Source organism: Schistocerca serialis, chromosome 3, assembly GCF_023864345.2.
Source record: "Schistocerca serialis cubense isolate TAMUIC-IGC-003099 chromosome 3, iqSchSeri2.2, whole genome shotgun sequence".
NCBI classification, from domain to species: domain Eukaryota; kingdom Metazoa; phylum Arthropoda; class Insecta; order Orthoptera; family Acrididae; genus Schistocerca; species Schistocerca serialis.
The window spans coordinates 722,855,011-722,927,099 of NC_064640.1; positions in this window are offsets into that span (position 1 = coordinate 722,855,011).

The window sequence follows — 72,089 nt, forward strand, 5'->3', positions numbered from 1 at the left end:
CTTTAAAAACAATTTCGATATGTTGGCTAAATTTCATACGCAATAATGTAGTACCTAAAATGAACTGTACGCAAAGTCCACGCAATGCGTTTTTACCTCTGCACACTCATTAAAATTTCGTGTAAAGGTTTACGTAAATGCGATACAGCAAGTAACCACGACGAATAAGGAAAAGAAATTAGATCCTTTATCGAGAGAAGGTATCAGGCTGTAACATGCCCAAGAATCCAATTTTTCTACCGAATCGTTTCCTTGGAATCGGATGATAAGTATTTCATGGCTGCCACCGCGTCCGCGCCAGCGGATCGGCGAAAGTTCGTGTGGCCCGGGGTTCCGTACCTGACGTCACGCTCAGCGCGTTCTGTGATTGGCGGCGCGCACCTGGAGCGCGTCACGCGGCAGCGAAAGCGGTTCGACATGGTCAAACCGCGACGCAGAGCCCGCCGCGCCGTGCCGCTGACGCCGTTTCCATGGCAACTACGCCGCTGACGCGCAGTTTTGACGCGCGGCAGCCCTAGTGGGAACCGGCCTTTTAGGTGAGGGCGGCCCCAACGCCCGGGTAAACTAGAAGGTGCCTCGGCGGCTGAGTCATCGGACGCAGCAAGCAGCACCTGGGGTATCTCAAACGACGCGCCAGACCCTCCGCCGTCGCTGCACCTCGAGGCAGCAGCCTGAAGGCGGCTGACCGTGGCCAACAGCACGCTCAGCTGCTCGCGACCCGCGGCCAGTTCCTGCTGCGCCCGCACACAGCACGCACACACCCAATCCATCCTACTGCTAATATCTGGCCGTATAGAGTTGCGACAAATAAAACAGCAATATGCGAATGCACAGTTGCGTCACTAGTGCCAGATTGAACTGCGATATATGAACAATTACTTACGAACTAAGCAATCAAATGACCACGACTAAGTCACTATACAGATATTACAATGCGATCTTACCCCTGTCTTAGTACAAATGACAACCGCCTACGCAATGCTACACTCTACCGTTATTACAATTTTATACTACCCCTTTCTAATAAGAAAATACGCAAAGATCCGAAAAATTACACCATGCAAGCACACAAACACACAAAGTAATTTGAGTTAAACCTGCGGAACTAACACGAAAAACTGAATTTACAACTAGTTTCTGCTACTGCTGCTCACACACGTCACTCACCAAGCACAGATGAATCTGCACTGGTCTCTGTCTGCTGCTAACTGACTCTACGAAATAAACAGAAAGCACTAGCTGTCCAAAACAAGCAACTGACTAGCGACTCCGCGAATTTATACTTTACAGCTATCAATAAGCAATATTACTCCTCTCAAATACGAGAATACGCAAGGATTTTATGTAATTAAATATGCAAGCACACAAAAACTCGGAAAGGAATTAAGAATCAGACTACAAAACAAATATGAAAGCTAAATATGCGACTCGCTACTGTACTGCTGCTGCACTACTGCTGCACTGATACTTCACCAGCGGCTGCTCATGACTGGATACGACTGATTTACACTGGTCAATCACGCTATACTCTGTGTGAATCTGAATGAAGGATTGGAATTTGGCGAATACCTGGACAACGTTGCCTGCATCGACTGAGATGTTCGGGTGTGGGAGTGTTTTTCGTGATTAATGCATAGTACCCGTACGGCGCTTAGGAAAACTCGAAATGAGTGAGGATATGAACACAATTTACAGAATTCTGTACTGCGTGCAGTAGACGTACAGTTCGGAGACGATAACTGTTTGTATCAGCATTACAATGCACAATCTAATAACCCATAACATGTGAGACATTTGCTTTGTAGACAGTAACAGTCTTTATATGGACTGGCCAGGAAAGCATCCTGAACTGAATGCACTGAAAAATCCTCCCCATGAGTTCAAATGTCGACTTCGCTTCATAACCCAACGTCCAACATCACTACCTATACTAGCCTCGGGGCTTGAGGAACTATACGCTGCCTTTCATCCACAAACATTCACACACTTCAATCGAAGCGTCCCAAGTGGAGTTAAAGCCGTTGTAAAAAATAAGGGTGGTTGGTTTGGGGGAAGAGACCAAACAGCGAGGTCATCGGTCTCATCGGGTTAGGGAAGGACGGAGAAGGAAGTCAGCCGTGCCCTTTCAAAGGAACCATCCCAGCATTTGCCTGGAGTGATTTAGGGAAATCACGGAAAACCTAAATCAGAATGGCCGGACGCGGGATTGAACCGTCGTCCTCCAGAATGCGAGTCCAGTGGGCTAGCCACTGCGCCACCTCGCTCGGTAAGGGGTGGTCACACCCAAATATTAGTGCCCATTAGCAAATACCCGGAAAATATTCATTAGGTAGTGTATGTGCAGTCTGAATGCTAATTAAATGCTGTTATTTAAGGTAATCGTTAAGATCTCTCTTTTCTTGTAGTTATGAATTTCTGTCCTCGACGAGACGCCACTTACCATAGCAATGACAATAAATGTGGAACTGGAGAGATCGAAGTCAAAATGGACTACACAATGGAAAATCGGTTAGTTGTGAAAATAAGGATCAAGCATAAGGCTAATTTTGAAACGAGCAATGCCAGTAATATGAATTTAATGTTGACAACATTTATTGTTATTTTACAGGTGATTCGCTGCATACTTCGATTTCCGCCTTTCTAAAACTATGTTTCAGCCTTCGTGTCACGGAATAGTTTGATGCATCTCTCCACGCTTGTCAATACTACGCAAAGCTTCATGTCTGCGTAACTACCGCTACCTTCATCCGTTGGAAATCTGCTTGCTGTAGGCAAGACCTTCGTCTCCCCCTCTTTCTATTCTCCCGCACCCCACCCCAACCCGTCCACACCAGAGCACTCACACATTTCCGTCGATTACCCAGCTGAATATTCGTTGATGACTCTGGATGTGTGTTGTCTAGTGATCAATTCCTTACATCATACTGCGGCAAATTTTTTCCCTAAATCTATTCAGTACCTCCTCATCAGTTGTTAGAAATCCGATCTTCAGAATTCTGTTATCGAACGATGTTTCAGATACTTCTGTTCTCTTCTTTATTGACTGTTTATCGTCCAAGTTTAGTGCTACCAGCAGTCTGCCAGTTCTATACGTTTACGTAGGGAATTAAAAAAACGGATTTCAATGTTCTAGCACCTTCTCGAGATTCACTGTGCTCCACCACAACACAGGGAATCACCGCGCTTCGGGGAATAGGCTTCAAAGATTAGTGGTACCCTTCCGACAGAACTAGAAACGTACACCTACATTCTTGGTTCTATGAATCCGCCCTTCTCCCTTTTGGAGAAGTGTTTCTTGGAGTCCTAATTTAGAACCATCCAAGCTTTTTCGTGCAGCTACGGTCTGCGTTTTCCTCGAGGAAATATGGTGGCTTTGCCGCTGAGACCAGGTAGCCACATACCTGTCCTTGTGCATATTGAAGAAATATGGAAAGAGAATTGTTAAGCGTCACATAACGACATGAAACGGAAACGTCACAGCATTTACATATCATCGATAACTGTATAGTCTACCTGTTTTCACATAAACAATTTGTCATAGATCTTCCTCGGACAATACTCATTTAATAAAGGGCAATATCTTTCACAATTACGTCTTCATGCTATTATTTATGGTTTGGGTGAAGAGTTTATAACATGTGTTGAAAAGAATGAAGAATCGGAAATACTGTAGAGTTGAACTACGTGCTTTTTCGGAATCATGACAGCCAATATTCGATAGATTAAGGTGACACTTCGATGTCCCCCAATAATTCGTTGTAAATTGTCGTTAACTCCGTTCCTATGACGTTACAAGTGAGAGCATAAAATTCTCCCTTCAAGCCATCTAAATCGATTAATTGATTTGAAGTTAGTCTTTGTTCGTAGTATGTGCAGTGCGCAACAAAATTAAATGATCACTATTTTTAAACCTCGTCACTGTCTCTCATTGCGACGCAGAAGTTTGAAATTTGGCTCAACCGTGACAGAAGACTTCCTCTATAGTGGTGAATAAATGTGACGCCCTATGACCTCACACTACAGGCTCGGTGACGCTTCAATCAGCGAAGAGTCGCCACATACTAAGTAATGGCCGGAATTCGGAAGTTGGCGTGAGGTCTAAGCTAGGTTAATGAAATCACAGTGGCAGTAAATTTCATCATAATCCTGCCCAACGCCGTCGTGGAACGGTCACACGATGGTAAGGTCGTCACACTCCTTCTTACCCACTTTTCACACCTTCGTTTGACTCCTCAGCAGTAAAGGTCAGAACTGTTATGCTCAGCGTTGAAATTACATGGATTTCTTATGGGTGGCCTAGAGAAACATTTGGGACACACCGCCTCTCAGAATCAACACTGAAAGGCTGAGGGTTGGACTGAAGGGCGTCAATGAAACCACCTCTTCCCTTGGCACGTTGATTCCACGGATTTGACCGTCTGAAACGACAGTCTGGGGAGTGTCAGCATTATCGAATGATGTCAGAAACTGTCAATATGTTGCTCATCTCACTGTACTGTGGTTTTTGAACGTGAAATATGTGGGAATCAACTTCCCTAAGGAAAGGGTGGTTCCATCGGCACCATTTATCTCATCCCCTAAGATCTGTACTTGTTGATTTTAAGCGTTTCTGTGTCTGAGAGTTTTTCCTCCGCCACTCATAAGAGAACTGCGTGATTTCAACGCCGAGCGTCTTGGTTCTGACTTACATAGCAAATGCATCAAACTAATGTGTGAAATGTATGTAAGAGGGGTTGTGACACTCTTATGTCGAGTGACAAGTATACGAAGGCGTTAGGCAGAATTGTGGTCAAATCTGCTCCCTATGTGACATCTATAACCCACCTTATACTTCACATAAACGTCTGAGCTCTCGTCTTTATCGCATCCTGACTGATACGTCGCTGAGCCCAAGTGTGACGTCGCAAGGCACCACGCCTTTGCATCGTTACAGAGAAAAATCGTAGACATCTTTCAGCAAAATTTCGAACTTCTGCGTTGTAGTGGGAGATAATTTTTTGAACATAATTATCCTTTAATTCTGTTGCGCAGTGTATTTCTTCGTCGGTGGTGCTAGTTACAAGGTCGGCGTTGTTACTCGAGATGGCCATGGGATGAATGTAGGATAAATGCCATCGAATCAGTTACTTGCCCGAAGTAAAATTCCATACAGTATTGCACCACATAGTTTCCGATAGCCGCTTGTTAATCATATTCCTGCCTCCATGCATCGTTTAGAGTAGGGGGAAATTTGTATTTTCCTCTCTTGGCTTCCCCGATGGTATATTATACTCGTCTAGTTCACTGTATGAGTTCAATCCGAGACAACGCTCGGAACATATTTCTCTCTAAGGATCGTTGCACTCTAGCTTCAATTTTTGCTTTAGTATGTTTTATACTGGAGCTGTTTGCAATTGATCCCAAGGGGTTACTGTATGCGTTTTAACTCTCTTTTATGTAATTTTCTTGTCCGTTCAGCTGTTTAGTAAAAATGTTTGCTACTGATATTAACTACAGACTTGAATATTTACAAGCAGTTTATCACTGTATGACAGTGCAATATTAACTCGGTTCTGGTTGGACTTCTTATTAGTGGTGGGAGCGGGGTTAGGAATGAAAACGTTTGATGACACCTGGTGCAGGGTGCCACTGGAGAAAGACCCTAGTCGATGTGTTTTGCCACTGACATGCACTGAGCATCCCCTCTCAAGATGCAAGTCCCTCACTACGGTCCAGGTGTATGTAAAGGAACTGTGTGCACGGAGACGGAAGCAAAGGATTGGCCCTAACACGTGAACTGTAGTTGTTTGCTTTGATTAAACATTAATAATTACTGCATTGTGATGGTAACTGTCAGCTACTGTAACCAAACAAGGATTACAGATTACGTACATCTATTGTTAGGACTCCAACGATTGCACAGTACAACAAGGGTCAAATACTCATCACCGGACAATGACTGTGTATACACTTTTGAGAGTGTGATAAATTTGAATCGTCGGAGTGAAAGGACTGGAAAAGATCTCTTAAATTACACCGAACAAACATGAAATCGTGTTACCTAACTGGTAATCGCTGAGCTAAAAAGTTTGCGATGATTGCATCGGAAGGTTGGTGAGTAAAGAGACACAGAACCCTAGAGATTAAAATCGTGGTCGAAAGGCCATCAGGGACTGACTGATCAATCTGAACCTACGTGCCTATCATCTCACAAGAATTTCGAACGCCGCCTCTGTGACACTTATTTCATTTTTGTTAGTCCATTTATGGCGTTTTTCACTGTCTAACGGCCGAAATTCCAGCGCCGCCACGCCAGTCGGAAAGGAGAGAGCAGAGAGGGATGTACATCATTTTTGCGAGACGAGGTGCAGTGAGATGCCAGGCAGGGTCGGACGCTAGCACGGCACGACCCATCTGCTCGTGAATTGCCTTATCCTGATGTGGTGAAGAAGACAGTTCTCTGCGCCTCTCGACGACCAAGTCCGTCTACTATTGCTCCCGGCGAAGAAGTGCTTACTATGGCTCTCAGCTGGGAAGTGTCTGATACTTCACTCTCCGGCCCCTTCTCTGTAGGAAAGCGCCAAAACTGCCATTTTGGCGAATCTGAGACTGTGTACTGTATTTTGCCAATCCGAAACCTCCAAACTTTTTTTTTTAAGATTCCGAACGCCAACCTATCCGGATTCCTCTCTCTAACGACTTGCCAGGGCTGCCCTGCGGCACATCACCGTTCACAATGCTTCTGAGTTCCGGTCTGTCAAACGCCGTCTTGCAAAACATTTCCGTAACTTTTTCTTCACAATGTTTACGCTCAAGGCGTCAGTGGCCAGTCGGCATCAGACAAAAGACTTTCCTTTGGAGGTGCACCCTGTTTACTGCACAATAGTGCGGTGTTATTGCGTGGGACACACCTTTTGGATGGGTGGTCTGTCGTTCAGAGAAAGAGAGCGAGATTGTGAAAGCGCACAAATGCCTTCTTTCCAGTATATGGCTAGCTCGGTCAAAGTCGCGCGCCACCGCCCTCTGCCACCGTGAATGTGACAGCGGGCGGCCGCTCACATGGCTCAGGTGGTTGTCGCTATTCCCCAGCGTGCGTCCAGTCAGCCGCCTCTTCTGCTGAATGCAGACCAAGAGGAGCAGAAATTGTAGGGACCATGCTTTCACGCTCCGCTAACCACTAAAATGAATTAAACAAATACTTTATAATTAAGAGAAGTTAAAGGTAATCCCCTATAAACATCGCCAACTCCTGCGTGTAATACCGCTCTTTTGCACATACATCGAAACCCACTGATTAAATAAACTTACCTTATTGGTGGATTAAGTGTGCTGAGTGAAAAGGACAGTGAAGCACTAGCCTGACTACAGCCTGACGTGTTTCAGTGTCATTCGCCCTGCTCGACTGGTATGTTATTTAAGTAGGATGTTGATCAGCAGGATATCTGCAGATGGGTATGGTATGGTTGACGAGAATGGGTCGGAGGAGGAGGAAGGAGGAGACGAATTGTGAAAGGAGGTAGAATGATATAGACAGAGACAGGGGAGGGAGGAAATACACATAGAATGAAGTGAGGAAGATTGCGCACTTAAGGTTTAATTAGCGATATAACGAAGGGAACTTCACGAGATACAATTATATATCAACTGTCACTTAATCTGAATTTCGCTTATTACACAACAGCGTCCGAAAGTCATATGTACACTTCAAACTGTAATTCGCACTTAGTAAAGATAAAAAAAATGAAAACACAAGAGTAATACAAATGCGCAGTCTTACCCGACCGTGGGGTAAGAGCATGTTTCTAGTGGGGTATATCTGCGCGTTATTATTAAATGTGAAAATCATATGTGTCATTCAGTTCTCCTTCTTTATTTAATTTATAGAGCACATTAACAAAATATGCATTGTTTCTCAGCTTATAACAGTTACTTTTGGTACAATATTGTTTTTAATGAACAATTCTGCGGCCTCTGAGCAAAACCATGCAAAAATATTCCGATCGGACCAAGAGCTGTTTAACAGAGAACACAAATAAAGTGTCGAGGAAATTTATATCGAGTACAGGATTCGTGCAAGGACTCCTCGCAGTTGACACATTGAATCCAGTATTCTGTTGATGGATGTTTGTTCTTTTCAGTACAGCCTGGGCAGTGAAAAGATTGTAAATTTTTCGTCGACGTATTTAAGTTTTGATTTGCTTTCTTTTTCTTTGCTTGATCTGAATCGAACAGTTTCCTATTTGGTTTCTTCATTTCTTGTTCTGTTGATTGGGATTCCTGTTGCTTCTTGAATGGAGCCCCGTATAATATTTCTGATTTCCTCCCCTTTCTCCGGTCTATTTTGGCAATCTTTTGTTCTTGGCATTGGAATTATTTCTTTTGGGAAACGTAAGTACTTATTCCGGGTTATGATTCATTTGTAGATGTCTGTGAACAATGGCTTCGGAGAGATACAGATTCAACTTTGGAAGCACCATTAAATTTGTCACTTTTGTCTGTAACAATCGAAGACAAGAAGTCTTCCTCGGTGAACATGTGACGATCGATTTCATAACTGCCGCATACCTTGCACGCCTTTGTTGCCTTCTTCATTATGGCCGTCCTTCATACGCATTTCCAAACAGTTCAGCCATAAAATCTTGCGAATTTACGTATGCAGGGTGGGCCACTGCTCGCATTCTGGTGCGGCTTGAAAAGCAGTGATCCACTTGCTGTAATTTGTGACTCCTGTTTGGAGGCATTTTAAGTTAAAAAATATTACGGTCTCTGCAATAAAGGACAGCACTCAGACGCAAATGTGACGCGTGATCGTCCAAAAATTAACAACACTGGATTTTATTCTGTTGGCTGTATATGTTTCACAAAACGTTGCAGCCATGTGGGATACAGATCTGAGTTGATGCACCCAGTGTCCGAGCACATCATTTGTGACCCAGGAGGGGCGCCATTCTTCAAACTCCCCTTCATCCTTTTCTGAGGCAAAATTCCTGCAGGTATTATAACCCATCCCCCCTTCCTCACTTGATGCTCTCACATAACATACAGCCGTTATCAGCTGACCTCTTTCCACTTTATCCAAATGCAATTCTTGCTGAATGTTGCAATCAATGTCGGAACTTTGTTAGTAACTGTTATAATCTCCGACTCATTCACGTAAAATATATTATGAAGTTCAAATGTATATCTATCCATTAGCGAAGAGAGATTGTCAAAGAAGATGCCTTTTAGCTGTTTGTTGAACCCTATCGACAGTCCAAGGTTAGTTCTCTATGGTATCCGATGGCTAAGATTTCATCTCTGCATTAAATTATAAGCTCAGTCTTTTCGGACCATCATAAAATTTTGTCAAATTTTGTTGTTACATTATTCCTTCAGAGTAGTCATGAACTAATCTTCTGAAATCATTTTGTATCATACCATAATAGCATCTCTGCAAAGATCTGTAGTATTCGGCAAGTTCCAGTTCCTACGCATCATTAAGAGTTTTTCTCAATCTTCCATGTTCGTTTAACCCATAATCTTGGAAAAAGTGGGGAGAGCGGTGTTAATTTTAAGCTTATCTTTACCTAGGCAGTAGTCTCCAAAATAAAAAACATAGAGATAAAAGTACCCTTGAAAGGGCTTCGCACCTCTTTTATGCAATTTCTGAGGGCAACTTCACTTAGTCAAAGCTCCCTCACTACCTGACGTTTAGACTTCCCCTTACTCAAGCCCTCTTTTGCAGCTTCGAGCACTTGTGGACTGCATAAGTTCCATTCGGTTTCCACTTTGAAGCCGCTAAAACAGAAGAAATGGCTCTTTGAATACTACTATCGGTGTACAATATCCACCTGTAACGTTCATAAACGTTTCTAGCTCCATATCAACGAAAAAGCTGATAATTATAACGGATGGAATATGATTATTCACTGTCCCCTTTACCCAACCTGCGACACGTAAATTTGTCCCATACATACTAAGACACTGTCGCTTTTGTCTGCACGTGTAAACCATGGAAACGCATTGTAGGAACACCGATGTGTTAATATATAACAAGACTGACAATACATAGTAGTACACAACGGAATACAGTTATAACTCGTAAGACCATTATTGCCTGAGTTATAGCTTATTTCCACAGCACAAAATTTTATTTGAGAGTAATGTAAAGCAGTTCTTACCGCACTGAGCAGCCGTTAGCACCAGGATAGCCACCAGTCTACGGCAACAAAAGGTCTGTCACAGAGACCATTTCGTGCCCTGCCGAGTAGTCAACTGCTGGAGTATTAAAACTGAGCAGCTCGTGGTCGTGCGGTAGCGTTCTCGCTTCCCACGCCCGGGTTCCCGGGTTCGATTCCTGGTGGGGTCAGGTATTTTCTCTTCCTCGTGATGACTGGGTGTTGTGTGGAGTCCTTAGGTTAGTTAGGTTTAAGTAGTTCTAAGTTCTAGGGGACTGATGACCATAGATGTTAAGTCCCATAGTGCTCAGAGCCATTTGATCCATTAAAACTGAGATACAACCTGGGGCCATCTTAGCCGCCGAGCTGACTTAACCCACTGTACTCTATAGAGGTGGGAGGCAGGAATAAACAGAGAGAGAGGGGGTGGACGGAATGGTCAAAGAGAGGGGGGAGTCAATGTACGGAGAGCCAGAATAGGCGGAGGTGGAAATGGACAGAGATAGAGGGAGGGAGGGGGGGGGGGTGCGGGGGCTTGTGGCGGTGGAGGTGGGAGAGGATCGTCACCCCATATTATAGATATTCCTGAAAATTTGTTATTGTGAATTTATAACAGCTGTGAAAACGCTAGTACCATTTTAAACGAAAACGTTGATTACATGAAGCACACAGTTCATACATGAATAGATCTCCATCTTACTATTATCTATTGCATGTAACTCACGTTCTATTTTAAGAACTGAAGAGTATTTTCAAGGCCACTAAAATCCAAATCACAAAATTTCAGCACTATCTGTACAGGATTAGGATCCTTTATGGCACTCGGAGAAATTATTCTATACATTTTAATCTGCTTTAAAAGCGTGGTACAGTAAAATGATTTTTATTTAAATAATTATTTTTATCTGCCGTTTTGAAGACTGCACCAACTATATTGTGCACATTGGGTATATAGATTCCGATCAAAGTCAGTTCTTCCGAATACCGTTGACCTTCTGTAGCAATTCTTCATCCGTTAAACTGCCACTCACTCCGTCCCGTGAATGTTTCTTGGCCATTATGCTGCACTGTTATACGAAACGTGCTGTGACACGAGAAGTTAATGGGGCATACTTCCAACCCAAGTAGGTCATGGATAAAGCCTTCCGTTACATAAACCCTGTCGGGTCTGCTTATTAAACCACGGGTAAGTATGTGTCTCCTCGAACGTGCGGGTGGAGCTGACACGAAGTACTTATTAAATCTAGTAATTTAATCACGGAGCACATTGCTTCTCGCGAGTTTGCCGCTGCATCCATTGGGTGTATATACACTTATCAGCTAGAACGTTATGACCACCTGAATAACAGCCGGTACGTTTACCTTGGGCAAGGCTAACAGCGTCAACGTGTAGTGGCACGGAAGCAATGAGGTCTTGATAGGTATCTAGAGGAACTAGGTTCTATATCTGTACACAGAAGCAACCTGATTGCCGTAAATTCCATGTAGGGGGTGAATAGCTCTGATGCCAAGTACAATAATGTCACACATGCGTTCGATTGGGTTCAGATCTGGCAAGATGGGGGCAGCACATCAACTGGAAATCACCACTATGTTTCTCGAACCACTCCGTCACGCTCTTGGCCTTGTGACAAAGTGCACTATCTTGTTGCAAAATGCCACTACTTTTCGGGAATCATGATCTTCATAAACCGGTAATGTGGTATGGTACAATACCCAATGGACATGATGGTGCATTGCCCAGGCTCCACTGGAACCATGGATGCCCATTTGAATGTTCCCCATAGCATTAGCATAATGGCGCCGCCGCCAGATTGTCTCTGTCCCGCAGTGTAGGAGTCAAGGGGTTGTTTCCCTGAAAGACGATAGGTTCATGCCCTCCGTTCGGAGTGATGAAGGAGGTATCGGGAGTCATTAGACTACGAAACGTACTGCCACTGCCCCAACATCCATTGCCGATGGTCACGTGACAAGTTCAATAGTAGTTGCCGCTCTCGTGATGTTAACATTGTCACATGTAGTCTGAGATCTGTAACAAGGGTTGGCCGCCCAACCCCACGACGTCTGGAAAATGCTCTTGCCGAGCCTGAGGATCATCACAATCTGCCCTAGGTCAAACTCAGATAGATTGCTCGTCTTCCACATTCTACAGACGGACAGCACGCTAACTGACAATAATTTCACCGCGCATTTGTGGGCTTCGCAGTCATTCCTCGCCAGGTGATGCTGCTATCGCCTGGACGGTCTTATATGGATAGCTGGCCGGTGGTTATGATGTTCTGGCTGGACAGTGTAGACGTACATTTAAAAGAACCAGAACAAATATTTTAGCAGTTATTCCTTCTCCGTATTAAAGCATAGCTTGTGCTACATACGCAGAGAATAGTCCTGCATCATTGGCAATGTGTGCAGACCACTCCTCTTTACAAAAACGGTAAATGAGCGGACAGACAGAATTGCAGACCAATAACGCTAACATCTGACTGTTACAGGTCCCTCAAGAACAATTTATTATTAAATAATACGGATATGACGTTCCTGGAGGAAAAGCATCTAATATCAGATCATTAGCACACATTCAGGAAAAACGAATCATCTGAAACAAAGCTACATTTACCCATACATGGCACACAGTAAGGAACAGATGCAGAGCAGCAGGTTGACTCCCTCTTCCAAGACGGAGGGGCACTGGCCGAAGTATAATAAAATGGAGTACTTTTATAAATATGAGATGAACTCAGTCATTATTTGATTAATATGGCTCGGAATTTTATTTTGGACGGAGAATGTTCTGCAGTATGTAAGTAACAAAGCAGATAATCGAGTTACCAGTCAAATTTCAGCAGCACTGCGCGATTGATATCTGTCGACACTATTGCATGCAGGGAAGAATCCTCTCTGCACAATCGTAATGAAATGCAGAAAGGTTTGACCAAAATATCTACTCCATGCATTAAATAGGAGCTGTCTTTAAGAGTGGATATGTGTACGACGATACCAGTTACAAAGGGAAATATTTCGATAGTAGCTGATTACAAGATCAGTGAAGAATACTTTCAACATATCATATATTATAACTACAACGTATTACTAACAAGCGATGTGGAAGACTTAAATTTGTCAGACGTTTTACGGGAAAGTACGATGTGCCTGTAAATAAATTCCATACAAAAAGCGCTATTGCGACGGATTCTACAATATCAGTACTTCACCGATTCTTTACAGAATTGAAGTTCCTTGCATACAGCGGCTTCAAACATCTGATTACTTTAAAAATGAATTAATGTGTTAATATTATAATTAAGTGTTTGACAAGTAGTATTGTATTGTATTGAATGGAACTGGGGACCTAGAAACGACGGAAAGGCATCGTCCCCGCCATAGCCCTCAGCGGTTCACAACCACACAACAGGCTACAGCAGTCCACTCACCCCACCGCTGCCCCACAGAGAACTCAGCGTTACTGTGCGGTTCGGCCTCAGTGGACCCCCCCCCCCCCCCCCCACGCAATGTTGGCGAGGTAGAGTAATTATGGTGCACACAAACGTGGACAACGTGTTTGCACAGCAATCGCTGACATAGTGTAACTAAAGGGGAATAAGAGGAAACCACCCACATTCGCCGAGGCAGATGGAAAACCGCCTTAAAAACCATCCACAGACTGGCCGGCACACCGGACCTCAACACTAATCCGCCGGATGGATTCGTGCGGCGGACCGACACGCCCACCAAGCCGAAAAACAGTGCGTTAGACCGTATGGCTAACCGAGCGGTCTTTGAAAAGTTTGTTGGAAGCTGTCAAGTGCTCTCATTATGAATCACTGGGTGAATGTGGTCTTTGTAACTTTATCTACATTTTAAGCAAAACGTAGTTTTTCACGAATTCCAATGTTTATGATGTCATATCTCCTGAACTATGTGTCTTATAATGATATTCGTTTGCATGTACAGTCGTCCTGAAAAGTATCCGAACGACCTGAATTGCATTTCGCCTGATTCGCATACAACACTCATAACGCAGCTGTCTAGCACGTCCTCTAACCGCTCCTCGGTACAGTCGTTTGACTATTGAAAATGGTTCCAACAAATCACCACTAGAAAACACTGATCTGTATCGCAATAACTCAAGGTATAAAGTAATACCACGATATTACTAATCTCAGGGAACACCTCATCAAAGATAAGACTGTCCTTAAGGCTTGTAAGCTCACATTTATTACCATAAGTGACATACACAAGGCGAGCGGTCTACCCGACGGGAGGCCCACGTCACACGCCATTATTATTATTATTGCCGATACCTGAAACGTTACCACTCCAATTATTAAGTCAGATAGGTATTGCAAGTAGTAAATTCGTGGTATTCGCGATTTCCTCTTCAAAGTAACATACCGTACTTATGATTTAACACAAAATGACGTTAAAAATTGAAGTTGTTCACGAGCTGCTAGTTGAGAATATGTATGAACTTCAAATGACACGACGAACCGTCTCGTTCTGCATATGGATTCAAACCCAGGTCATGCAGACTAAGCAAAGATTTCGTGACTGACGGAAACTAACAGTCATTCCTGACTAGGTATATACCTCGATTCTAGACAGAATCAGTTACGAAATATCAACTTCAAATTACATAATGTAAACATTGTTAACGGACGCGAATTGCTACCCAGCATCTATTGTCCCTGTGAACAAACTACTAGTGATGTTAAATATTTGTTCTTCACAAGTAACTTACTTGAAATGCCGTGAGGTAAGACTTTGTGTTCGACAGGGATTCGAATGCAGAACCTAATCGTATTGTTATCGAAGCACAATCAACTGTGACATATCGGATTTTCTCGGCAGTAGCAAGATATTTTAACTGAAATGACGAGAAGAAACATTAATTTTTTCCTTCCCGGGAATCCAGCTAGGCACCTATCGCTGTTATAATCAACAGAAAACGAACGTTAAATATGGGTTTGTTACACCAGCAGCGACATGTGAGCATGTTTGAACTAGAAATAATATGATGAAGAGTTCAGTGCTGACTGATAATCGAATCCCACACATATCGTTGTTAACTACACACAAAAAGACGTCAGGTACCAAATTTTTCTCCACCAGCATCTTGGAATTTCATCCTTGAACTCATAGCGATCTCGCAAATTGTTTTGTGTCTCACTGGGAGTTAAAAACGTCGGATATCGTTAGTTTTGACAACGAATGAAATTACATTAAAAATCAAAATTATTATCCACCAGCAGATAGGTGTTCTCATGCTATAGCTTGATAATACATAATGAAAACTATAGTGCCGGTCCAGGATCCGAGCCCATTCACGCGCAATATGTGGAGATGTTGAGGAATCTTCAGTTTTGAGCAAACAAAAAATTGTAGTCGAGCTATATGGTCACGAAGGGATCAAATTCCGCGTTAAGGGCGGTCTGAGGTGCATTCCCAGTCGAGAACCAGTTTTTTCGACATTCAGAAGCTCAAATAAAAGATAAAATAAGTGTCCTGTGACCCTACATAGCGTTTGTTTCATCACTAGAAATAAATAACTAGTATGAGAAAGGTTACTGGTGATAGAGTTTCTACATGTCGCCACTCCTAACTTTATTGTGGTTCAACCTAATGTCTACTTGATAGACAAGGAATATCACGTTTAATGTTTAATTTCAGACCACAATGCCATTATACGTTTTTCACTTGGCGTAGCCAGTAGAGAAGAGAATCTGTCTCTCCCTATCAAAGTCATCGGCAGAAGGTGGAATCGAACACAGACCATGATTATATGAATCTATCAGCATTCCAACAGACCACCAAATCCTCTTTTCTGTGTGCACATTTTTCTATTGTAACGCGTTGCTCCACAGTGGATGAGAATTCTGACACACAGGCTCCCTGTAGTGGTTTGCAGCATGTTCAGTACATTCATTTACTTGGTTGAACGAATCGCCATGAACTAGATGCCTCGGTTACCCAGTGCATACATTCGATTCTATTCTGTAATCACCGAAATAAAGTAACGTAACTGCCACCTACACAGAACAACCAACAGTGTAGGATGCAGTAATGTTAATAGGAAGTGTTCCTTTCCACTTGAGCTACTCTATTGTGCTATTTGTTTCTTGAAAACGTCGCGCAGTGCAAAAGAAAAGCTGTAACTGTATGTCTATCAGAAGTCCCTATCCGGCCTTATGTATTATCTCACAACACTGTGGAATGCGGAAGTTCTGGAGGAAGTGTTTCACTTGCGGTTCAGCTAGTAGTGTGACTGTAAGTGTAGTGAACTGTAGACGAAACGTCGTGTGTTCAAATACATACTCTCCTTCATTTTTTAAAACGCAATCCTGCTGTCTGCTGAAGTTGTCCATCTAATGAAACTTTGAACAGAATTCCCTTCACTTCTCAACCCAAAATAGTCGCACGTGGAAGAAGGGCCTACTACTGCGACATTTTGTTCTTTTCGGGTTTAATAGACGGCCAGGCAGTAGATGCATCTCGAAACTTTTGTATTATGTTTGTGGAGATCGCATCGTGCCCAAAGACGTCAGAAAAATATTTTCCACATTTGCTGCCCTGTGGTAATGGCATTTTATTTTTCTTCAAACCTTGTTTGCCAACTTTAACTCAGAACAAGTTTTCTACATGCATGTAACCAATGAACTGCATTTGCATTAGCAGCATGTGGTAACATGTTGACCTGTAAAAAATGTTCTGATTTGCGGTTCCAGTCTCAAAAAAAAAAAAAAAAAAAAAAAAAAAAAAAAAAAAAAAAAAAAAAAAAAAGAGTTCAAATATTCGTGAAATCTTATGGGACTTAACTGCTAAGGTCATCAGTCCCTAAATTTACACACTATTTAACCTAAATTATCCTAAGGACAAACACCCACGCCCATGCCCGAGGGAGGACCAGCCGCACAGTGTGACGTTTTCATCCCTTCTGTGAAAGAACTACAAGCAGTCAGATCAAACACCGATAAGGAAAACGCAAGAAAATACTTTCGGCTCATAGTGCAATGGTGAAAAACTTACAATGCTGCCTCTTTCCGTTGCTGACAAGCAAATTTTGGGTTTCCAGGAATACATAACTTTATTTATGAAATGCTACATTTGCATACCTCTTGAGTATGACACAGCATACCAATTAAAAACAGGCCCAATCGAAATCTAAGTGTGTAGTATTTTACTAATTCGGTTCAATAGAGGCACGCTTGTGTACAGATACTCAGCTTTATTAAAACTGACTTTCGTCGTAAGGATATCGTGGGTGGTTTTATTTCATTTCTTATAATACAATGCACAATTTTCCTAGGGTTTCTTTCATTGTTGTTTAAACAACAGTGAACATGAGAGAGAAATTAATCATCAACGATATATGTGAATTTTCCGATGGTATCTATAACATGCAATTTATTGATTACATGCATGTAGAAAATTTCTTCATAAGGATGTAGTCCGGTGCGTCTTGGCACGGACTTGATTTCTTTTCTGTTGTGTCTCGTGAAAGGATCGAAGACGTTCTGGTAACAGTTATCTGTAATCGTGCAAGGCTGACATCTCTGCATTCCGTACCAATCTTAATCTATTATTGTTCTCTGTATAATTTTATTCCATGATCCTATTTAGGAAGCATGCGTAATTTTTTTGTAGTCTTTTGTCCTCATGAGATGATGATGCTGAGTCGTCAGATGCACCCAGTAATCTTCTTTGCTTTTATCTTCTGCCTTCAAGATATAGTGCAGCGTGTGCCCTTTTATCCAGTTAACAGCATTTCTTTTCATATTAGAATATGGCACTGCGTCTGGAGTCAGAAAATCTGCGGCGGTGAAAACTGTTGGAGATGTTCTGTTAACGGTCGCTAATTTCTGCGTAACTATATGCCATATGTCTCTTACTCTTTCACACACGAGTCGGTGTTCTTCAGTATCGAGGAGGTTGCATGACGCGCACAAGGGCGAATTTGTGAGATGCATAGCATGCAATTTGGAATTAGTTGATATTTTCCTGTTGACTGCATTGTACCAAGTTGCTTTCACCTTAGAGGGTAAGTTCCGATTGTGGATATTTTTCCAAATCGCAGACCAGTCGCTGTTGGGTTATTTTCTTTCAATAAAATTTCCTTCCTTAGCTTCCATCAAATATGTATAGATGTCCTTTACTGTTGTCAACTGCTGTTCTGAGAGCCTCGATGAGATATTACTGTACTCAACGAGAAAATTTTTTAGGTGACGAAGACCAGCTGGTATATGCCGCACATCTATAGGCGGCTACATGCTTGCAGGAGCAATTTGATTCAGCAAGTGGGCCGTTAAGCTGTCCGTAAACTGTTTCCATTGCTTGTACATTCGACACACATATAACGCTCGTGACCTGTAACTGACATCAACGAGGTTTAAATCTCCTTTCCTTTTTGAGAGTGTTAGTGTATTGAACTTCACTTTGAAAATGTTGATGTTGCCTTGGCTTACAAAGCTTACTATCGCGGACAAAATTCTTCTGGCTGTTTCTAATGGCATCGGGAAAGCTTGTACAAGATAGTTAAGTTTGGATGCTATATACACATTTACTAGAGTGGTGTTCTGTATCTCGTCCAGTTGCCTCATACTGTTTCCTTGTACATATGCTCGTATGCTTGCAAGTAGTTTTTAGTAATTGTTGGCAATGGTGTGTTGGATGTTGCTCCTAAGTTCAATACCCAAACATTGCAATGTGGATACTTCCGTCAATTGCCCCCGATTTTGCATGCGTGTTCCTTTGCCTACGTTCATGATGCCTGACTTCCTTTTATTTAGTAGGGCGCCAGAAGCAAGTTCATATGTGTGTACAATCTGAAGAACTTTCACCACTTCATCTTCATTTATAACCAGGAAGCCCACATCATCTGCGTAGGCGTTGCACACTATTTTCTTGCCGTTTATACGCAATCCTTGCAGGTGATGCGTGAGTGTGGCGAGGAGAGGTTCTATTGCTATTGCGAAAAGGGCCATTGCCATTGGGCAACCTTGTCGTACTGATCCAGTCAACTCAATCTCTTTACTTAGTTGGCCGTTTATCATTATTCGTGCTACACTGTTTTTCAAAATTTGTTGAATAATCCTCACGAATCGTGGTGGGAATCCCATTTCTTCCATGATTCCGAGGAGATACTTATGATCTACTCTATCAAACGCCATCTCGATGTCTAATGACACTAATGCACATTTTATTCGGCATACATTTGCGGTTGATATTATATCCCTATATTCGCATATATTCTGATAGATGTTTCTGTCTTTGCCTATACATGTTTGATACGGACCAATTACAGATTTAATAACCATTTATATTCTTCTTGCTAATACGCGGGCCATAATTTTGTAATCACTGTTGAGTAATGTTACTGGGCGAAGGTTTTCAATTGCTTTGCTAAGTGAGTTTTTAGGAATTAGAACTATGATCCCTTCAGGAAATTCTTTGGGAACGTCAACATTTCCATTCATGAGTTCGTTGTACGTGTATAGCAACCTGCTTTTCATTTGTGGCCAGAACACTTGGTAGAATTCCACGGGGATACCATCAGGTCCTGGAAACTAATTTTTAGGACTCTGTGTATTGTGTCTTTCAATTTGTCCTCTTCTATTTCAGTGGTGAGATTTTCTAATTGCTCTGTATTAATTCGTCCTGATATGTTTCTAACAAGATCTCGCCGCGCCTCGTCGACGGTAGGTTTGTTGGACATCATATCTGAGATATATTTATGAACGGCGTTTTGAATTTCATTCTGTTTTGTGTGATTGGTCCCATCAGGTAACTTAACTTCTGTCAGTATTTTCTTGTTTCCTCTCTTATTCTCACGCATTACGTTGTAAATAGGTGTTTCCTCCACTTCTACAATGTTTTGTACTCTAGCTCTCACTTTAAAACCTTCTGACTGTCGCCGCTTCAGTGCTAAAAGTTTTGCTTTAGTTTTCTGAATCCGGCTAAAGTTCTCCATTAATCGTGTGTCCAGGGTGTACAGGTCTGTAAGGCAGCTAAAATAAAACTCAGTCGTCTTTTTAATCAAGAAGCTTTTCTGTCGTGAGTAATCGATCAACATTCTTATTATTTTAGGCTTAGCACATTGTAATCACCAAGCTATGGCAGAATTGTATAGCGGGAATCGTTTCTCGCATTCTTTCCAAACATTAGTAAATGCCACGCGACATTCATCATCTTGTAGATGTGTAATGTTGAGTTCCCATATGCCCCTCGCTCGGTAAGTCTCTTGTTTTCCTAAGTCTACTGTGGTCATGTACGCGGCGTCGTCAGACAACATAGGGGGCCAGACCTCAGTCTAGAGTACATGGTTCTTAAGGTTGGACGAGACGTAAATTCCGCCTAGCCTGCTTGCTGAGTGACTGGTAAAATATGTGAAACCGGGCTGTGCGCCATGGGTATGCTCCCAGGTATCGGTTAACTGCAATTGGTGGACTATTTTTTCCAGTTCTAAGGACTTGTTGAAATTCGGTGTCTGGTCTTTCGGGCTAAGTACACAACTAAATAATCTTGACTTGTATCGAATAGATGAACGATTCCACTCACTCTAGCACGCCTGTTATTGTTGCCTGACGGTGCATAAACGTTGATCATGCAGGCGTTATTAACAGTCACTGCAATTCCTCTACTGTTTTCAAGTCTTGCTATTTGTGTGACACGGATGCCTTCTTTCGTGAGAATGGCGGTTCCCAGCTCTGCACCGATACTGGGGTTTATTATGGCGTTGTACCCACGTATCTTTTCTAATTTAATATCTGTTACTTCCTGTAACATTAGTACATCAACGTCAGCTTCATATAGAAAGTCTTGCAGATGTAGTAAATGCAGGGATGAGAGTATCTTATTAATATTCAAAGTGGCGATTTTGTAGGCTTGTACTGCGTTCATATTGTCCTATTCATTACCGAAGTCAATATTCGTCATACGAAGTGCTGTCGGACGAAAATCCTTTCTCACATGTATGTTCCGGCAATGATATATCCATTGTGTTCAGTTGGTCTCGTGGGGGAGGAGTCTGTCCCGTTCCTCCAGTTTCATTCAGTTCTTCATCTTGGTTCATTTCGTCCGATTCATCAGCCCAGTTTTTCTGTTGGTTAGCTTTCGATGTCTCTTTTTCTGCATATCTGGTCTCAGGGAAAACCTTGTCTGTATCAAAATTTACTAGCAGCTTCAATTTCTTGTGTGGCGAATGGTCCGTTGACATGGGGCATGGTGTATTTGATTTGGCTTGCAAGGGGTCAGGTGCCTGCATACTCAGAACCGGATTACAATGTTGTTCTTCGTGCAGTTTGTTGCTGATCTGCTTTTCTTTTTCTCGCAAAGGCGGTGCCAGTTGTTCAGCGCCCTTGTGAGCAAGTCTCCTCCTTTTATGTTTCCTTGGAGGACTGACTCTTGGGGAGGTTTCAACGTTTTCCATTGCCTCTTGGGTTTCTTGCGCTCGGTCCTGTCCGCTGCCAAGTGATGGGTCGGTTTCCTTGTTGTTTTCTGGAGACTTCTCATTCTGAATGACTATAATCGGTTCAGGGGTTTGTTCTATTTGAACAGAGATATTTGGTTCTTTTTCTTGACTCTTTGGTTGTGTTGTCACTGCCGAGTCGCTAACTTCCATTACCACTTCACTGTCACGAGCAGCATCATCCTGAGTAGCGTCAGGAGCGTGACGCGTATGGAGTTGTCCAGCGGCTGCCGCTGCATAAGTTAAAGGCAACGTTAACATGGCTGGGGGTGTCACTGCTTCGCCCGCAGGTAGTTGGGCAACTTGGCGATGTATACACTGCGAGCGGACATGGCCTGTACCGCCGCAAGACGCGCAGGTTTCTGGCTGCCCATTATATATTACAATAGCCCGATAACCACAAACATTTATATACGAGGGTATGTGCTTGTGTAAATCAACTCGCAATTGCCTGACACCATTCAAGACGAGGAACTTGTGAGCAAGAGACCATTTTTCTGCAAAATTGCTAATTATTCTCCCATAACAAGCTATGACCGAATTGATCTGCTCAGCGGTGATTTCAAATGGTAGCTCAAAGATACGGACAATCCTTAATCCAAAGCCAACATGCGTAACACGAACTTAACTAATACTGCCATCGTGATGTTTGAACTTAAATGTTCCTCCACTAGATTCAACAATTTTCTCACACAATTCCTCGTTTTTAAGCTTAACAGACACGACGCTAATCAAAATTGAAAGGTGAATACCTATAATATCCTCAACCGAAATTTTGACAACTTCCTGTAGCCATGTCTCAATTTCGAACGAATCGGTCTCTGCCCTTTCTGGTCAAAAACAAATTTCAATGTCTCTCTTCTATTAGGCTGATCGATCTCTCTTTCTAATATGAATCCATCAAGAGTCTGAAATAACGCAGCTAACTACTGAAACAGGCGCTTGACTTACCGAGCGGAGCGCAGCAGACCGCATCGTGCAGCACACGCCGGAGGTCTGCATACCACGACCGCCAAAAGCCAACTGCTCTCATCGCTATACTACTATCTGAACCATAGCTACAATAGCTCCAAAAGTCAACAATAGTTCCTCCAGAACTTCCACATTCCACAGTGTTGTGAGATAATGCATAAGGCGGGATGTAGACTTCTGAGAGACATACAGTTATAGCTTGTCTTTTGCACTGCACGACGTTTTCAAGAAACAGATAGCACAATAGAGTAGCTCAAGTGGAAAGGAACACTTCCTATTAACATTACTGCATCCTACACTGTTGGTTGTTCTGTGTAGGTGGCAGTTACGTTACTTTATTTCGGTGATTACAGAATAGAATCGAATGTATGCACTGGGTAACCGAGGCATCTAGTTCATGGCGATTCGTTCAACCAAGTAAATGAATGTACTGAACATGCTGCAAACCACTACAGGGAGCCTGTGTGTCAGAATTCTCATCCACTGTGGAGCAACGCGTTACAATAGAAAAATGTGCACACAGAAAAGAGGATTTGGTGGTCTGTTGGAATGCTGATAGATTCATATAATCATGGTCTGTGTTCGATTCCACCTTCTGCCGATGACTTTGATAGGGAGAGACAGATTCTCTTCTCTACTGGCTACGCCAAGTGAAAAACGTATAATGGCATTGTGGTCTGAAATTCACATTAAACATGATGTTCCTTCTCTACCAAGTGGACATTAGGTTGAACCACAATAAGGTCAGGAGTGACAACATGCAGAAACTCTATCACCAGAAACCTTTCTCATACTAGTTATTTATTTCTAGTAACGAAACAAACGATATGTAGGGTCACAGGACACTTACTCCATCTTTTATATGAGCTTCTGTATGTCGATAAAATTGGTTCTCAACTGGGAATGCAACTCAGACTGCCCTTAACGTGGAATTTGATCCCTTCGTGACAATACAGCTCAACTACTACTTGTTGCTTGTTCAAAACTGCAGATTCCTCAATATTTCCTCATATTGCGCAGTCATGGGTTCGAACCCTGGCCCTGCACTATATTTTTCATTATGTATTATCAAGCTCTAGCATGAGAACACCTGTCTGCTGGTGGATAATAATTTTGATTTTTAATGTATTTTCGTTCAATGTCAGCACTAACGATATCCGACGTTTTGGACTCCCAGTGAGACACAGAACTATTTGCGAGATCACTGTGAGTTCAAGGATCTTATTTCAAGTTGCTGGTGGAGAAAATTTCGGTAGCTGACGTCCCTTTGTGTGCAGTCAACAACGATAAGTGTGAGGTTCGGTTATCAGTCGGCACTGATCGCTTCGTCATATTATTTCTAGGTCAAACTTGCTTACATGTCGCTGCTGGTGTAACAAACCCATACTTAACGTTCGTTTTCTGTAGAGTATATCAGAGATAGGTGCCGAGTTGGAGTTCTGGGAAGTAAAAAATTAATGTTTCTTCTCGTCATTTCAGGTAAAACATCTTGCTACTGCCGAGAAAATCCGATATGTCACAGTTGATTGTGCTTCGATAACAATCCGATTAGGTTCTGGGTTCGAATCCCCGATCAACACAAAGCCTTACCTCACGGCGTTTCAAGTAAGTAACTTGTGAAGAAGCAATAGTTAACATCTCTCATAGTTTGTTGACAGGGACAATAGATGCTGGGTAGCAATTCGCGTCCGTTAACAATGTTTACATTATGTAATTTGAAGTTGTTATTTCGTAACTGATTCTGTCTAGATTCGAGGTATATACCTAGTCAGGAATTACTGTAAGTTTCCGTCAGTCACGAAATCTTTGCTTAGGCTGCATGATCTGGGTTTGAATCCATATGCTGAACGAGACGGTTCGTCCTGTCATTTGAGGTTCATACTTATTCTCAACTAGCAGCTCCTGAATAACTTAAATTTTTAATGTTATTTTGTGTTAAGTAATAAGTACAGTATGTTACTTTGAAGAGGAAATCATGAATACGACGGACTTACTACGTGCATTATCAAACTGCCGTAATAATGAGAGTGGAAACATTTTAGATACCGGTATGTCATTTATTGTAATAAATGTGAGCTTACAAGCCTTAAGGACAGTCTTATCTGTGCTAAGGTGTTCACTGACATTTTTAGTATCGTGGTATTACTTTACATCTTGAGTTACTGCGATACAGAGCAGTGTTTTCTAGTAATGATTTGTTGGAACCGTTTTCAATAGTCAAACGACTGTACCGAGGAGCGATTAGAGGACCTGCTAGACAGCTGTGTTATGAGGGTTGTATGCGAATTAGGTTCAAAAAATGGTTCAAATGGCTCTGAGCACTATGGGACTCAACATCTTAGGTCATAAGTCCCCTAGAACTTAGAACTACTTAAACCTAACTAACCTAAGGACATCACACACACCCATGTCCGAGGCAGGATTCGAACCTGCGACCGTAGCAGTCCCGCGGTTCCGGACTGCAGCGCCAGAACGGCACGGCCACCGCGGCCGGCTGCGAATTAGGTGGAATGCAATTCAGGTCGTTCGGATACTTTGAGCACGACTATACATACATCGATGTATGTAGATACTTAGTCTGCAAAGTGTGTTTCAAATAATGTTAGTAATAAAGAAGTAACAAATTTAAAAGTCATTACTGACGTTCAAGTTATAATGCACGGCATTTGGAAAGGACGTTAATTTTTCAGGCATACAAAAGTCTGTGACGTCATATCATCTGAACTATGTGTCTTATAGTGATATAATTTTGCAAGTATTATATGTGGACATTGTTTGCAGACTTTTTGCGAACATAGTTCATACACTCCTGGAAATGGAAAAAAGAACATATTGACACCGGTGTGTCAGACCCACCATACTTGCTCCGGACACTTCGAGAGGGCTGTACAAGCAATGATCACACGCACGGCACAGCGGACACACCAGGAACCGCGGTGTTGGCCGTCGAATGGCGCTAGCTGCGCAGCATTTGTGCACCGCCGCCGTCAGTGTCAGCCAGTTTGCCGTGGCATACGGAGCTCCATCGCAGTCTTTAACACTGGTAGCATGCCGCGACAGCGTGGACGTGAACCGTATGTGCAGTTGATGGACTTTGAGCGAGGGCGTATAGTGGGCATGCGGGAGGCCGGGTGGACGTACCGCCGAATTGCTCAACACGTGGGGCGTGAGGTCTCCACAGTACATCGATGTTGTCGCCAGTGGTCGGCGGAAGGTGCACGTGCCCGTCGACCTGGGACCGGACCGCAGCGATGCACGGATGCACGCCAAGACCGTAGGATCCTACGCAGTGCCGTAGGGGACCGCACCGCCACTTCCCAGCAAATTAGGGACACTGTTGCTCCTGGGGTATCGGCGAGGACCATTCGCAACCGTCTCCATGAAGCTGGGCTACGGTCCCGCACACCGTTAGGCCGTCTTCCGCTCACGCCCCAACATCGTGCAGCCCGCCTCCAGTGGTGTCGCGACAGGCGTGAATGGAGGGACGAATGGAGACGTGTCGTCTTCAGCGATGAGAGTCGCTTCTGCCTTGGTGCCAATGATGGTCGTATGCGTGTTTGGCGCCGTGCAGGTGAGCGCCACAATCAGGACTGCATACGACCGAGGCACACAGGGCCAACACCCGGCATCATGGTGTGGGGAGCGATCTCCTACACTGGCCGTACACCACTGGTGATCGTCGAGGGGACACTGAATAGTGCACGGTACATCCAAACCGTCATCGAACCCATCGTTCTACCATTCCTAGACCGGCAAGGGAACTAGCTGTTCCAACAGGACAATACACGTCCGCATGTATCCCGTGCCACCCAACGTGCTCTAGAAGGTGTAAGTCAACTACCCTGGCCAGCAAGATCTCCGGATCTGTCCCCCATTGAGCATGTTTGGGACTGGATGAAGCGTCGTCTCACGCGGTCTGCACGTCCAGCACGAACGCTGGTCCAACTGAGGCGCCAGGTGGAAATGGTATGGCAAGCCGTTCCACAGGACTACATCCAGCATCTCTACGATCGTCTCCATGGGAGAATAGCAGCCTGCATTGCTGCGAAAGGTGGATATACACTGTACTAGTGCCGACATTGTGCATGCTCTGTTGCCTGTGTCTATGTGCCTGTGGTTCTGTCAGTGTGATCATGTGATGTATCTGACCCCAGGAATGTGTCAATAAAGTTTCCCCTTCCTGGGACAATGAATTCACGGTGTTCTTATTTCAATTTCCAGGAGTGTAGTAAAGAAGTAATATTTTAAAACGTCATATCTGATACTGAAGTCTTACTGCATGAACGGCGAAAATGCAGTATACGATAAACTTTTTTTCTTTCATCGTTTTGTGGAAGTGTCAGCGAGAAGAACTACTGTAAAGGTCAAAAATCATGTGTAAGGTTTCTTCGAACTCACTAAGGGCTTTAATTTTGAAATAATGGCTGAATGAAACCTGGGTATTTACACGCCATCCCCTACGCTGCCTCAAGACAAACATGCAACAGTGATACTAGACTTATTGTGTTATGTTTATAACATAATAACATATTTCTTATTGACTAGATCTTGACAATAATTTTAAATGCTTAAATTCCGTCAATAAGTATGCGAAATAGTGAAAATAAATATTTTGTTCCCTCTGTAATTCATTAGTTAGGCAATTTGTTACTGATACGGGGTTCCAGCAGTGTCATTCCCTCCCGTCCCCCTCCCACCCCCAGGCCAGGAAAATGGCTCCAGCCTCCAGCCTCGGTCTAAACTTGCCCTGTTGACAAACGAATTCATTACCTGCTATAGTTATCGTCATACACCTACCTCACCATCGGTGACACCACATCCTACCAGGACTTATGTTTTTTTAGGTGGCATTATCCTGCGAATGTATCTGAGCCTGTTTTAATTTCTACGCCCTGTGAGGTACTGGAAAGAGAGCTTCACTTGGCTACAGTAGCGTTTGAATAAAGTAAAGATGAGGCTGTTCTGGATGGCAGTGTGCTTTGTCCCTGTGGCTCATCAGCTGAAATTGAGGCGTGACTTTCTGTGTTATGATCTGTCTATCCACTATAAGAAGCCGTAACTGCCGACAGCGACCATGTTATGAACATGTATTCAATTCTGGTAACGACTGTTTTCCCCGAATCGAAGAACTGACATTTCACCTTTAATACAACGAATATGAAAACCTTAGCGCCTACAACAGTCCGACATGAGTCCCATGCGCAAAGTACCCAGGATCAGGCCACGATAAAAAGCAATTATATCGCGCTTGTTTCCGACACCTACTGTCAGTACAAGCCTAACCACATCCTGATCACACGACAAGCCCAACCGTTGCGTTCTTCGCACCAATCCTCCGCCTCCGACACGTAACACGACCCCACTCCCAACTCTACCTCCAACAGTGCAGTAATGTCTCATCTTATTTCTCACCGCTTTAGTTCGAATTGTAGAAACGCTATGAAATCCCGAACTGTCCTTTCAGTTTAAATACCTTGAGCTATAAAATCTACCTTTTGTAATTTAGGACGTGACCTTCAAGCCCTGTCAGTTAAATGAACAATGAGAAAAGAATTAAATAACTTCACATCGCAATGCAATGTGAGGGTTACAGTAACGTATGTTTTCGATAAAAAGCAGAGCCAATGTTTCCAATTTTACTCTGAGTATTTTGTGAACATGTAGATAAGTCTTGTACATACACAGTCACAGGTGGTCTCACGTGTAATATTTGACTCACTAATAGATAACTGTGTATTATTCTTAATCTTACATATTAAACTTTTCTTGTTAGTGTGCCGCTTCTCTGAAAACTAGTGAATTATTAATTATAAATAATAAATTAATAATTAATTCGAAATAATTGTTTTATGCGAGACTGGTTGCAAACGTCAGCGATCGATTCTGACAAGTCTTGTTTAAAATCAGTCCTTGCCATACTGCTGATATTTAAGACTGACTGGAGAAACCTACTTGAAAATGACGATCTCAGTGGCTGCGAAACATCGAATAGAGTTGAAGGCAACGTAAAAGAGCTTCGATAATGCAGCCGCCGGGATTACCTACCTCCTACGGCCTTCTGCTCCCTTGGCACCGGGCAGGCAGACGGACGGAGACGAGCGTCTCAACCAATGAGATGTCCTTATTCACCACCCTATATTGTGGGCGGGACAGGGCGTGGTCTGGGCGGAGGTTACAGCCGTAGACCTTCTCTGATATTATGTTCGCCTAACACTGGCCACGTGATTGAGCTACCCACGAGGCTACGCGAAAAGGCCGAAGACATCCGAAACCACACGATCGATAGCTGACTCCCGCGTTTGAGACACGTTAGTAATCTAGCGTTGTCATAATTCTTCAAGTACAAGGCAATGAATACTTACGACACAATATAACACGCGAATACTATTTTGGAAAGTGTAGCCTCCCAATCTTGTGTTGCACAAAAGTGCCATCGAATGAAAAATTAATGACGGTTAGCTCATAAAAAATCTGCATGGAAGAGAAGCACTCGAAACGACGGGTACTTCGTGTTCCACCTTCTTCTGAGCCCTAATGTGTGGTTCCAGCTGCATTATAAAAACTAAAGATAGGTACACAACAGCAAGCGTAATGCCGTAATGGGCACTGTAGCGCCACAAATTAAAATACTGTAAAGGCTGACAGCAATTACAGGTAGTACAAATTGTTCCAGCTCTAAAGTATATTTTTTGTCATTTAACAGGTTACTAAATCGAGTAAAATTCTCTAAAAATTTCTCTGTTTGAACCAACTTATCAGAATAATTTTGCATCCCTCTAACGTAGATGCATGCCTAATCAGATGAGTTCAGATATCAGTTGGTGCGCTGAAAGTAGGCTTCGAGTGTGACAAGACCACACGAGACCAAGGACCCAGGTAGTCAACAAACCACTGTGCCAGCTGGTGGTGGCTCAATAATGGTGAGAGCTTCTTTACATGGAATGGTCTGTGTCCTCTGCTCCAGCTGAACCGATCATTGCTTGGAAATGGCTACGTTCGCCTACTGGGAGACCATTTTCAGCCATTCATGGACATCATATTTCCAAACAATGATGCAATTTTTGTGGATGACAGTGCATCATATAGTGGCAGTATAACTTAATTTTTCGGAAAGGGCTTCCAACGAGGTATTGAGCCTATGTCGTGCTATGTTGATGCACTACGCCAGGGAAAAGGAGGTCTCTAAAGGGGCTCCCAACGATGTATTGACCCTATGTCGTGCTGTGTTGATGCACTAAGCCAGGCAAAAGGAGGTCTGACATGATATTTGGTGGGTTCCCATGATATTTGTCTCATTACTGTATATTGTCCATATTACCCAGAAAAGCGAAGTGGTAATGCGAGCATATCTGGAAATATCTTGGTTGCGTGGCATGATACAGAGACGCTCTGGTTAAAGTAGTGCACGTTACTACATCGCAGAGCGAACGTGGAAGGTGAGTGCAAAAAATATCTAGGCGGCATGACAACGGCTTGCGGTTAACGCGATTAAATTTATTGACAATGAGAAAGAAATTGGAAATTTGTGGTAAGGCCTTATGGGAGCATACTGCTCAGGTCATCAGTCCCTAAGCTTACACACTGCTTAACCTAATTTAAACGAACTTACTCTAAGGACAACACACACACCCATGCCCGAGGGTGGACTCGAACCTCTGGCGGGGGAAAATGAGAAAGCGAAAGGATTTATCAAGGCAGCTGAGCAACCGACGGATCGTGCAGCCAGAATGCTGTAGTCGAGTAACAGTACGTTTTGCTCAAACGGGTTATTCAGCAGTGAACCGAACTTCAAGGCTAGCAACTAAACTTTTAGAAATAATGTTTTAAAAGACGTCAAAGTAAACCTGCTGTTATGTGTGAAGGAGTAGACATAGTTGCAAAAAGGTCATACCACATTTGGTTTTTATGCAAGAATGAAGCAACACAATCAGTGCAGAAATGTCTTCTGTACTGACAAAAGAAAACGAATTGGAGACAACCGTGTTATTCTTTCTAGCAATTTGTTTTGAAAGTTGTTGTACCTTCTTCGTAGTACTGGCAAACTTTCACGTCCACAGTCATTTTCTGGCGACAGGACTTTCAGTACCTCACAAGGAGTGGGTTGATACAGGCCTATTTAAACCACCCGTGCGGTTCACAAGAACCGAGATAAAAACTGCAAGGTTCTCTGGATATCCAGGTGTGATGTTCGATTATAAAGATTTCTTATTCTGTATTTTGCGTACGATGACGAAAACGGAGGGACTAGGTATAAGAAATAAAATAAATACAGTTAATTGAATATAAGCAGTGAATAAAGTCAGTTCGATACACAGCAAAAAAAGATGTAAGAAGTTGAAGAGTTTCGAAAATATATCCCTTTGCCTGTCACGAATTATTTTGACCTCTAACAGGTGCCACTTCTCTGATTAGTGCCTTCAATTTTAATGTTGTAGTACATAAATACAAAGTATTTATTTTCTACTCGTAATGTCTTTACTCATTCGGATATTCCTAGCTACTGCACGTGTCCAAAATATTTCATTACGATAATACAAAACCAGTGATCACTTCGCAATCATTTTCCACAATGATCTGGCGGTAATAACACAACAGCGTCATGTGGGTAAGAGTCTTAAGCTTCTCTTCTTGAAAAAGTAAGATATGATGGCGCCAAAACTATCACTTCACAGAATTGACAATCGGAAGAGTGGATTTAGGTAATCCATTCGTTACAGACAAGTGACTCTCGGAAACGGTATTTGATCTGATTAGGAAAATAGATTCAGGCCTGACATGTAATCATGACAGGAAAAATTGTGTTATGATTCCAAAATTAGATATTTATTTTCCGCTAATTGTATCGCAAGTAAACAAGGAGATGCCCAACCGGTTAGCCGGGCGGTCTAACGCGAATGCGGGCTGGTTCCCCTTATTTCGCCTCAGCTACACTATATCAGTGATTGCTTCTCAAACAATTTCTCCACGAACGCGTACATCACCATTACACTACCACGCAAACATAGTGTAGCGTAGAACTGTTTGTAACCGTGTTTCCAAGGAGAGCCACGGAAATGGAGGCAACAGAGCGCATCACTACGAGACTGCCACGACAGACGAAAGAAAGGACTACAGCATTTACGAAAAGACTACGTAATATCTGTACGCCCTTATTTTAAAGTTGTTTTGTATTACCATTTAGCCTGATGAGGAGGTATTAAATCGAAACATGTCGCGAAATAAATAAGTAATACAATAGTTATAACATGTAATGAAGTAATACAATAGGTGACAAAGTTTGTGACTGGAAGCGGTAATTTAAAAAAACGTTTACATATCTTATGAACAGCGTTACATCCATCGCAATATGTAACTGGAACTGGGTCTCGGCTGCGAAGACGACGTATTGCCACTCATGTTTCCGGTGTCGTAGGGCGGACCCCTGTCGGCTGCCTCTCTCTGCTAACTTCACAAAGAAAGCAATAGCAATGGTCACTGTGCAAAGAGTCTGTTGTGCTCAAAACGTCGCCGCACTGTTACTGTGGATACTTGCTTGCGGCAAACAAGCCCATTCCGTTGCGGAAATGGCTCTACATTCCATCGCAGCCAAGTGCAAAATATTTCTTCCTCTAGGGTGCTAGATGCGTTGGGAGGTTTAGATCCTGCATGAAATACCGTGGGATACTGATAAACGTGACTGCGATACCGCGGAACGATAAACTACAGCCTCAGTAGGCCACGATTTGGCCGCTGCCGAATTCAGACATCTGCTGGTGCGCGTTTCCCCGTCCATAGAACCATCTTCGCACAAACAAAAACCCTCAAATGGGTTTTCTGCATGATAACACGCTGTATAATCCTTCCTCATATACAGAATGGACACAGCGTTACTCCTACATACTCCAGCTTCGAGCTCTTGCGTTGAAATTCTAGTGATTTACGTGTAGCATTGCTGCAGCAGACTACATATCGTTGTTCGTTACTTCGCATGTACAATGTACTCCAGAGTAATGATATCGCTGGCAGCTGGAACTGGAACACGATATGACTCTGCTATGCAGACCAGTATAAAAGGAGGAGAGGGAGTATTTTGTTTCCAGTAGAGAAACAGTAACATCGGAATGAGTCGATCAGGAGAGCTCAGAGTTGAGGAGGAGATTAGTGTTTAACTTCCCGTCGACAACGAGGTCATTGGAGACGGAGCACAAGCTCGGATTAGGGAGGGAAGGAGAAGGAAATAGGCCGTGCCCTTTGAAAGGAGCCATGCTCTCATTAGCCTGAAATGATTTAGGCAAATCACGGGAAACATAAATCAGGATGGCAGGAGACGAGTTTGAAAAGTCAGGAGAGCTCACTCACTTTGAATGTGCTCTACTCATTGCATATCACCTGACTAACAAATCCATCAATAGCTGTTCAATCCTTTCGTAACGACCCAAGTCCATTGTTGGTTACGTGCTTGTGATGTGGAACCGCAAAGAAATAACCATGCGCTAAAGCAAGACCAGGTAGACCACGTGTGATGACAGACCGGGACCGTCCACTGTTCAGGTGGATGGTTGTAAAAATTTGCTTGAAATCAGCAGAAGATATCACTCATGAATTCTACAATACTTCCAGCAGTCTGGTAACACAATATTTGTATGCAGGGAGTTAAAGAGAATGAGATTCAAGGTTCGAGCAGCATCTCGTAAGACACACATTCCTGTAGTCAGTCACAAGCAATACTTGAGGTAGTGTAAAGAGTGACTACCGTGAACTGTTCATGACTGGAAACGAGTGATTTACACTGGTGAATCACGCTATACTCTGTGTGAATCAGACAGAAGAATTGGGATTTGGCGAATACCTGGACAACGTTGCCTGCATCGACTGAGATATCGGGGTGTGGAAGTGTTTTTCGTGATTAATGCATAGTCCCCTTACAGCGCTTACGAAAACTCGAAATGAGTGAGAGTATGAACACAATTTACAGCATTCTGTACCGCGCGCAGTAGACGTACAGTTCGGAGATGATAATTGCTTGTATCAGCATTACAGTGCACAATATAATAACCGATAACATTTGAGACATTTGCTTTGTAGACAGTAACAATCTTTATATGGACTGGCCTGGCAAGCATCCTGAACTGCATGCACTGGAAAATCCTCCCCGTGAGTTCGAATGTTGACTTAGCTTAAGAACCCTCCGTCCAACATCTCTACCTATACTAGCCTCGGGGCTTGAGGAATTATACGCTGCCTTTCATCCACAAACATTCACACACTTCAATCGAAGCGTCGCAAGTGGAGTTAAAGCCATTGTAAAAACTAAGGGTGGTCACACCCAAATATTGGTGCCCATTTGCAAATGTCCGGAAAATATTCATTATGTAGTGTATGTTCAGTCTGAACGCTAATTAAACGCTGTTATTTAAGGTAATCGTTAAGATCTCTTTCTTCTTGTGGTTATGAATTTCAGTCCTTGACGAGACGCCACTTACCATAGCAATAACAATAAATGTGGAACTGGAGAGATCGAAGTCAAAATGGACTACACAATGGAAAATCGCTTAAATGGGAAAAAAAGGATCAACCATACGGCAAATGTTGAAACGAACAATGCCAGTACGATCAATTTAATGTTGACAACATTTATTGTAATTTTACAGATGATTTACTGCATACTTCGATATTCACCATTCTAAAATTATGTTTCAGCCTTCGTGTCACGGAACAGTTTGATGCATCTCTCCACGCTTGTCTATACTACGCAAGACTTCATGTCTGCGTAACTACCGCTACCTTCATCCGTTGGAACCTGCTTGCTGTAGGCAAGACCTACGTCTCCTCCTCTTTCTAATCTCCCTCACCCCACCCCAAACCGCCCACACCAGAGCACTCACACATTTCCGTCGATTACCCAGCCGAAGATTCGTTGATGACTCCGGATGTGTCCTATCAAGTAATCAATTCCTTAAGTCATGCTGCGGCAAATTTTTCCCCAAATCTATTCAGTACGTCCTCATCAGTTGTTAGAAATCCAATCGTCAGAATTCTGTTATAGAACCATATTTCAAATACTTCTGTTCTCTTCTTTATTGACTGTTATCATCCAAGTTTAGTGCTACCAGCAGTCTGCCAGTACCATAGGTTTACGTAGCGAATTAAAAAAAAACGGATTTCAATGATCTAGCAGCATCTCGCGATTCGCTGTGCTCCTCAACAACCCAGGGAATCACCGCGGTATGGGAAATAGGCTTCAAAGACTAGCGGTACCCTTCCGACGTAACTAGAAACGCACACCTACATGCTTGATTCTATGAATCCGCCCTACTCCCTTTAGGACAAGTGTTTATTGGAGTCCTAATTTAGAACCATCCAAGCTTTTTCGTGCAGCTGCGGTCTGCGTTTCTGTCGAGGCAAAATGATGGCTTTGCCGCTGAGACCAGGTAGCCACATACCTGTCCTTATGCATATTGAAGAAATATGGAAATAGAATTGTTAAGCGTCACATAACGACATGAGACGGGAACGTCACAGCATTTACATATCAACGATAACTGTATAGTCTACCTGTTTTGTGGTCTAGCGGTTCTAGGCGCGCAGTCCGGAACCGCGCGACTACTACGGTCGCAGGTTCGAATCCTGCCTCGGGCATGGATGTGTGTGATGTCCTTAGGTTAGTTAGGTTTAAGTAGTTCTAAGTTCTAGCGGACTGATGACCTCAGCAGTTAAGTCCCATAGTGCTCAGAGCCATTTGAACCATTTTGAAACCTATCATAGAAGCAAGCAAAACCCAATATTTCTTGTACCATGCGCAACACACAAACGAAATCTCGGTGCACTGACGTGTTGTCCACAATATTTCTCGGAAATCATATCTGATTCATGTTGCTACATACAGCTCTATCAGATGTCAATTTGGATGCGTACCAGGTGTATAAAAGTACACTCCTGGAAATGGAAAAAAGAACACATTGACACCGGTGTGTCAGACCCACCATACTTGCTCCGGACACTGCGAGAGGGCTGTACAAGCAATGATCACACGCACGGCACAGCGGACACACCAGGAACCGCGGTGTTGGCCGTCGAATGGCGCTAGCTGCGCAACATTTGTGCACCGCCGCCGTCAGTGTCAGCCAGTTTGCCGTGGCGTACGGAGCTCCATCGCAGTCTTTAACACTGGTAGCATGCCGCGACAGCGTGGACGTGAACCGTATGTGCAGTTGACGGAATTTGAGCGAGGGCCAGGGACAGAGACTCTTGTGACATTATCCTGACTGCCTTGTCCGAGAATTACTTCGAGCAGATAGTTAGAGAACCAACTCGTGAAGCTAACGTTTTAGACCTCATAGCAACAAATAGACCGGAACTTTTCGACTCCGTGAATGTAGAATAGGGTATCAGTGATCATAAGTCAGTGGTTGCATCAATGACTACAAGTGTAATAAGAAATGCCAAGAAAGGAAGGAAAATATATTTGCTTAACAAGAGTGATAGGGCACAAATCGCAGAATATCTGAGTGACCACCATCAAACGTTCATTTCTGAGGAAGAGGATGTGGAACAAAAATGGAAAAAATTCAGGAACATCGTCCAGTACGCCTTAGATAAGTTCGTACCGACTAAGGTCCAAAGCGAGGGGAAAGATCCACCGTGGTATAACAATCATGTACGAAAGGTACTACGGAAACAAAGAAAGCTTCATCATAGGTTTAAGAGTAGTCGAATCATAGCTGATAAGGAAAAGCTGAACGAAGCGAAAAAGAGCGTAAAGAGAGCAATGAGAGAAGCATTCAACGAATTCGAACATAAAACATTGGCAAACAATCTAAACAAGAACCCTAAAAAGTTTTGGTCATATGTAAAATCGGTAAGCGGATCTAAATCCCCTATTCAGTCACTCGTTGACCACGATGGCACCGAAACAGAGGACGACCGAAGAAAGGCAGAAATACTGAATTCAGTGTTCCGAAACTGTTTCACTGCGGAAAATCGTAACACGGTCCCTGACTTCAGCCGTCGCACGGACGCCAAAATGGAAAATATTGAAATAAACGATATCGGAATTGAAAAACAACTGCTATCACTTAGTAGCGGAAAAGCATCCGGACCAGACGAGATACCCTTAAGATTCTACAGTGATTATGCTAAAGAACTTGCCCCCTTTCTATCAGCAATTTATCGTAGATCGCTGGAAGAACGTAAAGTACCTAGCGACTGGAAGAAAGCGCAGGTCGTTCCCATTTTCAAGAAGGGTCATAAATCAGATGCGAATAATTATAGGCCTATTTCGCTTACGTCAATCTGTTGTAGAATAATGGAACATGTTTTGTGTTCTCGTATTATGACGTTCTTAGATAATACAAATCTCCTTCATCATAACCAACATGGATTCCGCAAACAGAGATCATGTGAAACTCAGCTCGCCCTATTTGCCCAAGAAATTCACAGTGCCGTAGACACTGGCGAGCAGATTGATGCCGTATTCCTGGACTTCAGGAAGGCATTTGATACGGTTCCGCACTTACGTTTAGTGAAAAAAATACGAGCTTACGGAATATCGGACCAGGTTTGTGATTGGATTCAGGATTTCCTAGAAGAAAGAACACAACATGTCATTCTTAACGGTTCAAAATCTGCAGATGTAGAGGTAATTTCGGGAGTACCGCAGGGAAGCGTGATAGGACCTTTATTGTTTACAATATACATAAATGACTTAGTTGACAACATCGGTAGCTCCGTGAGGCTATTTGCAGATGACACGGTTGTCTACAAGAAAGTAGCAACATCAGAAGACTCGTACGTACTCCAGGAGGACCTGCAGAGGATTAATGCATGGTGCGACAGCTGGCAGCTTTCCCTAAACGTAGATAAATGTAATATAATGCGCATACATAGGGGCAGAAATCCATTCCAGTACGATTATGCCATAGGTGGTAAATCATTGGAAGCGGTAACGACCGTAAAATACTTAGGAGTTACTATCCGGAGCGATCTGAAGTGGAATGATCACATAAAACAAATAGTGGGAAAAGCAGGCGCCAGGTTGAGATTCATAGGAAGAATTCTAAGAAAATGTGACTCATCGACGAAAGAAGTAGCTTACAAAACACTTGTTCGTCCGATTCTTGAGTATTGCTCATCGGTATGGGACCCTTACCAGGTTGGATTAATAGAAGAGATAGACATGATCCAGCGAAAAGCAGCGCGATTCGTCATGGGGACATTTAGTCAGCGCGAGAGCGTTACGGAGATGCTGAACAAGCTCCAGTGGCGGACACTTCAAGAAAGGCGTTACGCAATACGGAGAGGTTTATTATCGAAATTACGAGAGAGCACATTCCGGGAAGAGATGGGCAACATATTACTACCGCCCACATATATCTCGCGTAATGATCACAACGAAAAGATCCGAGAAATTAGAGCAAATACGGAGACTTACAAGCAGTCGTTCTTCCCACGCACAATTCGTGAATGGAACAGGGAAGGGGGGATCAGATAGTGGTACAATAAGTACCCTCCGCCACACACCGTAAGGTGGCTCGCGGAGTATAGATGTAGATGTAGATGTAGATGTATAGTGGGCATGCGGGAGGCCGGGTGGACATACCGCCGAATTGCTCAACACGTGGGGCGTGAGGTCTCCACAGTACATCGATGTTGTCGCCAGTGGTCGGCGGAAGGTGCACGTGCCCGTCGACCTGGGACCGGACCGCAGCGACGCACGGATGCACGCCAAGACCGTAGGATCCTACACAATGCCGTAGGGGACCGCACCGCCACTTCCCAGCAAATTAGGGACACTGTTGCTCCTGGGGTTTCGGCGAGGACCATTCGCAACCGTCTCCATGAAGCTGGGCTACGGTCCCGCACACCGTTAGGCCGTCTTCCGCTCACGCCCCAACATCGTGCAGCCCGCCTCCAGTGGTGTCGCGACAGGCGTGAATGGAGGGACGAATGGAGACGTGTCGTCTTCAGCGATGAGAGTCGCTTCTGCCTTGGTGCCAATGATGGTCGTATGCGTGTTTGGCGCCGTGCAGGTGAGCGCCACAATCAGGACTGCATACGACCGAGGCACACAGGGCCAACACCCGGCATCATGGTGTGGGGAGCGATCTCCTACACTGGCCGTACACCACTGGTGATCGTCGAGGGGACACTGAATAGTGCACGGTACATCCAAACCGTCATCGAACCCATCGTTCCACCATTCCTAGACCGGCAAGGGAACTTGCTGTTCCAACAGGACAATGCACGTCCGCATGTATCCCGTGCCACCCAACGTGCTCTAGAAGGTGTACGTCAACTACCCTGGCCAGCAAGATATCCGGATCTGTCCCCCATTGAGCATGTTTGGGACTGGATGAAGCGTCGTCTCACGCGGTCTGCACGTCCAGCACGAACGCTGGTCCAACTGAGGCGCCAGGTGGAAACGGCATGGCAAGCCGTTCCACAGGACTCCATCCAGCATCTCTACGATCGTCTCCATGGGAGAATAGCAGCCTGCATTGCTGCGAAAGGTGGATATACACTGTACTAGTGCCGACATTGTGCATGCTCTGTTGCCTGTGTCTATGTGCCTGTGGTTCTGTCAGTGTGATCATGTGATGTATCTGACCCCAGGAATGTGTCAATAAAGTTTCCCCTTCCTGGGACAATGAATTCACGGTGTTCTTATTTCAATTTCCAGGAGTGTATATCTTTAAATACGCAGAAAGTCACATAGAGCTACTCGACTGAAACATAGCCATGACCAAGATTGTAACTGGGGTCGACAGCATCGTCGTCTACCACTTTGACAACTCGAACAGTGACAGTGCTCGGCTGGTTACTGACGTTTGCTGCTATCAAAGCTACAGCATGAAAGCACAAAAATGTTAATAACCCGAAGATAATTAACTTTGGAACCCATAGACAGTAAAGCAGTCAAAAGTCGGAAGAGTGGTTTGAACACCACAGTGCTTTAATAAGCACGGTCTCGTTTGAGGTGATATGCCGTTGCTTTCCTCCTACCTTTGAGTTGACTTACCTAGCCAGTTAATAGGGAAACCTACAGTTTAACGTCGCTTTCGGATCACAGTGCAATTCGGCATTTTATACATCAACGAACACTGCCCGAGGGGAAATAAGTGTAAAATGGCATGTAAAAGTCGTGAGCCTTACGAGGGATTGAACCTGACGCCTTCGCATCCGTAGTCTTTCTCGTTATCACTTTGCCACCATGCAGCTGATGCTGCGGTTTCTGCTTGGCATTGAAATCAAGGATCTATCGTTTGTGCCTGAGTTGGCACTTCCGTGTCCATTAGGAGACTTTACATTTGGCATTACCCTCGTATATGTATGTGTAAACGCCTTCCGATGCGCACTCAAGGAAGATAATAATAAACAGTCTAGCTTCAATATAATAAATACGCCTCAGTTTGTGGATGAACTCAGACTTAGGCTGGTAATCACTTTGAATATTTAGCAGTGCTGTACCCACTGGTGTTAAACTCGTTTTAAACCAATGATTCCCACAGCTACAGGACCACTACTTGTGATACCTCTTAGACAAAATACTTACGCAGTACTATCAGACGAAAAGATCAACCTGACACAAACTATGGGAAGTTTGTTTTACAACATTCGTACCTAGTTAAAGAGCTTTTCCTATTTTAGATATCTGTGAACGTTGCTGCATAAGACGATTTAAGAAGAAACTAAATTCCTTCAGCTACGACAATGTTTAAAGAAATCATCTTAACGGCACTAAATCGTGGTTTGTGAATCGTTTACCGGCCTTACTCTGCCGCATTTCGCTGACTGGATGGCTAAAAGCTTACTGACAAATTTCACAGAAGGAAAAGGGGGACGAAATATCTCCCACTGGAAGGTCATGTTTTTTTATTTAAATGATTACAAAATCAGCTAAAACGAACAATGAGATTGTCAGTATAAGCACATTACAGTTGTCAGTATGTTGTTGCACCGCCCACAGCCTGTAATGATAAAGGGCCCGTGTAGGTCAGGTATATTGTATACGGAAGTGGAAGAGAGAGCACCACTAAATTCTACAATCCGTATGCATTGCATACACTCAGAAATTACTGTTATAGTGTACTCATGGAGCCAAATGAGTGAATTGCATATTTTCCGGTGAGGAAGAGCACTGGCAAACAGACTTCGCTACATTAGGTTACTTAAACTGGTGTCACTCTGAGCTAGAATTTATGGTCAGCGACTAAGTGTAAGGACAATGAGTCGGATGCGGGTTTTACAGCTGTGAAATACTTTCCTACATTATAGAAGCGAATATTAAATTTGAACTATTATTGCGGAAATTTTGAACTTGGATAGCTTAGAATAAAAATCTTTCTCTTTATTGCAAAGGAAAACAATTTATTTTCCAAAACAATCTCTGTCATACACAACCTGAAACAGGGCACGTCGACCAAATCATATGGAAGAACCGACAGCGACGTATATCGGAAGGCAGTAAGATACCTTGGCTTTTAGTTTGACATTATTCGACAGCCATTTATAGGTGCAAGTAAATGAAGAAAGGCAGCGCGTTTTTGTTATCAAATAACGTCTTCAGCAATTACTTTAGTTTTAATGTAATCTACAGGTAATTGCTGATGTTTGATATTAACACGAAAAGGATTCCGTAGACAGGGAAAGAACCTGTTCTTGGGCAACTACTTCTATAATGACCAAAAAGCCTTAGATGATCTTCAGGTACATGTGTTCCAGCAACGGTATGAAGAAAATGATAGTAATAATGACCGTAATAATCGAATTATCCGGTAACTTCACACTTCAGCGTGGATTTTCTCGAACTAAGAAATTTCCATAAGTAGTGAAATTTTCAAAATGGCTTCACATCGAAGCTATGATGCGTAGAAGAGTCTTTACATCCTGCTGACGTGATAATAGCATAAACTCCGCATCAGAAGCTTGCTTCTTCTTAACAATTTCATAGACACCTATTTTTTCCACCGTATCTAATTTTGTAAGCTAAGCACATCGTCCGTTACAGCACGCTGTTGGGGCTGGGAAATGTGGCCACAATGGTCTGGTGGAACGAACTATCACAAGTGCAATGCTTGGGTTCAGGCATTTACTTTTAACAGGCACAAACAGATTTCCTTTACCTGTGGTAACCCCAAGAGAAAGACGTTATAATCCAGAATCTGTATCAAACTTCACGTTCCTTCATTCCCAACTGGACAGAGCCGGGTTATTTTGCGTAATGACATATGTGGAGGTCATGATAAACAGATATACTGTCGCCAGTAAGCTTACTTACATTAGAAAATTTTATTTTATTTGATGAACGGATAGCCATTTAAAGGAATAGGGCTCTTGTTTTACTTGTACTTGATTAAACTAGAGACGTTGAATTATTTGGTGCTGGGCTTGATTCGAATTCGTATCTCATCTTTCGAGGATCTGAATCTCTCGGAACACTATAGTTCAATCATTTTGTTCCTTTTTCCAAGACTGCAATCTTCTCTAAGTCTCCTCCAAGGGTAAGTATGTGGGTCCGAATCCTCATCCAGCACAAAAATATTCATAATTTCAATGCAAGGCCTAACACATGCACACCGGCCTGCTAGTGAAAATTAACATGCATTTTTAATGTCTGTTCATGTGTTACCAACAAGTTTTGGTCAAACACGCATACATCTTACTGTTAGTGAGTAAGCAACTGATACTTAAACTATATTCGTGGACGAGAAAGAAGTACGATAGGAGTGCGTTTCGGTTGTCGCTCAGGCACAAAAATTTGTATCCTTATTTTAGATTCAAACACCTAGCAGCTGGTAAGGAAAACCGAAACGTAACATTTGATTTTACTTAGTTAACAATCCGACTACGTGTTGGGTTCGTATCCCCATCACAGAACTTCACATCATGCCCTTCATCTTTAAATGCATACACACTTTGTTGCTTCTGAATGGAGCTATATCAGACATCTTTCGTGGTTAGTTAACAGGGATGAAAGGGTCTTGATAGGAGTCCCGGTTTATTACAAAAACTGTCGTCTTTTATTTTCAAAGTTTAGATTTCGTAACTGATACTGGCGAAAATTTCGTTAATTCATGCCTCTTCATGGATAGTCATCAGTATGATATGATTAGATTAGATTAGATTTGATTAGATTAATACTTGTGCCATAGATCATGAATACGAAATTTCGTAATGATGTGGAACATGTTGTTTTAATGGAATATATCTTTACATACCAGTATTCAATTTCTTTACAACAATTTTTTACTCTCTCTCTCTCTCGTTCTTTTTTATTTCCCTCTCTCCCTCCCCCCCCTCTCTCTCTCTCCCTCTCTCTCTCTCTCTCTCTCTCTCTCTCTCTCTCTCTCTCTCTCTCTACCCTTCTCTCTGCTTCTCTCTCTCTGTCTCACACACACAGACACTCAGATTCTTTTTTTATTTCTATTTGTTTGGTGTGCTCGACTATCGGCGTGGCACGAAAACGTCCGTCAAAGAGTTTCTTAGTTTTGAGTACACTATGAGAGTTACTCATTTATGTTGCTGAGTTTGCAATCAGTTCTGAGTATTATTAGTAACTACGCTCCAGTCCCTAAACCTAGTTACAGAAATGTGAATCAGACGGAATTCGTTTTCCAGGCCGTAGCAACCGCGTCTTTGAGACGCCAGCTATGGTCACTTCCCAGCCCGCTGTAGGATCACATCGGTTCGTCTTCTTCCTGCTGGTACTGTAACTGAGATTTGGCAACAAAGCAAGGTATGTTTGACAACTCTGTGTTACTTCCTGGTGTACACGGAATTAAGTCTCAAAGTCAATGCACGTGAAAATTTGGCAACTTTGTGATCGACGAGTTACTTACTGGTGTGTACGGAATTTAGCCTCGAAGTTCACTTGATTTTTCCTGTCATTTCCATTGAATAATCTGTGTTATCATCGCTTGAGGTGTAACAAAAGATTGTAAATTTACGGTTTTCAGCCCAGGAAAATCGTAGCACGGGGAAATCGAAATTAACTTTATTTATGAAATGCCACATTTACATACGAGTTGAGTATGACACAGCTTACCAATTGAACACAGATCCAATCGAAAGCTAAGTGAGTGGTATTTTACTAATTCGTGCCGGTAGAGGCACGCTTCGGTACAGATACCCAGTTTTATTAAAACAGAGTTTCGTCATAAGGCTATCTTGGGTAGTTTTATTTCATTTCTTATAATACAGTGCACAGTTTTCGTAAGGTTTCTTTTAGTCTTGTTAAAACAATAGTAAACATGAGAGAGAAATTAATCATCAACGATATATGCAAATTCTCTGACGTTATCTATAACAGTCTGACAATGCATATGCAGTTTATTGATTACATGCATGTAGAAAACTTGTTCTGAGTGAAAGCTGTCAAAAAAGGTTTGAAGAAGAATAAAATGCCACTACCAGACGACAGCTAATGTAGAAAATACTTTTCTGCCTATTTTGGCACGCTGCGCTCTCCCCATACATAATACAAAAGCTTCGAGATGCATCTGCTGCCTGGCCGTCTATTAAACCTGAAAAGAAAAAAATGTCGCAGAAGTTAGACCTTTTTACTCATGTGGCTATTTTGGGTGGAGAAGTGAAGGGAATTATGTTCAAAGTTCCATTAAATTGATAACTTTAGCAGACAGCAGAATTACGTTTAAAAAAATCTAGCAGCGAATCTAATAGAACTCGCAACGTGTGATCGACAGTGCGCAACACTTACCTTTTATTTTTTCTTATAAATGCCATTTTCTTCGTTGCATCTGCTCGGTGCAGATGTCGTAAGACATCCTTTTAAATTCGTTGTTGATCGATTAACTCAGTTTTTTTATTACAGAGGGCAGCTAACCCTCTGACCGAACACGCTGAGCTACTGGCATAGCTACCATATACTTACAGCAGCTCTAGATGTCAACAACAGTTCCTCCAGAACTTCTGCATTCCACAGTGCTGTGAGATAATGCATATGGTCGGATCTAGACTTCTGAGATACAGACAGTTACAGCTTTTCTTTTGCGCTTCATGACGTTTTTAACAAACAGATAGTGCAATAGAGTAGCTCAAGTGGAAAGGAACACTTCCTATTTAAATTTCTGCATCCTAAACTGTTGGTGGTTATGTGTAGGTGGCAGTTACTTGATTTTATTTCGGTGATTGCAAAACAGAGTCGAAAGTATGTACTCGGTAGCCGAGGCAGCTAGTTCATGGCGATTCGGTCAACCAAGTAAATGAATGTACTGAACATGCTGCAAACCACTACAGGGAGCCTGTGGGTCAAAATTCTCATCCAGTGTGACGCAACGTCGTTATGATAGAAAAATGAGATACAGATCAGAGGATTTGGTGGTCTATTGGATTGATGATAGGGTCCTATACTTATGGACTGGGTTCTTTCCCAACTTCTGCCGATGATTTTTAATAGGGAGAGACAGAGTCTATTCTCATCTGGCTACGCCAAGTGAAGAAGGTATAATGGGATTGTGGTCACAAATTCAAACTAAACATGATACTCCTTCTCTGCCAAGTAGACGTTAGGTTGAACCACAATAAAGTCAGGAGTGTCGAAATGTAGGAACCTTTCTTATACTAGTTATTTATCTTTAGTGACGAAGCAAACGCTATGTAGGGTCACAGGACACTTATTCCATCTTTTATTTCAGCTTCTGTATGTCGATAAAATTGGTTCGTAACAGGGAATACAACTGAGGCCGCCCCTAACGCTGAATTTGATCCCTTTGTGACAATAAAACGCGACTACAATTTATTGTTTGTTCAACATCTCCACATATTGCGCGTGAATGAGTTCGAATTCTGGCCCGGCACTAAAGTTTTCATTATGTATTATCAAGCTCTAGCATGAGAACACCTATCTGCTGGCGGATAATAATTTTGATTTTTAATGCATTTTCATTCGTTGTCAACAATAGCGAGATCTGAAGTTTTTGACTCCCAGTGGGACACAGATCTATTTGAGAGATCACTGTAAGTTAAACGATAGTATTCCGAGCTGCTGGCGGAGAAAAGTTTGGCAGCTGACGTCTCTTTGTGGGTAGTCAATAACGATATTTGTGGGGTTCGATTTCCAGTCAGCACTGAACTCTTCGTCATATTATTTCTAGTTCAAACATGCTCACAGGACACTGGTGGTGTAACAAACCCATATTTAACGATCGTTTTCTTTACAATATAAAAGCGATAGGTGCCGTGTTGGAGTTCTGGGAAGGGAAAAATTAATGTCTCGTCTCGTGATTTCTGTTAAAACATCTAGCTACTGCCGAGAAAATCCGATATTTCACAGTTGATTGTGCTTCGATAACAATCCGAATAGGTTCTGGGTTCGAATCCCTGTCCCACACAAAGCTTTATCTCACGGCATTTCAAGTAATTTACTTGTGAAGAAGCAATATTTAACATCTCTCGTAGTTCGTTAACAAGGACAATAGATGCTGGGTAAGAATTCGTGTCCGTTAAAAATGTTTACGTTATGTAATTTAAAGTTGATATTTGCTAACTGATACTGTCTAATATCGAGGTATATCACTCTCTGTATGCCTAGTCAGGAATGACTGTTAGTTTCCCACAGTCACGAAGTCTTTGCTTAGTCTGCATGACCTGAGTTTAATTCCATATGCATATCGGGACGGTTCGTCGGGTCATTTGAAGTTCATACATGTTCTCAACTAGCTGCTCGTCAATAACTTAAATTTTTAACGTCATTTTGTGTTAAATAACAAGTACGGCATGTTACTTTGAAGAGGAAATCACGAATACGACGAACATACTACGTGCATTACCTATCTGACGTAATAATGAGAGTGGTAACATTTCAGGTATTTCATTTATTGTAATAAATGTGAGCTGACAAGCCTTAAGGACAGTCTTATTTGTGATAAGGTGTTCCCTGATATTTCTAGTATCGTGGTATAGCTTTACATCTTGAGTTATTGCGATACAGAGCAGTGTTTTCTAGTGGTGGCATGTTGGAACCATTTTTAATAGCTTAACGACTGTACCAAGGAGCGATTAGAGGACCTGCTAGACAGCTGCGTTATGTGGGTTGCGTGCGAATCAGGGGAAATGCAGTTCATACTTTTGAGTACTACTGTACATCCACATTACATCTGCCGACTTCCGTCCCATTCGGATAATTCCTTGGTGATGTGTCGTGTTTTTTGTCTTAGAGTGTATTATTAGGATACTCTGATTACTCTTCTCATGTTCATTATAATTTACATTCCGATACTATGTCGAATATCTTTCCGTTGTGAATTTAGTGTAGGTGTTTTTTGCTCATATAATAATCTTCTCCCTTATCGATCTCAGACTTGACAATACATATGTTTTTTGGGTCTCTACTGGGTTGCTGTATGGCACGGTGTCTTTATACAAGGGCTGGATAGGTTTACTTGAGAGAAATTAAAGTATTTACTTAACAGAGCGCTCCACTTGCCATTTTTGTTGTGTACTGTTTGTTAATTATGTATGATGTATTCATTACACAACACATTAGATTAAATTGCAGTTTGCGTACTAAGGGGCCCACTGTGACTTATTACGTGCATATATGACAAGATTTTGGTGGCCCCTCTGCTTTTCATCAAATTTGCGCCTTAATTATTATTGTTTGAGTTAGTGTCCAATGAGTGGAAGATGTACATACATGACTCGCATTAATTAATTTAACTAACGATACAAGTAAACTCCATTCAAATCCAAAAAAAAAAAAAAATGAATTCCCTCATGCACTTCATGAGGCAGATATATTATGAGACTCTCTCCCCTGTAAGAGTTTTAATTAGCTTTTATGCTTGAATTGTCTGCCCTAAATATTCCCACTTGCAGTTACACATCCACTTAGGCATTATTTCCAGCCTTTGTAATGGCACACTGAAAGGCATATAACGGAAAACGCTTTAGATCTTTTCCAACATATGTTGTCAACAGCCTGATCTTGGGATAAAAGTCGTTACAAAGTCAGATGTGGCAAAGAGAGGTGTCGACAGGCCACGGAAATCGATTTTGTTTTGTCATAACGTGTTTAATAAATACGACTGTATGAAACTATTGCCATTGTGGAAAATCTACGTAGCTTCAACATCTGGTGTGATGCAAATAATCAACTATCCGTTGTTGGAACCCTTTACTAACTTCATAAATATCTGTGGTTACTAGACCATTCTCGGAAATCATTTATTTATCAAAAATTATAATAGACTTAAGGATAACCAGGTTTTCCCATTCTGTTGAGAAGGAAAAGCCACACATTCTTTGAGAATTATAATGTTCGTGCTCAGTTATATTATTTGGCATCAGTTTAGCACAAAAATTTATTTTTTCCAACTTCTGATTTCAAATCTGAGAACAGGTAAAGCAATACAACCTTAACTCAATCTCAGTATTATCTGACCGTCAAATCACGCTCATCCATATCACAAATATCTCAGGTTTTCCTGATGATGGCCTCAGTGAGGGACAATGTCCACCACTACTTCCTAGCTCTCTTACAGTGTAATATGCCACCGGAAAAATTTAGCTATTGCTAAGGATTTAGGCAGGTTGTCAGTTTTAGTAAGTCTGAATTCATGAATTAACCAAGCATAAAAAGATTTAATGGCACAATATCGCTTAAAGTTTTTAGTTTCTTCTGAACCAATATTTTCATCTGTGACTAATGGCTGACAGTACTGCCTTTGTTCATAAATTTACCAGTTATTGTATTATACACTCTGCTCTTTCATTTGGCTGTTCGTTAATGAACTTATTGATGTAATACAAGAGTGGTGTAATATTCATTTAAGGGTGCCAACAAGTCTTCAGTGTTACAATAAAGTCATTCAACTTCTGTCATAGGGAGCTATGACGAATTGTTCAGATGTTTCCTTTCAAAGAATGAGTTCACCATCACTGTTTTAATTAATGACTTTTACAAAAATGTGTTATTTCATAATTCATGCTCTATGTATAAGCAGACAACTCTATTGAGACTGCATTGTGAAATGTGTAGTTGTGTAATAGTATTTTTTCACGACTAAATTTCATTTGATGTGTACCAATAGTGTAAGACATCGAGTTCATGGCAGTGTCCACTCCAAATACATTTTTCACAATTATAATTCACTGCAGTGTACTGAATACCTGACTTTATGCTGTGTACTTCAGATACTGTACGTGAATTCTTATCTTTGTTTTGTTTCTTTCTATTATGGTGAAGAAATTGTGTCAGGAATTGCTTATATTAATCTGACCATCTTCTAGCTTCGATAGCCTGTGGTGTTTAATATTTGTATTAAACAGCACTTTTGAAATGGTTCCGCTAATACTGTTCTATACTGATGACTCGAACCTGTCCTTTGTGTGTTCTCAGTGAAGATATTAGTCTTAAAAACTCTCTCCCTCCTTATCCCCCCCTCTTCTGTCTCCCATGTTATTTATAACTGTTCTCTTGTGTTGCCAGTCTGGTGTGCTACAATAATTTCAATAAATAATTTAGTCTCTATGTAATAAAAAATGTAGCACAAATATTGTGGCTTTTGATTAGAATGTAAAGCAACAGCATACGTCACATCTTATCTGAAAGTTTAGGGTGACTCTAATAAGCAGTATATGACAGATAAGACGTTATTTCCGATAACTAATTGTGTCACAAACAACATCTGCTCATTGCTACAGTTCGATGCTCTTAGTGACAGCCGGCCGGACTGGCCGAGCGGTTCTAGGCGCTTCAGTCTGGAACCCCGCGACCAATACGGTCGCAGGTTCGAATCCTGCCTCGGGCGTGGATGTGTGTGTTATCCTTAGGTTAGTTATGTGTAAGTTCTAGGGGACTGATGTCCTCAGATGTTAAGTCCCATAGTACTCAGAGCCATTTGAACCATTTTCTGAGTGACAAACACCGATGGAGTAACATAATGTTTCGCATGTGATAAAATAATGCTGGGCTCTTTCTCTGTTGCCGTCCTGGACTGCTGAAAGCTGAGAGGCGCCTAGGTACGAAGAAAACTTGATGAGATGCCTACCCAGACTTACATTTGGCTCTAAATATCGAGAAAATCATGTTAGCAAACTCATTCTCAAACCGAAGGAAATGTTTTTATTTCTGTCGCAGATATCTTGCAAAAAGGAGGACAATATTATTTTTGTTTCTCGTTTGTATTAGACAGAAACTAAGAAAGTGTTTGAATAGACGTTGTGACATGTTTCTGGAAATGACATGGAACGAACATTTTCGTCACTGAAGTGTTATACTGTGCTCTGACCTCTGGCTCCTTGTTATCCTTTGGAGCGTAGACACCAGAGCCATGTGTGCTGTCTACTCTAAAGAGCTCTACGTTTATTAAATATGCATTCCAAGGCCATTCAGGCATCACTACCGTACAGTTTATGTACCAAGCTCATCACTAAGTGGGCATTTCAGGTTTGTGTATTGTACTGAGTGTACATTATAAGAAACTAGAGAGGTTACATATGATGGCACTTGTATCCAAAAAAGGGCGACTAAAAGTGAAAATCGCTTTAGTCATTGAATCTGAATTTCTTCTCAGTATATCGTGGCTCATAATATCCTTCTAAATACAATGTTACTCTCGACTTTCACGCAGAATATTTTTATGACACTTTTCTGAAACACTAAACAACCATTCCCTTTAATTAGTTTATCTCAATCTCACAGAATATTCCCTATTAATATTATATATTTTTAGATATCTATGCAGTGTTTGTGACTTTGTAATATAACAACAAAAATTAATAGGTTTGGTTGGAAACTTGTGGAACACTCTTTATTTTGATAAACATATATTCATACAACAGTAGTACACCATTACTGCATTTCAATATGTCATATCGTTAGTGATGGTAGCTGTCACATCATCTCATATCATCAAACAGAATTCCTTCCAACGCTATGGGCATAACATCGCAACTGTATCACCATAACACCAGCCATTACTCATGTGAGTTCATATTCTCATATAGCTATTGTGTTGATGATTGACACCATTACATTGGAAGATTTTATAAAAGAAATTCACAGTGTACTAAACAGCCTGGATTGTTGTTATCATCAGAGCATAAAACACAAAAATATTGTCACTAAAATGATGTAAATTTTTTGTTCCACTAATAAGTACAGCTTCTCTTTCACTGTTCTTTTAGGAGCTGCAGCTATAGCTTATCCGAAAATAGCCACTCGTAACTGAGCCAAGTTCAGAGGCAACACCCAAATTTCCCACTGGAACGCTAAAAAGAAAATCTGACAAACGCACACCAACGCAAATCTGACTCAGAGGTTCAAATAACACATAATTCTTTCCTGGAACAACGTTCGCGCCGGCAGCGTCTCGTACAGTGGTGCACAAAAGCCGGGAAAAAGCTGTCGTGTTCGACAGGAACTTCAAAAACCTGGAAGAGTACAAAAACGTTTACCTATAAAATAACGCTCTTATTAATATACCTAACGTAAGTAATAATTATACTGTTTATAATAACTGTGTGTCATGAAGTCATTTTCAGTTAAATTAAGATTGCTGAATTGTTGTCCGAAGAAATTGCTCCTCCACTGTATTTCTTTTTGCGCGAATGAGACGTAATCTCTCTATATGTTATGTTACATGCAGAGTTGTTTGAAATGTATTAAGAAGATGAAGAAGAGAACTGACCAAAATACTTGACTGGTTTACACAAAGGCATATATATTCCTAATAGACACTAACATTTATTAATAATGGATCTGAACTATGATTAACTTTAATTATGAAGGTTCTGCCATAGCAACAGTTACTACAGGTAATGCACCAGAAATCGATATAATAAATAAAATAGACATGCTCTTTCGTAGAAGATAGATTGAGATAAGTAGGAGTCACTCTTACTTCTCAAAACCAGGGAGATGTTCTGCTGCATTCCTTGATTCTTAAAACTCCTTGTGGAATTGATGTGATGTAAAATGACTTAGCAACATCCAGAGTTTACTTACTAAAATGAAAACTGCACTCTGCAAAGGAATGTACAACATAATGAACCTTCCTGACCGATACAAAATTTTTGACATACCGGGATTGTGACTCAGATCAGGTTGAAACAGTAACAGAATAATCTCATGAACCATCCAAGCACGCCTAACGACAAAAGTCAAGACACCGTTAGTACAGTACGTCCGCTCTATGTTTCCAAACCACACACAAGATCCGAGTTAGAATACTATTTCATGACGCAGTTTTATTATGGAACGATACCCGCTTCACTAGCTGGGCTCGTTAATGCACGCCTGTGAGGGAGTTCTCGTCTTGCAGAGAGCCGGTCAGAATTGTGGTAAAGAAAGAAGTTTATACTGCGAGTATCTGACCACCGAGAAAATGGGGGTGGTGGTGTTAAGTTTCTGATCTAAAACTGTGCAGCAAGGTCCTGGATTAAAATTACAAACATTTCTGCAGTGTCTCAAATGCGAAGGGTTATGATGTGTCGAGAATTCATGTGACACGGTTGATGATTCACCCCTCAGCGACCCCCTTGTCACAGTTCTGTGGGAGTAGGCTATATGCACATCTATTAAAGTCACTTACAGTTAACAGACTGGTCTACCACTCCACACACAAAACTCTTAAAAACCTGGAAGAAGAAAAGCTTTCCAAATAGATGGATACACATGTCCCTTAGGGTTTTCTACCATACAACGCTGTGCCATTTTTACTCTCAGTCAAGATATTTCACTGCAATGTGCACTCTAATGGGCAGTGATCAATTCTGGATGTTTTCCTACACCGGTTGTAATCTTACGTATTTGTTGAATAACTGATAATCACTTGGAGTAAATATCCGATGTATAGTTTATATTGTGGCAGTTATAGCAATCGGACAGTATATTGGCATCTAAAGTCACATTGCTTGTTTATGTCACATTTACATTTTTAGATCTAAATCTCAGGATCAGTAAACTGTTATTGTTTCTGACTGCTATACAGTGGGCCCGAGTGTAGTTCCTTCTACTGCCAAAATTCTTGTCTTGGTGGAAGGGTTCGTGTTGCCGTCAGTCTCGGGAGGAGTACTGAAGAACTAGTTGAAAGGATCATAGCGGTTACGGGTTGCAACAGCCAACGTAATGGCCGTGAGAGAGGAGTGCTGACCGCACGCGTCTTCTATTCACGGCTAGTGGTGATATACACAGAACTTAATTACTACATGTGAAGTCGGTTTTAGTGGAGTTCAGTTAGTTTCAGGAACGTGGCACAGAAGAGGCAGAGCGGGCTGTACTCGTGACCTCTATGGGGCTGGGTGTGCATCTGGCCGGCCGTGCTGGCGGCTGCTGCTGTCTGGTGCGCTGCCAGGCTGGCGTTCTTCCGTAGATCCGCCCTCGTACCCATACTGAGCAGAGGGTTGTGAACTTGATTCCTCAGGTGGCCTGAAACAACGTGAATGCAGGCAGTCAGTCCTTTGAGTAGGTAACTAGATGAAAACGGAAGTTTAATGTCCCGTCGATAGAGAGGTCAGCGGAGACAATAGGTATCTATAAGGTAATGAGTTAAATTAATATATTGTTAATGGATAATTTAGCTGTTTTATTCATTTTCAGACGCACTGTTGCCAGCTCAAGTAAACCGTAATACTGGTGGAAGGCGATCAAGAACGTTAACATTTCGAAAGTCAGTAGCTCTACCGTAAGCATAAATTACTTCACTTCTTGGGCGTACCCAATATAAGCTCAAACTTACAGTAACCGAAGATTCATGCCTATTAAGAAAAACGAGCGAATTAAATATAATCAAGAAAACCATTGAATGGGTTATCCATAATGTGTATGTTAATGAAGTACAGCTCAACTCCCCTAAGGCGCCATCAGTGAACACAAATGACGCCTAAGCAGTAAATGAAATTTCCTCCTCTTTCGTTTACCGGCTAGTTGTCATATCTTACAACGTAAGTAGAGTCCTAATGACACTCCTGTATTAGTTTTTCTTCAGGATTGTCTAATTATGATGAGGTGGTTTTAGTACAAGAAAGACATGCTTTTGAACTCACCTCCCATCGCCTTTCTTAGTCGTCATATTATAGTTTGTGTGTCATATGAGATCTTAAACTTGATATGTATTGTGTTACTATGTTTTATGAAATTACCTCCAGTTTGTAACCATGATACCTTTCGCTAAACTACCAATCAGTAAAGATTAACTGTTAACATTAATCTTACCTTAAGCCTGAATGTAGAGGCGCTAAATACTTTTCTGTTTGTATTATTTGAGAACTTGTTTGGTGATAAACTGAAAACTTAGCCAATTCAGTTCTATATGCGAAAGTAATTCTTTTTATTCTGTGAAGGACAGTTTGAAAATCTTCTCAAAATTTTCGAAGCCTGAATCCTCTCTATGCCTTCAGTTAAAATGTGTGACCTGAAAAAGGTTGAACTGTATATCACACGAGTGACGTCTTTTCCACGTTAGAAGATACTAAATTTATCTAGATTATATAAGAAACTGAGCTCGCTGGTTAAAAATAAATTTTAATAGGAGGCAGATGTTCTGCAATGCTACAAGCACTTAGGTCCTAATTAGGTGCACCCTCAGTGCAAGTAATATTAAAGTTGATGTTCCTATCGACTTTAAAAGGAGTACAGAATTACATACTTGCAATGCTTCAACTGAAATACGCTACTGACTATTTTAATTTCCCAGTAGAGATAATTTTTTACACTAACCAGGTTTCAGATAACATAAACATGGGCTACCATGCGAAACTAGTGCAGCATAGCGAAAGATTAGTCAACAAAGTAGTGAAATGAAATCATTGTGTGGCACTGATAGCCGGGAGGTCCCATCCGGGAAAGTTCGGCCGCCAAGCTACGAGACATACTTCAGTCGACGCTACACTGGCTGACATGCATGTTGGTGATAATGATGGAATGACGATGAGCACAACACAAAACCCAGTCCACGATTGGAGAGAATCTCCAGCCAGGCCGGGAATCGAGCCCGGGCCCGCTACATGGTAGGCAAACCAGTTACCACTTTTTTGTGATAATTTCCTGTTATTCTTTATTGTTTGTTGTATTTGTTCGAGTCGGACGTCCCATGATACCCGTTCAACTTGGTTATTGATCCATTCACTCAGGTTTTTTTATTACACAGGCCTCCTAACCCTCTCACCGAACCCGCTGAGTTACCGTGCTGGCAACTCTTAGCTAAGCAGGCGGACAAGAAAGTAGTGTTTAAGCAGAAGACGTGGGTGAATATTGATGGCTGTTCTTTCTATAGCGAGTGTCAGGAGCGAAGGCTGAGAAGATACTAGCTGGTGCGCGACCGCTGACATTTGTATGCTGCGAATTAACTTTTTGAAATAAGCATTAGGGTATAGACATGTTTTTCGTAATCTTTATTCCAACCACGAATGGAGTACTGTAAAAATTATCGTAGCTAACATACACACAAAGACAAGACCCAGCGTAGTAGTGCAAGTTTATGTGCCAAATAGCGCTGAAGATGTTGAAGAGATTGAGAAAAAAGTATTTTGAGTAAGGACAAAGGCAATTACCTTGTAATGGGCAACTGGAATTTCAAAGTAGGAAAAGTCATGAAAGGAATAAACAGAAGGAAATCATGGACTGAAGGAAAAGAAGGAGAAGGAAGACAACCTGATAGAATTTTGCACAGAGAATGATGTACACATTGCTAACGCAAGGATATGAATCACGGAAATAAGCTGTGTACGTAGAAGGGACTTGGTGACACGAAAACGTTTCGAATCGATTACATTGCGAACCTGGTGACACCAAACCGTTTGGAATCGAATCAGGCTGTCAAGTCTAGAGAAGAGCTTGGCTATAGTAAGAAAGTTCAAGTGGTTGTATGTTGCGTCACTTGCACGGAGATGACGAGGCTTGCACTGGATACACAACCATGCAAAGCTGCACCCAACTAGTCTTACGACTGAATACCACAACTATAGAACGCCTTATATACTAATGACACGCATTACTGCTCGCCTTATACGACAGTGAAGTATTAAGGATCAAAATATAGGAGAAGACGCTGAACTCCTATTTCAGTAATCATGGACGCCTGTAGACCTCTCCTAAGAAAAAATGGGTGTATTTCAGTGGGAGCGCAATATTGGTGGGAGGAGGTGCGGGATAACTGCACTGAATATTGGTCACAAAATTAGTCAAATTCTACTGTTTTGAATTTTACGTAATGTGACGGCTGTGTGCGCAAAATTATTTTTCTTGCAGCATCACTGCCGTAGCAGAAAAGTAGTAACAGTGATGTTGCAAGATTTGAATCTTCAATAAGAGAATCTGACCAAAGCAAGATGATGAAGTAAGACTCCAAAGCTAGGTGCGCTGAGTTAAGTAATATAGACTGTACTGATGGTATTTGCAGTTATGTGCTACCTATAATAAAGAGTCCACCCAGCTTATCGGAGTCGCATTTAATAGCTACAAGAGAGACACGGCAGTGAGCACGTAGAGCCAGAGAAGAGGCTGCTGTTGGCTGGCTAATTGTCCCTGCTGAACGACTAGCTGAATCTTCAATGACAAATTAATTGTAATCTAAGGATACACAACTCGTGGATGGTACTAAAGTGGGCGCTTTCTTAAGATTGCTCAGTACTCAATGTACGTACAGCAAATTTCGTACATCTACTGAATGGTGATATTTGCATCCTGTGAGCGGGATTAGTACAACGACTAGCAAGAAAGCAGCCACCGATTCAGCACATACTGAAACAAGGCAAGTGGCATGTGATCTGGAAGCCAGCTGCCCTCACCCATTCTCACTGCTCTGGCGGAGAATACAAAAGAGATCGTCACACACATTTTACAGAGGGAATAAAGAGTCATTTTCAATCTTGATTATCGTCGGTCAACAATTCGCAAACACTCCCCACTGTATGGTACATCTTCGATTCTAATGTATGAACTAACAATCATTATTTATGCATTTATGTGAGCTCTGACGAAGCATTACTTATAGTAGCTAATACCACTAATATCAATGAAACCAGATAATTACTTTATGTACTAATATTCCCACTGGACATCGCATAGCCTGCTTTTGAGTTCTGTGTTGTAACCATTCTATGCATGATTTTAATAACGTGACTTAGACTAATATACGGTTTCTAAATCGACTGTTCTTAAGACTGAGAAGTATACACTAGAGACATATAAGCTATGCTTCAGCTGACTAGGTAGTAGAGCATATGTCACGCTTCTTACCTACTGCCGATGCAAGTCGACAAGGGTTCACTATTATCCTGTATTGTTGGTGACATCTGGTTGTTCAAATTCCCACCATTCTGGTTCTTCGAATTTCCAGGTGTTCCACTGCACGTTGACAAGGTTTGGCGTCCGGGTTCTTTGATGGTCGTATTGTTATGTGCTTCTGCATTTTGCGAAGCCAGTCCTCGTGTAGCAGCTTGCTGATTCTCATTCTGACCTAGACCTCCAGCAGGAGTCGAGCGATAATAGTTGAAAATAGCCGCAAAGTCTGATCCCACCACATTTGGCTCTATAGAAACTACAAACATCGGTGAAAACGTTAAGTTCCGCTGCAGTTGCTCATTCTGGCGACATGCCTGAAGACTAAGTTCTCGATGCTGCATATTGTTAGTTGTGGCACCTGGCTCTGCGTTCGTGTGGCCACCTACAGAACCTAGTGATGGAGCTGCTGATGGGATGGCTCCTGGTGTCTGGGACGCCAGATGACTGTAGACTCCCTGTATAGCAGGTGCAGCTTTCTTCATGCTGTATGATGTCTCACTCTGATGCTGTGGTGTGTAACCAGACAGCTGCGGTTCTTTCTGGCGACCAGCCTGCAGATCAGGCTCCCACTGCTGCGTATTAGCAGTTGTAGCATTTGACTGTGAATTCCTGTTGCCACCTACACCGCCCAGTGGAGAAAGTGCTGATGCAGTGGTTCCTGATGTCTGAAAAGACCGATAACAGTTGACTCCCTCTGCGGGAAGTGCAGCTTTCTTCATGGTGAATGGTGTCTCTCTTTGCTGCTGTGATAGGTGACCAGATAGCTGCTGTTCTTTCTGGCGACCAGTCTCTTGTTGCTGCATATTGGCAGTTGTAGCACCTGTTTGTGGATTCCTGTTGCCACCTACACCACCCAGCGAAGGAAGTGCTGATGTGATGGCTCCTGGTGTCTGAAACGCCAGATGACTGTTCACCCCCTGTGAGACAGGTGCAGCTTTCTTCATGTTGTGTGATGTCCCACTTTGCTGCTGTGGTAGGTAACCAGACAGCTGCTGTTGTTTCTGGTGACCAGTCTGCAGAACAGGCTGTCGATGCTGCGTATTGGAAGCTGTAGCACCTGACTGTTCGCTCCTCGTCTCAGCAATGCCACAAGAAGGTGCTGATGTATCGCCTCCTAATATCTCAAAAGATAGCTTGATATTGGCGCCCTGCACGACAGGTTCAGCTTTCTTCATGGAGGGTGATGTCTCTCTCTGCCTCTGGGATAGGTGACCTGACAGCTGCTGTTCTTTCTGGCGACCATCATTCAGAACAGGTTCTCGCTGCTGTATATTAGAAGTTGTAGCATCTGACTGTGCGTTCCTATTGTCACCAAAGCCACCCAGCGGAGGAGGTGTTGATGCATTGTCTACTGGTATCTCTAGAGACAGACGAATGTTGAAGCTCTCCACGACGACAAGTGCAGGTTTCTTCGTGGTTAATGATGTCTCACTTGACTGCTGTGATTGTTGACCAGTCAGTTGCTGCTCTCTCTGGAGACCAGGCTCTCGTTGCTGCATATTGGCAGTTGTAGCACCTGACTGTAAATTGCTGTTGCCACCAACGCCATCCAGTGGAGATGGTGCTGATACAGTGGCTTCCGGTGTTTGAAAAGCAAAATTACTATAGGCCCCCTGTAAAATAGGTGCAGCTTTCTTCATGGTGTATGATTTCTCTCTTTGCTGCTGCGTTAATGTCCCAGACAGTTGCTGTTCCTTCTGGTGACCTGCCTGAAGACCAGGTCTTTGTCGTTCTGTATTGGCAGTTGCAGGACCCGACTGTGCATTCGTATTGTCACCAAGACCACCCAGTGGTGGAGGTGCTGATACAGTGGCTCCTGGTGCCTGAGAAGTCAGACGACTGTTGATCCACTGTACGATAGGTGCAGCTTTCGTCATCTTGTCTGATGTTTCCCTTTGCTGCTGTGGTAGGTGACCAGATAGCTGCTGTTCTTTCTGGCGACCTGCCTGCTGACCAGGCTCTAGTTGCTGCGTATTGGCAGTTGTAACACCTAACTGTACATTCGTGTTGCCACCTACGCCACCCATTGGAGGAGGTGCTGATGCAGTGGCTTCTGGTATCTGAGACGCTATATGACTGGTGATCCCCTGTGTAACAGGGGCAACTTCCTTCATGGTGTATGATGTCTCCGTATGCTGCTGTAGTAAGTGACCAGACAGCTGCTGTTTACCTTCTTTGGGTAATGTAACAACACTCTGAGGCGCTGGACTCTGAGGTAAAGAGACGCGTGCATCTTTAAAAGTGGAAGAACCGAAGCTGTGAGGGTACTGTGTTGCTACATTCAAGGAAGCGCAGTCTCTTTGAGCAGTAGCTTTCTGGTTGACTGCATTCATTTTCATATCCTCTATTTTTCTAAGTGGTTTCAAAACAGGTGTATCTCCAGGTTGTGCATGGCTGTTGTCATGTACAACGCCCAGTGTAGGACGCTGATACGCGCTGGTGTCTGAGTTAGAAGCAGAACAGCAGCTTTTTCGAGGAAACTCTGATTTGGCAGTCATGACACTGCTGTACCGTTCAGTAGTAGTTGCTTCCTGGTGGATGTGTTCTGCTGGTTGTATGCCAAAACCTAGGAGTGTTGTCCTAACTTCGTCAGTAGTAGGCATGGTCTGAACAACGGAATGAGGCGACTGGACAATAACAGCTCGAGCAGCAGTATTTGGATTCCCTATATTCTGAAATTTCTCTTCTGGATGTCCATCTGTTTCTGTTACCCAAACCATTTTCATGTTTTCCAAAGGTCTGAACTGTTTCCCATTGGCGTTCATGTGGCTCCTACACCTGTTATCGATGGAATGCAGAAATTCATCTGGTTCTGAATCTTCTACAGTATCATCGTCGCCTGAGTCCGTTTCGGTAACCACCTCATCTTCATCGCTGGGAAAGAAATCAAAGTAACTACGGGTTAGCCTGCTTAAAAGAACTCAGCACGTTACAATGTGATATTTAATGTTACTCTGGATTGAGAATCGAGTAGATGATTTTCTGTGAGAGATCAATCCTATAGCAGCAAAGAAAAGTGGAGTTGATAGAAAAACTATCGATGTCTTACCTTTCGGTATTTTGATAATCTTGCATTTCATCGCTGGACGGTGATGCAGTATCTTCGCCTTCTATGTTGAATGTGGTCGCTGAGTGATAGGATTCTCTTTTCGAAGAGCTCTCCATCTGTATAATGACAATCAAACTTTTTCAACTGTAAATCTTATAACACTACTCATTATCAGTTTATAGCTCCCGTTGTGTTACCCAGATATGAAAAGAAATTCTTAAATATCTATGCTATCCAATCAATTATAGCGTCCAGTGGTGGAAAATCTGCAGAATAACGATACATCTCGTAACATGTCTAATTGGGTTCCATCTTCTTGTGTTTCATTACCTATCAGCGCATGCCGAACACTTGATGTTGATGTAAAATCATCTATGTGAGCAAATGGGAGAACACATTTAACTCCATTTAAAAAAAAGCCATATAGTGATACCGGTAAGTGTCTTCCATTCAATATCCCGTGCTACATGGAAGAGGTCAGGCCTTCAAAACAACTACGACACCACTGGCGCCACGAAATTCAAAGAATTCAACAGCTAATTAACAGTTCACCTTGTAAAATCAGTGCAGCCTTCAGGTAACAAACCAAATGTTCGTAACGGGTAACTGCGAGAAAAAATAAAATCTTCTGAAAAAAAGTCATCATGTTGGTGGTTAATAGCTGTCTTTATAACACATCCTGTAAATATGTAGTAGGTTTTCAGCTTTCTTAGTCGAAATCTGAAGCACATCGTCTCCTAGCGTGACACTGAATTCAGGATGCCAATTTTTGGCATTTTAAGGCATTAACATGGAGTGCGACCCATATAATATTTCAGCACCTCGGAATATTAACAGCCTTCTTTCTGCAGAGTGAAAGCAGTACTGCAAGTTGCCGCTTAAGGGTCTTACTTCCACTATGAACAGCCCAGGCACTTCTTTACTGGTCGTTTTGTCCGTAGTAACATACCGGTGACATTGCAAGACTTCACACCTGTGACAATTAAGAAATGATAACAAGATAATCCAATGCGATGAGTACCGTAACGTTTGCTGGAAGGATGTGGCAGCAGCTCAGTGGGAGTGCCCTCAACGACAGCTCAAAATGGGAAAATCCCCTCAGCGACTTCCTGTACCATCTGCACAAAGTCATCAGTCAACATAATAACTGATGTGATTGCTTCCTGTTCTACAGGGTGGAACAAAAATTGAAAGTTTAAACATGGGTATATTCACGGTATTCAAGCCGAAACGTACTATGTAAGTTAACAAGGAAGGACATTCATGATGTACCTGAGAATGGACAGCATAGGTGCCCTCGGTAATTTTCCTCACTGGTGAACTCCTTTGAAGATGATGGAACTACATGACAAAAAAGTGGTTCGAAAGGACCATTGTTACTTCACCCGAGGATTTAGGGTAATATTTCCTACGTAGGGATCTGATGAATTTTGACAGTTCTTTGTGAACTGATTATGCATTTAATGTTCAAAGTGCTCTACCAACAACAACTTCTCGATACTGGTGGAAACTGCAATGTACCGACCTCGAAAGTGAGGCGATAAGCATTTTACTCTCTCCTAGTAAGGCAGTTTATGAAACTGACATACGAAGTTTTACACAATTATGCATATCACTAGGACACCACTTCTTCAGCAGTAGGTGTCTAAGTTCCAGAAACTGTTTTCATCCGTTAAGTAACTTGGAAGAGAGTTCACAGTTCTTGGTAATCCATCAATGCACTGACCTCTTTGTCTTTTTACGTTGAATTGTCGCTATGTAGGGCAATGGGATATCCTTGATACTTGTAATTGTCAAAGCAGTAGGCAATGATTTCACCCATAGAGACAACAAAACTTGATCACCAAGTGCTAGTCCCTTGGACAAATACTTTCAACGGCGAACCGCATGAAGTGGCCAGCTCTAACGCTCTTGATGCTATAGAAATGGTCTGGCATGGTATCCATAGGCGTTTAGCTTCCAAAAGTATTCGTCTACAGGCCATTACTACAGTTAGTAAACCTTTACGAGAATTTCAATCATTGCCCAAGGATCTGATAGACATTCATATTTAGTTGAAATTAGCTGGTTTTGTACCAAATGGACACAGCCACGGATACAACTGCCAAAATGTTTTAAATCCAAACATATATAGGTATTTCATAAATGGAAAAATTAATTTCGTGTTTTCTTTGTATCTTGCCATGTTGTTGTCATAATTTTCGGATGTTAACTTTATGATTTACCATTAGTTCAAGTATCAGTGTAATATGTGTGTTACGACGTTCATCAGTACTTTATTCTGGTTAGGAAATTTGTCCATATGAATTTTAGCAGACATAAAGGACATGGAAAAATAAATGACCTAACGGTGCACTGTTGTGAAAGAGGAAAAAATAGGTGTACCTGCCACGTCACTGGTCCTATTATTTTGTGTAGTGTAGTGTCAAAACTGTAGAGTCTGACAATGAGGAAGATCAGTTTGGGTACCGTAGAAAGGTAGGAACGCACGAGGCAAACTGACCGTAAGATTTATCTTAAAACATAGGTCGAATAAAAGCAAACCTATTTTTTTACTATTTGTATATTTAAGAAGGCTTGTGGCAATGTGGAGTGTTCTAAACTGTTTGAAGTTGAGAAGCTAGTAGGTGGAATATACAGGGTCTGAAAGGTTATTTACAAACTGTAGAGATACCTCATTGCAGTTATAAGTATCGAAGGACATGAAAGGGAAGCAGTGGTTGAGGAGGGAATGAGACAGTGTTGTCGCCTATCCCCACGTTATTCAGTATGTAACTGAACAAGCTGTGAAGGAAATCAAGGAGAAGTTTAGAAAACGTATTAAGGTTCAGGCAGAAGAATTAAACACTTCGCGTTTAACCTATCACATAATTGAGTCAGAAACGGTTTAGGACTTGTAAGACCAGTTGAATGAAATGGATAGTGTCTTGAAATTAGACTACAGGATCAATGTCAGTAAAAGTAAACCAAGATTAATGGAATGTAGTTGAAGGAAATCCGGCAATGCTGAGGAGTTTACATAAGAGGCACTAAAAGTTGTAGCTAAATTTTATTATTTGGGCAGCAAAATTATTGACGATGGCCGAGGTAGTGAAGATGTAAAATGCAAACTGAAAATAGAAAGAAAAGCATTAAAAAGAATATGTTAACATCTAATATAAATTACATATTACGAAGTATTTTTTGAAGATATTTATCTAAAGTTTAGCCTTGTATGGACGTGAAACGTGAACAATAAGCAATTCAGACATGAAGAAGATAGAAGCTTTAGAAATATGGTGCTATATCAGATTTGTCAGGATTAAACGGATAGATGGAATGACAAATGAAGGAGTACTGTGCCGAATTGGAGAAAAAGAAATTTATGGCAGAAATTGACTAAAAGAAGGAATTGGTTGACAGGACAGATCCTGAGGCATAAAAATATTGTCAGTTTAGTAACAGACGGAAGTGCGAGAAGCTAAAAATTGTAGATAGACTCAAAGGTTTGAACACAGTAAGCGGGTTCAAATAGATGTAGGTTACGGTAGTTACACATAGATGAAGAGTATAGACAAGCATGGAGAGCTAAATCGAACAAATCTTCGGACTGAAGACCATAACAAGAACAGTGTCAAATTCGAAATGTGTATGCAAAGCATCACATGCTGAACGGACTGATGTTTCTGGATTTCCGTCACAGGTAGTGAATCTTGGCGAAGCAGCAGTACTTACCAACGCTCTTTTGTACTCATCATAGTAAGTGTCACAGTTTTCAGTAGCACACACCTTTACTGGAGGGAATCTGTTCTTCTCCTGACCCTCTGTCGCTTGCTGTGACTCGTCGTTTAGCTTTGGACGTTTAGTCGCGGCATCACCTTGGTCTGTAACGTGACGATGGCGCTTATCCTGATACTGCTGTTTTCCTTCCGGGCAGCCAGCAATCACTCCAACGGAAACGGTAGGTTTTCTGTCACTGGAGATAAATTTCCTGGTTTCAGTGCCAGGAATTCCAGGTTCTGGAGTGTCTGGATCCACATCCAGAACATACTCCCTGCGAAAAAAGTAAGCTATCAATTCTTGCGGATGTTGTCGATAGTATACTTTCACAAAGTACTTGGGAAAGTTTGGTGTCTAATATACATAAGTAAATGAAAAACAGATCATCACTAAAAAGGGGCGTGAAATAATAAATATATGTGAAGGTTAGTTATGTTTCGGAGTTCTAATCAGCAATACGAATCCGAGACGGCAACGTGTACAGAAAAGTCGTCTATCTACATCCGACTAGAACGTTGGTACTGGAGCACGCCGCAACAGAACCAAGGCATAAGCGTTTTAAGTTCCTGAGTTTCATGTTGGTGATAGCGATGGGTAACCGAACTAAAAGTTCAGGTGAGGGTGGTACATAATGGTCCTTTTCAAGCACAGTTCATCTGCAACAGTGCAGCGAAACAATGTTATTAAAGTGGTAAAGAGCATCAGAGTGTCTCATTGAGGAATTGAGGCTGTCCCAAAACGCCTTAAAAAAGGGCGGCAATTTCTACGTTGCGGGTGAAAGTGATATCAAAGTGGCTTCCTGGAATTCTGCGACCTTAGTGACGTGACCCGGCTAGGTGCACTACCAGACTGTTGCAGCTCCTACTCAGCTTTAGGGGACACACCCTACACGTCATATATACTGCTGGTCATCAAATTGTAAAACTGTCCGTATACAGTGAATTACAATTGTAGAGGATTTCGGGAATCGCAGGCTGCGAAATTTAGTACCACATCTGCCACCTGTCGCTGCAGCGAAGTCTGTACCCCGGATGTCGAATTGAATTTGGATAAAAGATATGGGTACGTCACTTCATCCTGCTTCAACTCTGCGGCAGAGTTCATCATTCTTAGTAGCTGTCAGAAGATGTTACATCTGCTCTTGGTATTCTATGACCATATTGTTGCAATGAGAGAAGAATGTGGTGAACAATAAAGTGGTAAACAACACTCTGGTAAACATAATCAAACATCATCTGTATCGAGGTAGTTCAGAACAGCAATGACAACATGTGGTCTAGCATTACCTTACTGAAACGTAATCTCACGGTGTTTTCGAATTTAGGGTACAGCCAAATAAGACAAGTAGCGACTGCTGTTCTAATTACTGGCTATGCGATCCAGGGGTGACTGTGTACTGTACTCAAAGGCAGCCGCTACCGTCACACGAAGTGCTGAGTCCGTATGACGATGACAAATGAAATCTGGTCCCATTCGTTCCCTGCGGAGCCACCACACACTGTAATGTCTACTGTGCTGCTATAGTAGAATGGGGCTCAACTGAAAAGTCTGCCTGTTGCCAATCCTGGGTCTAGTGTTGTCTTTGGGGACCGCATAGGAAACTCCATGACGGTTTGACATTTATTACATTCTGTCTTCATACTGCTGCAATTTTTAAGGCCAGCAGTTTAAAGTTGAAGGTTTTTTCTGAAATTTCATTTCTTTCTACTATGTTTTGCTTTTAGTAAAAAAAAATGGTTCAAGTGGCTCGGAGCACTATGGGACTTAACATCAATGGTCATCAGTCCCCTAGAACTTAGAATTACTTAAACCTAACTAACCTAAGGACATCACACAACACCCAGTCATCACGAGGCAGAGAAAATCCCTGACCCCGCCGGGAATCGAACCCGGGAACCCGGGCGCGGGAAGCGAGAACGCTACCGCACGACCACGAGCTGCGGACTTGCTTTTAGTAGGTCACGGCAATATCCGCTGCAATTCTTTACGTGTCACTGCTACATTATACATCATCTACATACCTGCTCCACAAGCCACCGTATGATGCATGGCGGAAGGTACCTTGCACTGCTCCTAGTCGTTTCCTTTACTGTTCCACTCGCAAATATACCGAGGGAAAAAGGCTATCTATATGCCTCAACACGAGCCCTATTTTATCTTATTTTATTTCCGTGGTCTTTATGTGAAATGTACGTTGGCGGCAGTAGAATCGTTGTCCAGTCAGTTTCAAGTTCCGGTTCTCTAACTTTGTGAGTAGCGTTCCGCGAAAAGAACGTTGTTTTCCTACGGAGATTCCCATTTGAGGTCACGAAGAATATCCATAATATATGCGTGCTAGTAACATATCCAGCGTTTCGCTTCCGACTTCCTTCTATGTCTTTCTTTAACGCGACCTGGTGTGGACCCCAAACACTCCATCAGCACTTAAGAATGGGACACACTTGTGTTATATATGTAGTTTCCTTTATAGATGAGTCAAACTTCCTTAAAATTCTCCCAATAAACCGAGGTCGATCGTTCGCCTTCCCTACTACCTCCACTTCGTGCTCTTTCCATCTCATGTTGCTTTGCGAAGTTACGCCTAAATCCTTAAGCGACATGTCTGTGTCTAGCAGAACAATACCAATGACGTATTTGAACACTGTCAGCTGTGGGGTATGGTATCAAACAATTTCCGGAAATATAGGAATATGGAATCGGAACTGAGAGTTGGCTGAAAGCCGAAGTAGAAAGGTCTGAGACAATTAGCGATTCATGGAGCACATATCGAAAAGACAGATCAAAGGCCATGGGACAGAGAGTGTTGACTGCAGTTAGCAAAAATATTTTTTCTATTGAGGTCGAAATTCACTCTCGCACAAGTGTTCTATACGCGATCACCTTTACATTCCGTAACACTGGCGTGTTGATCGAATCTACCGCTAACAGAACTAGCAGCCCGCCTCTGCAATGATTCGATATCGTCCTTAAATCTGACCTGGTGTGGATCTTAAACACTCCAGCAGTACTGAAGACAAGATCGCACAAGCATCGTAGATGAGGCCTCCTTTATAGACAGACAGACGGGACATCTTCAGGGGATCTTCAGGGGCAAACGTGTAACCCCCTGGTTATGGAGGACTACTGGTAGACTTACTCTACTTTGCGTCCTCTATTCTGGAAAATAAATGTGAAGAGATTAGTGTACATATTCTCTTTTTGTTGTCACTACTGTTGCCTCTATCAGGATTTAGGCTGCTTCTCTGGCTGCAGTGAATATTAGGAAGAAATTTAGCGAACTAAGTTGATTCCAAGTTACATTTATGCATAAAAAGGAGGGAGCTCCTGAAGTTTAGTAAAATTTTATACGTTGAAAATCTTATCAGTGTAATTCTTTAAGGGGTACATGTTTCCCACAAAGTATTAAGCGAGGATTCGATAAGTGAATAAAACAACATGGAAACTCAATTGCTACATAAATTCAGATACTCAAAGATAACTAAAGGCAAAGTTCATCATCTCTAGTGGAACTCGAGTTGTGAAAACATGGTTTCTATGTAAACTGAAGGTGGAGGGGGGCCGAAAGGAAAGGATTAAGATGTCAGTTGCATCGAGACATTATGCGGAATCAGCAGCGACGAGCGAAAATGAGTACCAAATCGAAAATCGAACGCAGGAGCAGCTGCTTGCTAGGTAGGTGCGTTAACCACTCTGGCAACCAGGGCCGACCCACATTCCCACCGAGTACTACCTATCCGCAGTCGCTGTCTATTTCCCCCATGCTCGGTACTCTGAGATTCCCACAGAAGGCAGAACGTACTTGTGCATCCGCTCTGAAGAAGACATGTCTGAGAGAACAGAAACCACGCATTCTTAGATTACAGGCTTACGAACCACAGCAGAAAGACATCAGGAACTAAATCGCGATCATGATGTATGAAGTGAATTATGAGCAGCTAAGGAACAAATTCGGCCATAAGTGAATCTGATTAAACAACAGCAGAATCATCTCTAGCAAGATTCCTTTATAAAAAGGCTTCCGACAAAAGAATTAACAATTAAGGAAACTTCCTAAGAAGCAAAAGTGACTAACTCCATCCAATATCATATTCCTAGTGCATATAGCAGAGACACGTTATACTCACCAGAGTCTCTAACAGCGACTCCTATTTCCGCACAAACTTCGGCATGCCCGATTTCCGTGTATAGATACAGGACGAAACTTGGCGGTAGCAAATTGGCCAGTCAAAAAACCGACTCAGCAGTAGTTCAAATGGTTCAAATGGCTCTGAGCACTATGGGACTTAACATCTATGGTCATGAGGCCCCCAGAACTTAGAACTACTTAAACCTGACTGACCTAAGGACATCACACAACACCCAGTCATCACGAGGCAGAGAAAATCCCTGACACCGCCAGGAATCGAACCTGGGAACCCGGGCGCGGGAAGCGAGGACGCTACTGCACGACCACGAGCTGCGGACAGCAGTAGTCCCAAGCAGATCCTACAGTTACGGGACAGCAGACCCAACACACGAATCGGCGTCCTTAATTTAAGCAACCGTTTTCCTTGTTTGTGGGCCTGAAAGAAACAATCGCGAGGCGGCGTATTAAGAAACGACGAGCAGACAGACGTCCCACCAAAATGACTGCGCAAGCTAGCCTTGGAGACTTCAACCAAGCGTCCGTTTCCCCTGCCCTGGAACAAGGCGAAACCAAGAAAGTCCACCTGAATTTACTAATGTATAAGTGCTTGCAATTACATTCACATTCACACAGTCAAGCAGTCATCCATGTTTAGGAAATTTGGGTAAAGATACATGCGATGCTGAACACCAAGAGTAAAAAAACGAAAATAAAAATAAAAGAGATCGGTTCCCAGCGTGATCTTTCCCTCTGGCATGATAAATAATCTGAGAAAATACATTCAGAGGAAAGATAAGCCTCAGAACTTAATGAATTTAAAAAATCATATGAAAGTTGGATTGACTGTCGCCTTTCACTCTGTTCTGGCTTGGGAGGAAGACGGACCTTGCCAGGTGGCTCTCTCAGTCCGTCCTGCTGTAGATTCGAAGTCATCTTCCTCTGCAGAATTACGAAAGAGTTATTACCCTGTTTACGTCGTGTACTGAGAATTTAATATTTCGATCATTCATTGTAAAACTGAATTTTATATCTTGTTATAGCTTATGGATTTGATTTGGGCCTCATAAATATTAGGATGAATCAGCGACCCCATATTGAACTGCTGTCTCAAAACATTAATAAAGAGCAGTTTCTCGTTGCATGCTATCAGGTTACAGATGCAGCCAAAGTATGTCAACTAGTGCACCTTGGACAGTCACTGCTTGGTGAATGGGCTGCGAATTAATCTCGTTCATTACTGTTATGCTACGTGGAAATGATATTCATAAACTGTGTGCTGAATATGACGGACCAGTAACTTTTTTATGTGCAAGCTCAATGATAACGGAACTGAGAAAACGTCTTCATTAGCACTGCTGGATGCTATAAACAGAAGGTAAACACTCATTCAGTTCAAGATCACTTTCTGGATGAATCATTATTCACTGATAAATGTTTAAATGATAGCTATGCCAAACTCATATTTCAGTTACGTTTGATAGTGTGTGTGTGCGTCTATTTCTATTAACCATTACGGGTGCTATGCGTTTCCAAATTGTCTTCTAAGCCACAAAACTTATACTTATTGCATAGTTCAGAGGTTCAGGATTTAACTATAACTACCTATGGGAGTAGTTCACTTCTTTTTACACTACACGCAACTTACACAGTGTAGATACGTTGATACTGTTCTCAACCGACGTATCGACTTCCGTCATGAAGTCCGATAAAAATTTTGCAGGTTTCATAACTTTTGTTGAATTCTTATAGAAGAAAAAACAACGGCTGCTGAAGCGTGTGGTGAATCTATGAAACCATTAGCCCAACGCTCTATGTAAAAGACTAAAAGTACTGAAATCTCTAATATACACTACTGGACATTAAAATTGCTACACTAAGAAGAAATGCACATGATAAACGGGTATTCATTGGACAAATGTATTATACTAGTACTGATATGTGATTACATTTTCACGCAGTTTCGGTGCATAGGTCCTGAGAAATCAGTACCCGGAACAACCACCTCTGGCCGTAATAACGGCCTTGATACGCCTGGGCATTGAGTCAAACAGAGCTTGGATGGCGTGTACAGGTACAGCTGCCCATGCAGCTTCAACACGATACCACACTTCATCAAGAGTAGGGACTGGCGTATTGTGATGAGCCAGTTGCTCGGCCACCATTGACCAGACGTTTTCAGTTGGTGAGAGATCTGGAGAATGTGCTGGCCAGGGCAGCAGTCGAACTTTTTCTGTATCCAGAAAGGCCCGTACAGGACCTGCAACATGCGGTCGTGCATTATGCTGCTGAAATGTAGAGTTTCGCAGGGATCGAATGAAGGGTAGAGCCACGGGTCGTAACACATCTGAAATGTAACGCCCACTGTTCAAAGTTCCGTCAATGTGAATATGAGGTGACTGAAACGTGTAACCAATGGCACCCCATACCATCACACTGGGTGATACGCCAGTATGGCGATGACGAATACACTCTTCCAATGTGCGTTCACCGCGATGTCACCAAACACGGATGCGACTATCATGAAGCTGTAAACAGAACATGGATTCATCCGAGAAAATTACGTTTTGCCATTCGTGCACCCAGGTTCGTCGTTGAGTACACCATCAAAAAAATGGTTCAAATGGCTCTGAGCACTATGGGACTTAACATCTATGGTCATCAGTCCCCTAGAACTTAGAACTTGTTAAACCTAACTAACCTAAGGACAGCACACAACACCCAGCCATCACGAGGCAGAGAAAATCCCTGACCCCGCCGGGAATCGAACCCGGGAACCCGGGCGTGGGAAGCGAGAACGCTACCGCACGACCACGAGATGCGGGCAGTACACCATCGTAGGCGCTCCTGTCTGTGATGCAGCGTCAAAGGTAAGCGCAGCCATGGTCTCCGAGTTGATAGTCCATGCTGCTGCAAACGTCGTCGAACTATTCGTGCAGATGGTTGTTGTCTTGCAAACGTCCCCATCTGTTGACTCAGGTATTGAGACGTGGCTTCACGGTCCGTTACAGCTATGCGAATTAGATGGCTGTCATCTCGACTGCTAGTGATACGAGGCCGTTGGGATCCAGCACGGCGTTCCGTATTACCCTCCTGAACCCATCGATTCCATATTCGGCTAACAGTTCATTGGATCTCGACCAATGCGAGCAGCAATGTCGCGATAGGATAACCGCAATTGCGATAGGCTACAATCCGACCTTTATCTTAGTTGGAAACATGATGGTACACATTTCTCCTCCTTACACCAGGCATCACAACAATGTTTCACCAGACTACGCCGGTCAACTACTGTTTGTGTATGAGAAATCGGTTGGAAACTTTCCTCATGTCAGCACGTTGTAGGTGTCGCCACCGGCGCCAAGCTTGTGTGAATGTTCTGAAAATCTAATCATTTGCATATCACAGCATCTTCTTCCTGTCGGTTAAATTTCGCGTCTGTAGCACGTCATCTTCGTGGTATAGCAATTTTAATGGCCATTAGTGTATGTCCAACACAATTTGTTGCATTCGAAACAGTGTTGTCGGGTAGCATTTTACAAGGTAGTAGCTCCCATAGCGTTTGTTCAATTTGATAAGTGGCATGATGTAGTCTGATCAGTCTTCTGCGACACTATGTTGACCATTCATCATATCCGAGGAAGGTATTTCAGGCTAACGTAGTGCCACTCAACATCTGGTAAAGTGAGTCCATCCATCGTGGTGCAAGACATTTTTATGTAACGAGAGGAGGAAACCAGATGACATGTCACTCGTTATGACCAACCCACGGCCAGTTGCTCTGGTTTTAAACCCATCACCTCTACATCATTTCGTGGAGTAAGAGGTTCTGACGCTCGACGGTGACCGGTACTTCAGACGGGTATGTGAGCATCGGCGGACTGCTTGCTGCTTGCTTTACATCTGATTTTCCTCCCTTTCTGTTACTTCCATACTTTTCAAAAACACAAACATGGTGCTACAATTCACTCACACTGTATGTATCAACTACAGTCCATCCCTGGTGGCTGAGTGGTCAGTGCGACAGTCAGACATGTTGTTTAGCAAATCTGGGCGACCGCACTGCGTAAACGCAACCCACATACGTCGCGCGCTTACAGACGAAGTGCGCATGAGATCGAGTGTCAGGGAGTCAACGTATTTCTACGTTCCTCTCGCGTGAATCAACGTGAAAGTGTTGGTAGACTCTGGAACGGCAGTGCGGCATGTATTCGTCAATGTGTTTTATGGGCATAACGCTCCCCTAGTGGCAGTTACTGACTAAATGTGGCCCCCAAATAAGCAGACATTGCTGTCAGAAGCCTAGGCGTGTGAAAGCGCTGTTGCGGTAGAGGGAATCCAGATGGAAGCTGCGTGGACGACTGTGG